This window comes from Salvelinus namaycush, chromosome 8 (assembly GCF_016432855.1).
Source record: "Salvelinus namaycush isolate Seneca chromosome 8, SaNama_1.0, whole genome shotgun sequence".
NCBI lineage: Eukaryota > Metazoa > Chordata > Actinopteri > Salmoniformes > Salmonidae > Salvelinus > Salvelinus namaycush.
Window position 1 is genome coordinate 33499917 of NC_052314.1, and position 72089 is coordinate 33572005.

The 72089-nt window shown below is 43.2% G+C and overlaps 1 protein-coding gene across 1 annotated transcript; it reads right to left on the reverse strand.

The window, feature by feature from the left end:
• Positions 1 to 4386: 4386 nt before the first annotated feature.
• On the reverse strand, positions 4387 to 53736 carry LOC120052102 (cadherin-2-like). The gene is made up of 15 exons (XM_038998954.1): positions 53715 to 53736; positions 49766 to 50010; positions 47790 to 47963; positions 47055 to 47210; positions 45848 to 45992; positions 45593 to 45765; positions 45325 to 45462; positions 44860 to 45045; positions 43168 to 43421; positions 39896 to 40038; positions 38756 to 38989; positions 38165 to 38398; positions 25543 to 25682; positions 21842 to 22003; positions 4387 to 5651 (listed from the first exon to the last, which is right to left on the reverse strand). Exons 1-15 carry the CDS (start codon positions 53734 to 53736, stop codon positions 5445 to 5447), a joined length of 2613 nt encoding a protein of 870 aa, XP_038854882.1. The 3' UTR covers positions 4387 to 5444.
• Positions 53737 to 72089: the final 18353 nt, after the last annotated feature.

Sequence of the window (72089 nt, forward strand, 5' to 3'; positions counted from 1 at the left end):
CTTTCGTGCCATTGTGGATTGCGCAGATTATTACATGTCTCCTCCCGTGTGTTAATCATTGTGCCTTGTGTGTTATTTATTCATGGTACTCCTCGCTCTTTTGTTTTGGGTTTCTACCCTGTGTTTTGTTACGTGTTTATTTGGTCTTCGTCTCCGTGCCTTTACACGGCACGCCGTAATTTGGGTTTAATAAAAAAACATATTACGCATTCATACCAGCGTGACAGAATAATCGACCATTAAGGGAGACAGCAGGAATGGCCCGTCCGACAATGCTGCGACTGGTCCATCCGTCGCAATTGTAAATGAGAACTTGTTCTCAACTTGACTACCTGGTTAAATAAAGGTTAAATAAATAAAAATCTTCAGCAGCTACAACTGGCCCGTCCAACGCCGCCACAACCGGTCCATTCGACACCACCCCAACTTTGGCAGTACGCACACCTGTCCCCTATTCCCACTGATTAGTACTTGTATAAGTGTGCCCTTTGGTTTCCATTGGGCTGTCCATTATTGTTACAATGTCCATTGGTGCGTGTACCTGTGCTCTGTGTTTTGGCTTTCGTGTCATTATGGATTGCGCAAATGATCACGGGTCTTGTCCCGTGTGTTAATCATTGTGCGGTGTGTTATTTATTCAAGGTACTCCTCGCTCTTTTAATTTTGGGTTTTTACTCTGTATTTTGTTACATGCTTGTTTGGTCTTCGTCCCCATTCCTTTACATGGCACACCGTAATTTGGGTTTAATAAACACCGTGACAGGGGAAAATCCAATGCAACACATTATTGAGTACCTCTCCATATATTCAAGCGTAGTGGTGGCTGCATCATGTTATGGGTATGCTTGTAATTGTCAAGGGCTGGGGAGTTTTTCAGGATAAAAAATAAATGGAATGGTGCTAAGCAAAATCATAGAGGAAAACCTGGTTCAGTCTGCTTTCCGCCAGACACTGGAAGATGAATTCCCCTTTCAGCAGGACAATAAACTTAAACACAAGGCCAAATCTACACTGGAGTTGTTTACCAAGAAGACAGTGAAATATCACAGCACAGTTGAAAAATATGTGGCAAATAGAAATGAATGCTGTTCAGAGATAGATGGGAGGGGTTGAGTGGAGTTGAAGGATGGGACTAAAAACAAACAAAATATGACTATTGTAAAATATACTGTGTCTGTAAAATATATATAGTTTGTAAGCTGGAGGTAAAGGCCTAAGAGTTGTTTTCCATTAGTTTACTCCAATTAGGGGTGGGATGGTAGAGTTAGGGGAAAATAATACATATACAGTATATATTTGATGTATATATATGTATCAAATAAATATATGGGGGATGGGAAATGATTCAGACAATTACAATGATGGAAGCCACAATATATCTGCAATATTAAAGCTGATGTACCCCTAATACAAATAAATAAAGAAGACAGTGAATGTTCCCGAGTGGCCGAGTTACAGTTTTGACTTAAATCTACTTGAAAATCTATGGTTGAAGAATTTAAAAAAGAATAATTGGCAAATATTGCACAATCCAGGACTGGAAAGCTCTTAGAGACTTACCCAGAAAGACTCACCGCTGTAATCACTGCCAAAGGTGCTTCTACAAAGTATTGACTCAGGGTTGTATATATAAAAACATGTTTTCACTTTGTCTTTATGGGGTATCGTGTGTAGATGGGTGAGAGAAAAAAATATATTTAATGTAATTTGAATTCAGGCTGTAACACAACAAACTGTGGAATAAGTCAAGGGATATGCATACTTTCTGAATGCACTCTATACGGACTTACTGTTAAGAAACTGTCACCTAAGAACATACTAATGAAGGGGAAAGAAAGCAAGGTGCACCTTGTCTGTGACACTTGGCCATAGTAGAACCCATGATCACATTTGAGGGACAGAGGGAGGTCATACTGTCATACTTTGTAACTGCCAATAGTCTGCTACGAACCAAAGGGGAAGGATGATTAGCTCCTCCTACTAATTAAGCCATAAAACACTCTGTCACTGTCGTTTCTTTCTGTATTCAGGTAGTGAGTGCATCGAGGTAATAAAGTGGTGTTGGTTGAACATATTGCCCTCCTCGTTCTTTCAGTTGCAAATAATTCTTTCAACTCTCTGTTTTATTCAAACGGCATCCTTTCATTTTTTTCTCTCTGTCTCCCCTTCTTTCTTCTCCCTTCTTTCTTCTCTGTCTCTCTCTATGTCTCCGGCAGGCTGTAGAGTAAAGATATACAGTAGCTGACATGCCCTTGAGGGAGTTAATGGATGCCACACTGGAGAGTGAAACCAGTGTGAAACCACAATGTGTTTCATGTTGGATTTAAGATAAAGGAAGAAGAGAAAGAAAGGAGAAGATTTAAACCTTCCACAGTACGCTACAGCTCAGGCATCCCCACTGGGAGAATTAGAGGACAAACACACACAGAATAACAAACTGGGAATTACAGTGTGTGTGTGTGTACAGTAAGTCAGCATGTGGTGTTTATATAAGACTATTATATACACACCCCCACTATTCAGTTAATTGGGAAATCAATGTTTAGATAATAAACTAGGAGCAATTAAAAAATAAAACATATGCCTCCCGAGTGGCGCAGCAGCCTAAGACACTGCATCGCAGTGCTAGAGGCTTCACTACAGACCCAGTTTTTTTAAATTATTTTTTTATTTGATTTTTTAAATTTTATCCCCTTTTCTCCCCAATTTTTGTGGTATCCAATCGCTAGTAATTACGATCTTGTCTCATCGCTACAACTCCCGTACGGGCTCGGGAGAGACGAAGGTTGAAAGCCATGCGTCCTCCGAAGCACAACCCAACCAAGCCGCACTGCTTCTTAACACAGCGCGCCTCCAACCCGGAAGGCAGCCGCACCAATGTGTCGGAGGAAACACCGTGCACCCGCCCCCCTCGGTTAGCGCGCACTGCGCCCGGCCCACCACAGGAGTCGCTGGAGCGCGATGAGACAAGGATATCCCTACCGGCCAAACCCTCCCTAACCCGGACGACGCTATGCCAATTGTGCGTCGCCCCACGGACCTCCCGGTCGCGGCCGGCTGCGACAGAGCCTGGGCGCGAACCCAGAGACTCTGGTGGCGCAGCTAGCACTGCGATGCAGTGCTCTAGACCACTGCGCCACCCGGGAGGCCCCTACAGACCCAGTTTTGATCCCAGGCTGTGTCACAACTGGCCGTGACCGGGAGTCCCATAGGGCGGCGCACAATTGGCCCAGCGTCATTTGGGTAGGGTTTGGCCAGGTGGGCTTTACTTGGCTCATCGCGCTCTAGCGACTCCTTGTGGCTGGCCGGGTCCCTGCAGGCTGACCCCAGCTGTCAGTTGAACGGTGTTTTCTCTGACACATTGGTGCGGCTGGCTTCCGGGTAAAGCGAGCGGGTGTTAAGAAACGCGGTTTGTCGGGCCATGTTTCGGAGGACGCATGACTCAACTTTTGCCTGGCCCGTTGGGGAGTTGATTAAGGCCTTGTGTGTATTTGTAGATAAAGGCACTTGGAAAAGTTAAATAATGTAAAGATAGATGTCTGTGTGTGTGGTGGTGGGGGGTGTTAATATAGGAATGAGAAAAAGAGAACAGGAATGAGAATAGGAAAAGAGAATAGGGATGGGAAAGAGGGATGAGAGAGATAGATCGTGTAGTTTTAAAAATAGGACTTGCCAGTAGCTGGTTGAATATGACATTGATTGATCAACAGATACCGGACTGAAGAACTGCCCACAGAGGACTCCGTACATACGCACGCACGCAGTGAGGTTGAGGAGTAGGATGGAGGTAGCGTGGTGGTTTGTATGCTGCCTAAGGCATTAGCAACCTAAACTCCAAACCACAGATACATATTAACAGCCCATGCCCCTTCAACTTATCCTCACCACACTAATGTCTATAATAGGGGACAGTGGGCCTTTGAGATGGAAGAACGGAGAGGAGAGAGGGAGAACATATAGCCCTGAAAAAGAGCTGGAATCCCTGAGTTGGGAATAAAGGGAGTGTCTCTGTGTGTGTGTAAAAATTTGGAAAATACCTTTTTGTATAATGAAAAGATAATAACATGCAAAACATTTTTAATCTGCAATCCAAATTATACATATACAACGTTCTGGATAGTAGCATTACTTTGAGACCACGCTCAAAAAAGAACAACAACCGAAAATAAAGTACAATCTGTACATATTTGTGTTTACAGTGAGTAGCCAATCAGAGAAGAGTACCAGATGAACACTAAGGCAGATGAACGGACAGAAGGAACATCTTCATCATCATTGTCATCTTGGTTTAGTCAGAGTTGGAGTAAATTCCTTTTTAATTTAATAAATTCAGGAAGTAAACTGAAATTACAATTACAGTTAAAAAATTTGGAATTGGAATTGCAGTTTACTTCCTGAATTGACTGAATTGAAGTGGAATTGACCCCAACTCTGGTTTTGGTCGAATCCACCGACTAAACCTCAGAGTAACTAAACAATATGTCTACTACAAAATGTAGGACTGGTGACTTTACTTAGCAATAAGTTACAATGTGAAAAAAGCTTAAAACAAAGAAAAACAGGGAAACTATCTAGTCTTTTAGCATTTACTGTACATGTCATCTCTCAATGCTCTCGATCCAGCAATGGGGAGTGTTCGTCCTGTGCGTCTCCATGGCAATGACGATGACTTACACACTCTGGCAGTGTAACCCGAACAACACTTTATTTCACACATCAAACACACGTGGTGAAGCATGCGTTCCTCATTTTAAACGTCCGCTCTCTTACAGACGAAAATCCCTGCTAGAGTCAGGACCTTGAAAGTCATGAAGAACAAAAAACGAAAACAGAATCAAAATAATGTACAACAAGGCACGTTTTTACCCCAGTGCTTCTGTACTGTGAGATTCAAGTGTAACTAAGCGTCTTTAGCATCGTTAACTGCTGAGCAATCGCCCAGACTCTCTCATTCGCCGTTAACTACCCGTCAAAGTACCAACGGTCGGTTTACTTCCAATGTTCTCCTCTGAGCGTGTGGGCTAACACTCTGCTAGCCTCAGTTAACCTGTATGCTAACTGGCTAGGCTAGCAGTTGCCACAGAAATGTACTCGAGCTGTTAGCGACCCTTAGCACGTAGGTTAAAACTCCATTCTAACCTCAGTTAGCCTGCATGCTAGCAGGCTAGGCAAGCAGTAACCATATTCTCCTCTGAGTTTTAGCAATCCTAAGCATATGGGGAACAATCCACTAGGCTCAGTTATCCTGTTTGCTAGCAGGTTAGGCTAGCAGTTGCCACACCAACATACTCCACTTTGTTTCTGTTCCTCTGTTCAAGTCAGACAAAATAGAAGTCTCTTTACAACCAGCACTCCTTCCCTGTCCCATGATAGAAAAGTGCCATTCATTTTCGCTCCCCCATCCCACCCACCCCTTGCCAATTCCCCCCAGCACGGGGCTAGTCCTAGTTGTCCTCTCCACCATAGAGGTCTGCCAGCTTGCGGAAGCGCGGGCCCCAGTCGCTGAGGTAGTCGTAGTCCTGGTCTCCGCCGGAAGAAGAGGAGTGAAGGGAGCTGAGGGAGCCAGCGGTGGAGCCACTGCCTTCATAGTCAAACACCAGAAGACTGTCGTAGGGAGGCGCTGTCGGGTCATTATCAGCTGCCTTCAGACCCTGTGGAGGGAGAGGAGAGATAAGGGTAGAGGAAGAGAGAGATAAATAATGAGAGAGAGAGAGGCGAGAGATAAAAGGTAAGAAGAGGGAGTAAAGGAGAGGAAGAGGAGGAGACAAATTGGGAAAAAGCGAAAGAGGTAAGGGGAAAGAGGGAGAAAAATGATTTTTTTAAATGTCAGGAGAGAGAAAAAGAGGGGGAATGAGATATATAGAATGAGAGAGATAGAGGGAGCAAGAGAGTAAGGGTAGAGGAGAAAAAGGAGGGATTATGGAGGGTGGAGTAGAGAAGAGGACGATTTAGGTCAGGCTAGACAGATGCTGGGTCTGTCTCTCTGAGGAGATTCAGCAGATTACTGAACATAGCACTATATTTAAAACCAACCCATACTTCACATGCGCGCACACACACACACACACACACACACACACACACACACACACACACACACACACACACACACACACACACACACACACACACACACACACACACACACACCACGGCTGACAGACTTTGTTATAATATAATAATAACTTTGTCATTGACTGACGTCTTGTCTCAGTGCAAAAATCAATAAAACAAATCTGATAAGATGAGGCTCTAGACATGTTTTTGGAACATGTCAGTCTTAGTCACAGCAAATTTGTGATCAGAATTTTAACAACCACAGTGTTAAATGTAACACTTCCTTAGAAATTACATTGGACCATCTCAAATAGTGTTAACCTTAGTTGATCAACACTTCGAAAAGTTAACACCCCAAGAGTGTTGCGTCCTTAACACCATGGGTGTTGCAAAAAAAACATAAATTAACATGATGTTACACTTTCTCAGTGTTAGGGAATTAATACCTGTGTTTTAAATATTTGATACCCAAATATAATGTGTACAAATAACATGTTTTCCACAATTAAGTGCGACTTATTTAATTTTCTACCTTTGTGTGACTTTTGGCATTGGGTGGATGTCACGACTTCCGCCGAAGTCGGCTCCTCTCCTTGTTCGGGCGGCGTTCGGCGGTCGACATCACTGGCATTCTAGCCATCGCCGCTGCATTTTTCATGTATCCATTTGTTTTGTCTTGTTCCCTGCACACCTGGTTTTCATTCCCCAATCAATTCATATGTATTTATTCTTCTGTTCCCCATCATGTCTTTGTGTAGGATTGTTTTTGGATATTGTGTATTTGGATATTGTGTATTTTATTACGCGCATTTATTTTTGTCTATGTTCCTTGTTTTAGGCACATTTGTTGTTTATTTTGTGCTGTTTTCTAAACCGGAATAAATTGTGCCTATTCACTACTCTGTGCTCTCCTGCACCTGACTTCACCTCCGATACACACACATAACAGAATCCTACACCAACCATGGAGTCAGCAGGAGCAGGTACACCGGTCAGACGAGTCGAGGAACGCGTCCAGGAACACTTGGCTACGCTACATTATCTCGGTGCCATGATGGATCACGTTGTCCAGACCATGGACCGCTGGGAGAGACAGGAAGTCTCTCCAGCACCTCGACCAGCTCAACCGGGGTTATCTCTACCCGTCCCGTCCGGATCCAGCTCCAGTGGAATACATCTCTCCCTTCCCAGGGAGTATGATGGGACGGCCGCACAGTGCCAGGGGTTCCTTTTGCAACTGGACCTTTACCTGGCCACTGTTCACCCAGCTCCCTCAGAAAGGGAGAGTGTATTCGCCCTCGTCTCCTGAGAGCTGTGGAGTGGGCAAACGCCGTGTGGGGATAGGAAGACACGGTGTTGGACCACTTCGAGGAGTTTACCCTCCGTTTCCGGGCTGTCTTTGACCATCTGCCCGAAGGTAGAGCAGCGGGTGAACGACTTTTCCATTTGAGGCAGGGGACGAGGAGTGCACAGGATTTCGCGCTAGAGTTCCGGACCTATGCCGCCGGAGCAGGATGGAACGACAGGGGCCTCATCGACCACTATCGATGCAGCTTACATGAGGACGTCCGACGGGAGTTGGCTTGCAGGGATGCCACCACCACCTTTGACCAACTGGTGGATATGTCCATCCGGTTGGATAACCTGCTGGTCATCCGTGGACGTCCTGAGGGGGCTCTGGCAGTTCCATCTCCCAACGCTCCCGCTCCGGTGCCCATGGAGTTGGGAGGGGCTGCGCGTAGGGAGGCTGGAGGAGGAGCCTTCACGTGCACCATCTGTGGCGGCAGAGGGCACACTGCCGGTCGATGCCGGGTTGGTCCCTCTGGGAGTCGAGGCAGCAGGCAGGGCACTCTGGCCTCACCTCGGGTGAGTATGCACCACTCTCATCCAGAGTCCTCTGTTGTTCACCTGTTTGTACCTGTTTGTTTCCCTGAGTTCTCCCCGCAATCCCAGCATAAGGCGCTCGTCGATTCAGGCGCAGCTGGGAATTTTATTGACAGAGCGTTAGCACTTAGTTTAGGTATCCCCATTATTCCCGTGGATAGACCTTTTCCGGTTTACGCTCTGGATAGTCGACCATTAGGGTCCGGGCTAATCAGGGAGGCCACCATCTTCCTGGCCATGGAGACGCAGGGGGTTCGTGATGAGAAAATCAGTCTCTTTCTCATTGACTCTCCTGCGTTTCCCGTGGTACTAGGTCTTCCCTGGTTGGCTCGTCATAACCCCACCATTTCCTGGCAACAGAGGGCTCTCACGGGGTGGTCGCGAGAGTGCTCGGGGAGGTGTGTAGGGGTTTCCGTTGGTGCTACCACGGTGGAAAGTCCAGACCAGGTCTCCACCGTGCGCATTCCCCCAGAATATGCCGATTTTGCTCTTGCCTTCTGTAAGAAGAAGGCGACTCAATTACCACCCCATCGACGGGAGGATTGTGCGATAAATCTCCTGGTAGACGCTGCACTTACCAAGAGTCACGTGTATCCCCTGTCACAAGTGGAGATGGTGGCTATGGAGACATATGCCTCTGAATCCCTGCGTCAGGGGTACATTCGGCCCTCCACTTCACCCGCCTCCTCGAGTTTCTTTTGTGAAGAAGAAGGGTGGAGGTCTGTGCCCGTGCATTGATTATAGAGGTCTTAATAAAATCACGGTGAGGTACAGTTACCCGCTACTTCTTATTGCCATGGCGATTGAGTCAATGCACGGGGCGCGCTACTTCACTAAACTGGATCTCAGGAGTGCGTACAATCTGGTGCGTATCCGAGAGGGAGACGAGTGGAAGACGGCGTTTAGTACCACCTCAGGGCATTATGAGTACCTCGTCATCCTTTGTAGACAAGACTTTCAGGGACCTGCATGAGCAGGGTGTAGTGGTGTATATCGATGACATTCTGATATACTCCACTACACGCGCTGAGAATGTGTCCTTGGTGCGCAAGGTACTTGGCCGACTGTTGGAGCATGACATGTATGTCAAGGCTGAGAAATGCCTGTTCTTTCAACAGTCAGTCTCCTTCCTAGGGTATCGCATTTCCACATCAGGGGTGGAGATGGTGAGTGACCGCATAGCAGCCGTGCGTAGTTGGCCGACTCCCACCACGGTAAAGGAGGTGCAGCGATTTTTTGGGTTTGTCAATTACTACCGGAGATTTATCCGGGGTTTTGGCCAGGTGGCTGCTCCCATTACCTCACTGTTGAAGGGGGGTCCTGTATGTCTGCAGTGGTCTGTTGAGGCGGACAGGGCTTTTGGGCAGCTGAGGGCTATGTTTTCCTCGGCTCCCGTGCTGGCGCATCCGGATCCCTCTTTGGCATTCATAGTGGAGGTGGACGCGTCAGAGGCTGGGATCGGAGCCGTGCTCTCAGCGCTCGGGCACGCCACCGAAGCTCCGCGCCTGTGCTTTCTTCTCGAAGAAGCTCCGCCCGGCGGAGCGGAACTATGATGTGGGGGACTGGGAGCTGTTGGCTGTGGTTAAAGCTTTGAAGGCGTGGAGACATTGGCTTGAGGGGGCTAAACACACTTTCCTCATCTGGATTGACCACCACAACCTGGAGTACATCCGGGCAGCTAGGAGACTGAATCCTCATCAGGCAAGGTGGGCCATGTTCTTTACCCGTTTTGTGTTTACCCTGTCCTAAAGACCAGGTTCCCAGAATGTTAAGGCAGACGCACTGCCCCGGCTGTATGACACAGAGGAGCGGCCCATGGATCAGACTCCCATTCTCCCGGCCTCCTGCCTGGTAGCGCCGGTCGTGTGGGAGCTGGACGCGGACATTCAGCGGGCATTGCATAATGAACCCGCTCCACACCAGTGTCCCGTCGGACTTCAGTACGTTCCGTCTGCTGTCCGTGACCAGTTGATCTATTGGGCCCACACATCACCCTCCTCTGGTCATCCGGGGATCGGTTGGACGGTGCGCTGTCTGTCTGGGAAGTACTGGTGGCCCACTTTGGCTCGGGACGTAAGGGTTTATGTTTCCTCCTGCTTGGTATGCACCCAGTGTAAGGCTCCTAGACACCTGCCCAGAGGTAAGCTACATCCCTTACCCATTCCACAACGGCCTTGGTCACACCTGTCGGTTGATTTTCTAACCGATCTTCCTCCCTCACAGGGGAACACCTCGATCTTGGTCGTTGTGCATCGTTTCTCTAAGTCCTGTTGTCTCCTCCCTCTGCCTGGTCTCCCTACGGCCCTACAAACTGCGGAGGCCCTGTTTACACACGTCTTCCGGCACTACGGGGTGCCTGAGGATATAGTGTCTGATCGGGGTCCCCAGTTCACTTCGAGAGTCTGGAGGGCGTTCAAGGAACATTTGGGGGTCTCAATCAGCCTTACCTCGGGTTTCCACCCCAAGAGTAATGGGCAGGTGGAGAGAGTGAACCAGGATGTGGGCAGGTTTCTGCGGTCCTATTGCCAGGACCGGCCGGGGGAGTGGGCGGCGTTCGTGCCCTGGGCAGAGATGGCGCAGAACTCGCTCCGCCACTCCTCCACTAACCTCTCCCCCTTTCAGTGTGTATTGGGGTATCAGCCGGTTCTGGCACAGTAGCATCGGAGTCAGACCGAAGCTCCTGCGGTGGATGAGTGGTTCAGACGCGCAGAGGAGACCTGGGAAGCCGCTCATGGTCACTTCCAGCAGGCCGCGCTGCGCCAAAAGACCAGCGTGGTCCGTCACCGCAGTGAGGCCCCGGTGTTTGCACCAGGGGACAGGGTCTGGCTCTCTACCCGAAACCTTCCCCTCCACCTGCCCTGCAGGAAGTTGGGACCGCGGTTTGCGGGGCAATTCAAAGTCCTGAGGAGAGTGAACGAGGTATGTTACAGGTTACAGCTCCCCCCTGATTACCATATTAACCCCTTATTCCATGTGTCTCTCCTCAGGCCGGTGGTGGCTGGTCCGCTCCAGGAGTCTGAGGTGCGGGAGGTTCCTCCGCCCCCTCTAGACATCGAGGGGGCCCCGGCGTACTCTGTCCGTTTTATCCTGGATTCAAGGCGTCGGGCAGAGGGCCTTCAGTACCTCGTGGAGTGGGAAGGGTACGGTCCGGAGGAGAGGTGCTGGGTTCCGGTGGCTGATGTATTAGACCCTGAACTACTGCGTGAGTTCCACCGGCACCGCTGGAGCCGCGCGTCGGGGGGGGGGGGGTACTGTAACGACTTCATGTGAGAAAAAGCAGACTCACAGACGTAGTTTGATCCAAAAAGGAATGATAAGTTGAGCACATTTTCTTATGTTGGGATACTTCTCCTCTACAGCAGCTCCCAGAACTGTTCTTTCATCTCAGTGGTTGCCCTGGATTTTAGCAGAATGTCATTTTGAAGGGTGAGCATTTCAGTTTCTGCTATAGTTGTGTCCAACTGAAAAAGTGATCCTATTTTGGAGGCAATGACTTCCACATTTACAGTAGGTCTGTGCCAAACGGAAAGCACATATAAGTGGCAATAAGATCAAGTGATGCAAAGTCAGTGAAACAACTGTCAAACTCAGATAAGATGCTCTGGACTTGCTCTACGTAACGTGCACTGTCAAGCTGTGCTGTATCCTTGCCCTGACGTTCAAGTTTTCAATGTATGTGTTGAAAGAAGTGCAGGTCCTTACGTTGCAGCTTTCTTGTGAGCAGTTAAAGTTTGCATTTAAGTGTTCACAGAGCTGATCATGTCAATTACATGTTTGCCTTTTCCTTGCAGCTATATATTCAATTCATTAAGCATGTAAGTTAGGTCAGTGAGAAAAGCTAAATCCAGGAGCCACTGTGTGTCCTCTAGCTGTGCATATTCTGCATGTTTGGAGACCTTGAGAAACTCCTTGATTTCAGGCAACAACTCACTGAATCTCCCTAAAAATGTACCTCGGCTCAGCCACCGCACATCTGTGTGCAGCAGCTGGTCTGTGTGCTTTGCTTCAGTCTCCTAAGTGAGCGCGAAATAGCCTCCGCTGTAGGCTTCTTGCTCGAATAGAACACACAATCTTCAAAGTAACATCCATCATCTCTTTCATGTTTAACATCTTCCCGCGCAAAGCTTGCTGATGAATTACGCAGTGATAACTAAGAAAGTCGGGGAAAGAATCATATCGTTTGCACAATGCAACGAACCCTCTAATGCGGCCTACCATAGCGGGTGCCCCATCGGTAGTAATGGAGACAAGCTTACAAAAGGGCAGTTGGAAATGCTTCCTTGATCATCTTCCCATCTTTGAACAACTTTTTATGCTTAGTAAGAAAGCGACTCACACGATAAGAGGCCACGGTTGCCGCCTTCCCTTTGGTCACAAAGATTGACTGCTGCGCTGCCAGTTGATTTTTTAGTTCTTGTACCTTTCATCTTCGTAATTCAGTCTTTGCTGGACAATCTCTTCCCTGGGTTTTGTTTGTGTAAGTTGTTCTTAAACCACACTTTCTGCACTGATGTTCAAATAATTTGTTTTATTTAGTATAGTATAAGCTTGTCTTAAGCAGCCTAAGTAATGCCATAGATTCCGTTTTTGAAAAAAACATTTTTGAAAAATAGTAAACAACTGATTATAGGCTACTAAAGCTAACTATTTACTGCTGCGCAACGGAGATGTGATGAAAACAGTGGAGAGAACAAGAAAACAATTCTGCTATTTATTGCTGACCAGCAGATGTCACCAATGTGCATTGTGAACAGATAATGAATCTCAGAGTAAAAAGTGAGGAAGCATTCAGAACACCTCGGTTTCCCACCTCTACTGGTTTGCAAAGTGTTATATAATTCCTATTGGAATCCAGCCAGGATAGCCAACAATAGGAACTTTTAATAACACGCAGCTGCAGCAAAGGTAGAGAAGATGGTTAAGTCTCATTTAACAATCTAAACTGGAACAACCATCTCAATGACGCATTAAATAAATCCAACCACTTACACAGATTGGATTAGTTTAGAAAAATGTATGTTATCTTTGTGTAGTGCAAGATAAATTAATCAATCAATGTGCATGCAGAAACATAATATTAAAACTAATTATTTTAAAAAGCAACCTGCAACAAAGCAAGCTGGAAAATATGATAATGGAGGCTCCTCCCCTGTCTTTTTCACTCAGGGTTAACGTAAATGAAGTCAACACAGTCGAGTAACAACACCACCACACGGTGTGGATTCCACTGTTATTCAAATAACACTGTCAATTTAAAAACACTTTTTACCTCAACACCAACATTTTAACACCTGGAAATTTCCCGTGTAATTATTTCTACATGTCATACCCCAAACTATTTATTTCATTTGATTGATTTAAGGAGGAGTGAGGCAGTGGGAGAAGCATCTTCTTGTCATGTCTGCTAGATTAAGCTGTCTAGATCAGCTCACCATGTCTGACAGCTCACCTCATTATTCAGAGCTGTGTTTGGCAGACGTCTCTATCCTTCCTACCTACACTCAAACAAGAAGTACCAGTTACATACTCAATACGGAATAAGTCAGATGAGGTGAATGCTAAGCTACAGGACGATTTTGCTAGCACAGACTCAAATATGTTCCGGATTCATCCGATAAAATTGAGGAGTTTACCACATCAGCCTCCAGCTTCATTAATAAGCGCATCGACGACATTGTGTCCACCCAGTGATGTACGTACAAACCCCAACTGGAAGCCATGGATTACAGGCAACATCTGCACTGAGCTAAATACTGGAGCTGCTGCTTCAAGGAGCGGGACACTAATCGGGACGCTTAGAAGAAATTCCGCTACGACTTCCTACAAGCCTTCAAACAGGGAAATCTTCAATACAGGACTATGATCGAATCAATCTACGCCGGCTCTGACACTCGTCGTCTTGCAAACTATCACAGACAAAAAAGGGAAACCCAACCACGAGCTGCCCAGTGATGGGCACCTACCAGACAAGTTAAATGCCTTATATACTCGTTTTGAGGCAAGCAACACTGAACCATGCATGAGAGCACCAGCTGTTCTGGACGAGTGTGTGATCTCGCTCTCTGTAGCCTATGTAAGACCTTTAAAACAAGTTAACATTCACAAGGATGCGTGGCCAGACGAATTACCAGGACGCGTACTCAGAGCATCAATTGACTAGCTGGCATGCATCTTCACTGCCATTTTCAACCTCTGTAATACCTACATTTCAAGCAGACCATCATAGTCCCTGTGCCCAAGAATGCCATGAAATGCTTTGAAGGTCATTGCTCACATCAATACCATCATCCCAGACACCTTGGACCCACTCCAATTCGCATACCGCCCCAACAAATGACACAATCTCTATCACACTGCCCTTTCCCACCTGGACAAGAGGAAAACCTAGGTGAAAATGATGTTCATTGACTACAGCTCAGCATTCAACACCATAGTGCCCTCCAAGCTCATCACTAAGCTCAGGTCCCTGGGACTGAATACCTCCCTGTGCAACTGGCTCCTGGACTTCCTGACGGGTAGACAACAACACATCCGCCATGCTGACCCTCAACACAGGGGCCCGTCAGGGGTGTATGCTTAGTCCTCTCTTGTACTCTTTGTTTACTGACGACTGCGTGGTCGTGAATGACTCAAACACCACCATTAAGTTTGCTGACTAAACAACGGTGGTTGGCCTTATCACTGATGACGATAAGTCATCCAAAAGGGAGGAAATCAGTCACCTGGCAGTGTGGTGCCAGGACTACAACCTCTCCCTCAAAGTCAGCAAGACAAAGGAGCTGACCATAGACTACAGGAAATGGAGGACTGAGCATGGTTCATTCAACATCAACGGGGTTGTAGTGGAGGGGGTTGAGAGCTTCAAGTTCCTCTGTGTCCACATTCAGTAAGAAATTAACATGGTCCACACACCAACACAGTCGTGAACAATGTACGACAACGCCTCTTTCCCCCCAGGAGGCTTAAAAGATTTGGCATGGGCCCTAAGATCCTCAAAAAGTTGTACAGCTGCAACACTGAGAGCATCTTGACTGGCTGCATCACCGCTTGGATGGCAGGTTACTGTATATTTACAGGACCTTCACTAACACACATTTACAGCATATACCTGGAACACCTGACTACAGTAACATGCTATATTTCTAGAATTTACAGTGCATTACTGTAAGCACAGTGGTTAGTAAAACTATGGCAAATTTACAGTGCAAGTAGTTAGTGCCAACGCTGGGCAGTATTTATGTTGTATTTGATATCGGTATTTCAATACTTATTTTGTCATTTGTATTTCACTGGCCTGAACTACAATTCATGTAGCCTATTTTGCAACAGTTTACCACACATGTATTCCATATTTTCTATAACAAATACATACTTGCATGTAGCCTGCTTAACTACAACATTCTTGGTAACGGTAACAATCTTTTTACTTGCTATAACTGTGGTATATTTTTGTTTACCTTAGTTTAATACACCGACTAAGTCGCTCTGGATAAGAGCGTTTGCTACTGTATATGACCAAAATGTAAATGTAAATATTAACACTTGCAAAGCACACTGCTGGGTATTATTCTAATGACCACCGCCCCCAAACAAGAGAAAATTTGATCAAAATACAAATAGTTTGAGGGCAGAGCTTATTAGAATAACACCCAGCAATGTGCTTTGCAAATGCAATTTTTTTAAATTTACATGTTGGTAATTTAGCGGACGCGCTTGTCCAGAGTGATTTACAGTCAGTGCATTCATGTAAGGTTGATAAAAAAACATCATAGTCTTAGCAAGTAAGATTTCTGGAATCATTACTGGGAATGCTGTTGTCGTTAAGGATACATTGGTCTTCAAAATATCCTCAATTTGTAATAAGATACCTTTAGGATGAATCTTTGCCTGTCTCTGGCTAGTTCACAGTAAATTACTGTTATTTTCACAGTGTAATTACTGTAATTAAATAAAAAAATTACTGTAATTTGCCACCAGTGTACAGTAAATTACTGCAACATATAGAGCAATGACATGGTACAATACTGTAAGAATGTAAATGCTACTGTAATCATGTTGGTATTTTAGTATTTTCCTCTAATTACTTTGGATTAGTGCAAACTGGTTGGCTGCTAGGTACTTGTATATTACAGTATATTTATGGTTATTTGGTGTTTCACGTCTATGCTAGTGATGGGTCGTTCGCAAACGAGTCGGCTCTAAGAGCCGGCTCTTGAAGGTGAACTTTTTGATCCGCCTCGCATATCAGAATAGCCAAATCTATTTATAAAAATACAACAAAATTAAGATATGAATAACCAAAAGATCTAAATAAAATAGAATGAACTAATTCAAAGAACAAAAAAATTCATTAAATAATAGACCTAAATGCTCAAGCGCACACATATTCGTTCTGACTGTCTGCTCAGACTAACAGCCTCACCTGTAGTTCCTGTCAATCAGACACACCGTGTTAACCAATGAACCAAAGATCCGTGAGGGCCGAGACAACTCACTCACAGTCACACACTTAGCAGCTGAGGAGAGAGAGGAAGGACAGCTGTGAAAACAACAGCTGGAAAATGAGTCGGAAGCACAGTAGCTTTTGTCTACATCATTCAAATGCATCCAATGTTAGAGCACAGTGTAGAATTTGCCAAAACAAAATCTCATATAAAGCCGGTTCTACGCACAACCTACACCGGCGTATGCGAACTGTGCACCCAACTGTGAAGCTAGCTGTAGCGGAGCTTCGAGAAACTAGCGGGCCTGCTAGTGATAGTGGTGGAGCCAGCACCTCCACACGTGGAGATGTATCCACTCAGTCAAGTAGGCCTACTACGCGATCCACAGCATCGCAGTCTTCTATGGGCCAGTTTACGCCAAAGTCTATGTCTGTAGCAAAACAAGGCCAAATTGTTATTGCATTGGCTAAAATGATTGCAACCGATTTCCAGTAATTTTCGACCGTGGAGGACAGAGGTTTTAGAAATTATAGCAATAGTCTAAATCCAATGTACACAATTCCAAGCAGGAAAACCTTTTCAAACAACTGTACGAGGGCAAATGGGCTTCAGTGCGGGAAAGAGTCCAAAAAGCTACTGCAGTTTGCCTTACCACTGACTGCTGGATATCAAGGGTAACCACTTCTTACATGTCGGTTACATGTCACTTCATTGAAGATTTTTGATGTCTAGCTGTCTTCTGGACTGCTTTGAGTTCAGCGACAGACACTTGGCAGAGAAACTGTTGAGAGTGGACAGATAATGGAAAGTAGATGGAAAAGTGCTGTTGTGTTAGCAACAATGCAGCGAACATAACCCATCATCCATGTCTTGCCCACACAATCAACCTGATTGTAAGAGATGCTCTGAAGGTGATGAAGCCCACTGTGGAGAAAGTGAAAGCAGCTGTGGAATACTTCCACAGGAGCACAGTAGGTGCTGAAAAACTAAAGTCTACACAACGCCAGATCGGGATGCCTGAGCTGAGGCCTAAACAAGACTGCACTACAAGGTGGAATTCAACATGTTATATGTTGAAGCGGTTTCTTGAGTCAAGGATGCCATCATTTCTGACATTGTCAATGCACCTGTTGATGCTCTGATCCAAGAGGAATGGGAGGTGGTGGAGGAGGTGTGCAGAGACCTGGAACCCTTTGAGCAGGTCACTGTGGAGATCAGTGGAGAGAGGTACAGTAAGCAGTTATTACTACATCATTAACTTTTTATGGCTGCAGGGGCAGTATTGAGTAGCTCTGATTAAAGGTGCCCATTTCAAACGGCCTCGTACTCAATTCTTGCTCGTACAATATGCATATTATTATTACTATTGGATAGAAAACACTCTCTAGTTTCTAAAACCGTTTGAATTATATCTGTGAGTCAAACAGAACTCATTTGGCACAACAAAAAAAAAAGTGGAAAGTCTGAAATCGAGGCTCTGTTCTTCTTCCTGCCTATACATGGGCATGATACGTAAGAGTCTACGTGCACTTCATAGACCTTCCCCTGGATGTCAAGAGGCTGTGAGAGAAGAAATTTAGTGTTTATCTTGGTCTGAATTGGAATACAAGCTCTTTGTATGACGTGTCCCTCATTTCCGGTACTCTTGGGAGCGCGAGGTGGACAGTGGGATTGCCTTCTGTTTAGCTGCCGTTATGGACGACTACTATCTCCGGCTCTGATTTTATTTGATACATGTGACCATATCATCGTAAAGTATGTTTTTTCAATATAGTTTAATCAGATTATTGAAATTTTTTCGGGAGTTTTGCCGTGTTCCGTTCTCTGACTTTGTTGACGATGGAGGGATCCGTGCCACTTGGCTAGTGCGCGTGCTAAATGAAGAGGGAAAGTTGCCATTCTAAATCCAAACAACGACTGTTCTGGACAAAGGACACCTTGTCCAACATTCTGATGGAAGATCAGCAAAAGTAAGAAACATTTTATGATGCTATTTCATATATCTGTCGTAGATGTGAACTAGTCGTCGGCGCCCAAGTGTTTCTGGCTATTGTGCTAAGCTAATATAACGCTACATTTTGTTTTCGCTGTAAAACACTTAATAAATCGGAAATATTGGCTGGAATCACAAGATGCCTGTCTTTCATTTGCTGTACACTATGTATTTTTCAGAAATGTTTTATGATGAGTAATTAGGTATTTGACGTTGGTGTCTGTAAGTTTTATGGCTGCTTTCGGTGCAATTTCTGATTGTAGCTGCAATGTAAACTATGATTTATACCTGAAATATGCACATTTTTCTAACAAAACATATGCTATACAATAAATATGTTATCAGACTGTCATCTGATGAAGTTGTTTCTTGGTTAGTGGCTATTTATATCTTTATTTGGTCGAATTTGTGATAGCTACTGATGGAGTAAAAAACTGGTGGAGTAAAAAAAGTGGTGTCTTTTGCTAACGTGGTTAGCTAATAGATTTACATATTGTGTCTTCCCTGTAAAACATTTTAAAAATCGGACATGTTGGCTGGATTCACAAGATGTGTACCTTTCATATGCTGTATTGGACTTGTTAATGTGTGAAAGTTAAATATTTAAAAAATATATATTTTGAATTTCGCGCCCTGCACTTGAGCTGGCTGTTGTCATAAGTGTACCGACGTCGGGCTTGCAGCCATAAGAAGTTAATGAATCCAATATTATATATGTATATGAGCAGTAGATGAGGATGTAGTATCAGCAGACAAAACCTGAACTAATAAAGTTACTGTTCTCACTTTTCAGCTATGTGACAGTCTCAAAAATGATACTTCTGTGTAAGGGTCTGCAGTGAATCACAGCCAGCCGCCAGAGAGAAGCAAATTTAACCACAGGACATGTGCCAGAGTTGATGGACACCCTATGTTCATCAATGGACAGAAAGTTCCACAGAGTGGAATATAATCACGTGCTATCAGAAACCGCTGCACTTGACCCCAGGTTTATGAAGTTAGACTTCAGTGAGGCCAGAGCGATTGATGAGGCTCTTCAAAGAATAACCTCAGTAGCAGGGAGAGACAGCCCCAGCAGTCAGCTGGCTCAGGCACCAGAGCAACAGGGAGAAGAAGGATCAGATTGAGCAGAAGCACCAGCAGTAGTGCCACAAACTTCTGTTGTTTGGACGCTGTTTGACGAGAGAGCAACTGGCTATGCAGCACGAAGGAATCCCTCATCAGATGCCATAATGGAGGTCTGATACTATTTGGAGGAGCCCCTCCAAATATCTGCAGATCCTCTGAGCTGGTGGAAGAACAAGGCCTCTGTCTACCCACGGCTTACTAAAGTCATGACAGGGAGACTCTGCATAGTGGCCACATCCGTTCCCTTTGAGAGGGTCTTCTCGAAAACAGGTTAATAATTACTTAGAGAAGAAACCGCATCAGCCCCTCGAAAGTGAGGCAGCTCGCATTTCTGAATGCTCAAAGTTCAACAGTCACATCTCAACATCAACTGTTCAGAGGAGACTGTGTGAATCAAGCCTTCATGGTTAAATTGCTGCAAAGAAACTACTACTAAAGGACACCAATAATAAGAAGAGACTTGGAAATAAGAAGAGACTTTTCCGTTGGAAATCTGTCCTCTGGTCTGATGAGTCCAAATTTGAGATTTTCGGTTCCAAACGGCGTGTCTTTGTGAGACACAGAGTAGGTGAACAGATGATCCCTACATGTGTGGTTCCTACCGTGAAGCATGGAGGAGGAAGTGTGATGGTGTGGGGTGCTTTGCTAGTGACACTGTCAGTGATATATTTAGAATTCAAGGCACACGTAACCAGCATGGCTACCACAGCATTCTGCAGCGATACGCCATCCCTGCTGGTTTGCGCTTAGTGGGACTATCATTTGTTTTTCAACAGTACAACGACCCAACACACACCACCATGGTGTGTAAGGGCTATTTGACCAAGAAGGAGAGTGATGGAGTGCTGCATCAAATGACCTGGCCTCCACAATCACCCAACCTTAACCAAATTGAGATGGTTTGGGATGAGTTGAACCGCAGAGTGAAGGAAAAGCAGTCAACAAGTGCTCAGCATTTATCCTTTTATCCTTCAAAACTGTTGGAAAAGCATTCCAGGTGAAGCTGGTTGAGAGAATGCCAAGAGTGTGCAAAGCTGTCATCAAGGCAAAGGGTGGCTACTTTGAAGAATCAAAAACTATATTTTGATTTGTTTAACACTTATTTGTTTATTATATGATTTCATATGTGTTTTTTCATAGTTCTGATGTTTTCACTATTATTCTACAATGTAGAAAATAGTAAAAATAAAGAAAAACCCTTGAATGAGTAGGTGTGTCCAAACTTTTGACTGGTACTGTACATATAAAATTGTATGGTACTGTACTCTATAGGGTACAGCATTCTCACTAATGGCGCAACAAATACTGTATAACCTCTTCCAAGGCACACCTCAAAATATGTTAATGATCCAGAGAGCATTTCGCCCGCCCACAACATTTTCCCACAATGCAACATAATTCAGTATGCTGCTGTAAATATACAGTTAATACAGTACTTTACTGTAAAATTGTACTGTCTAATTATTTTAAAGCAGTGTAGCGGAACGCCAATGAGCCCCGATATTGCATTGCTCTTTACATTACTGTAATATTGAATTACAGTAACTAACTGAAAGTTTTGCAATAAACTTTCAGCAATTTGTTACAGTGCACCTGTTGTTTACGAAGCATGGGACAAATAACATTTGATTTGATTTGACACACAAGACCTAGGAAACACAGCGAAAGGGATGGGGATACCTGGTCAGTTGCACTCCTGAATGCATTCAACCGAAATGTGTCTTCTGCATTTAACCCAAACCTTCTGAATCAGAGAGGTGCGAGGGGCTGCCTTACTCGACATCCACATCATCGGTGCCTGGGGAATAGTTATTGTGGGGGTTTTCTGCCTTGCTCAAGGGCCGGCTCAGGGATTTGAACAAGCAACCTTTCAGTTACTGTCCCACTGCTCAATAGAAAAACATACTGTATTAACCCTTGGCCAAGAGTTTGCCTCATTGCCTAGATACAGTATAGACATAAACTCAACTAGATTCAACACACATATTAAATCTACCTAACTGAGATTGAGCTATGACTATTCTGTTGTAGAGCCAACTGGAGCTGTCTAGAGGTGAAGGCCAAAGCCAGTCTCTCTCTGGGGATTAATGAAACTCAATGGATTTATCTTAAAATAGCCAGCAGGGCCAGCCCATGTTGTTACCACGCTAATCCTCACTGTTAGCAAAGCTAATTAAGAATTACTCATAGAGGCTCTCTCTCTCTGTGTGTCACACACAGTGAGTCACATACACACACAGTCATGCACACACAAGCTCATACGCATAGTTTCACACAATGACACACATGTAAGCGAGCATGCTCCCAATCAGACTCACACACACTCTGTAGCTACCTCGTGGATGAAGTCTCCTATATCTCCGGGGTGGGGTGCAGCAGAACGGAGGGGGTACAGGTGGTCCTGGTGTAGGGGCCTCTCATCCATACGTCGGATCCCCACCTTCACCTTTTCTGTCTCCAACGCGTCGGGCTGCTGCAGCTGGCTCAGGTCATAGTCCTGGAGGGGGAAGGGAAGGAGGGAGGGAATGAAGGCGGGAGGGAGGGAGGGAGAGAGAGATGCATACACTGAATCAAATAATGTAACACAGGCTGCACTACCACGTAGATCCTTAGGTATTATTCCCATGTTGGTGACACTGTGGTGCGGTAACCATGACTGAAACGGTCCTAAGCAGTTTATTCTATAGAAACGACGCATGATCAGAGATCGCATAAGGTTATGAGATGAGCTTGTGACACTGGCTGTAAATGCAGTGATGTAGTGGTGAAAAAAATATGTGGGTAAATGCTGATTGCCATTTGCTGTGAATAAAGTCATGCTCCCTATACTTTCAAAGCATTTTCTGCAAAAGGTGCGTAAACACTCACGCAAAATAAAAAAAGGTGCGTAAACACTCACGCAAAATAAAAAAAGGTGCGTAAACACTCACGCAAAATAAAAAAAGGTGGGTAAACACTCACGCAAAATAAAAAAAGGTGGGTAAACACTCACGCAAAATAAAAAAAGGTGCGTAAACGGCGTGCGTTTACCTTTCACGACACCACTGTGTATACACTGTAAAAAGCTAAATGATGCTGTTGTACATCTGAAGTGCTTTTACTCATTGGAATGATCGAAAATTACACTTTGGTTCGTTCAACCCATTCTTTTTAATTAGTCTGAAATCAAATAACAAATTTGACAGTTCAATGTTTTTTATTGAAAGAAAGCCTCTAAATTGCTTTACAACACCTCATACGCATTGGATAGCGGTAGTGATGGGCAAATGAGCTTCCTGAAGCATTGAGGCTTTCCAGACAATTCACATTGTTATTTTTGCTCACCCTTGAGAGGGAATGTCATTCTAGTTAATGAGGTCTATTCTATTCATTACTCAAACGTGTACACTGCCAGCGTCTGTGATGATACAGTATGTGCATAGGTGCATGTGATTCAAAAGAAACTGATAATGTGTCTATGCTATGGTAGCCAATGCATGGTTAGGATCTTGTGGCTACTACATGTGAAAGTCAAATATGTTTGGAAACCTAATTTCAAGTTATTGAGCAAACTTCAATTCTTGAATTACAGAGAAAATATTTAATTGCTTGTAATCCAACTGAGGAAATGTAGGTGGGTAATTCCCCTCCGAAAATGGGTTGTATTTACATGAAATATTAGTTTGGATTTGTTATTTATTAAGTTTAAATCAAAGGGGAAATGTAAGTTGAGTGTTGAATGAAATAAGTTGCAACTTAAAATATAGGTTTGGTAATAATCCAATAAAACAGTTGGCATTGAAACATACATTTGAATTCAACACATGCAGTATTTTTCCATTTAAAAAACCTAACTCATTTACTTGTAAGCAGTTGAAGATTTTTTTTTAGGTTGATCCAAAGAGTCATTTTTAACAGTGTATGTAACTGCTGTCATGATCCCTCTCTCTCATACCAACATGACCTTACACCGACTCATTGAATGAGAGTGTTCATTTTTTATTGTTTATTTCACTTTTGTTTATCTATTTTACTTACTTCGGCAATGTAAACATATGTTTCCCATGCCAATAAAGCCATTACATTGAATTGAGAGAGAGAGAGAGAGAGAGAGAGTGAGAGAGGGCTAAGAGAGATAGGCTCTGATTTCCTTTCGAATTGCCAGTGTCTGATTCATTGAGAAATCATCCAGAAAAACATGATGAAACATCCATCTCCAAGGGGATCGACTTAAAGAGCATTTTCAGGGACAATAAAGCCTGGCCAAGTAATGACCTTGTGCTTTGTTCACCGTAATAGCTAACCAATGAAACACTTTCAGGGGAGAGCTGTGAATGCCACCATAACATGATGGACAGAGAGAGAAGTAGAGGAAATGGATGGATAAATAAAGATGGCTTTGTCACTAGGCTAGGCTTTATTGCTATTTCCTAGACAGAGGAGAACACCTGCAGGCTTATTTCCCAATGGCACCTTATTCTCTTTAAAGTGCACTACTTTTGACCAGGACCCAAAAGTAGTGCGCTATATATGGAATAGGGTGCCATCTGGAATGCGGCCACAGACATCTCTACAGCCAGCCAGCCAGCCAGCCAGCCAGCCAGCCAGCCAGCCAGCCAGCCAGCCAGCCAGCCAGCCAGCCAGGTCTGAAAGGGACTCAGCCATTGTTACCGGAGGAAAATAGCTGAGTTTTGTCATCGCTCACCATGCTCAGTCTTTGACACCAGGATGATAGGCTAAGTACACAAAAAGCTGATGAAATGATTTTATCCTGTGCAATGTGTGTGTTTGTCATTTGAGAGGCTGTATTATAACTGTATGTCTGGAAGTCTTTGTGTTTGGGTCTTCTGAAAGAGGTTTGTGCTTCTCTTAGCAGTGGCTGGTTGAAGAGGACATGGCCATTAGTACCAGAGAAGAGAGCCACAATGTGCGATTCATGTATAGAGAGACTGTACACCTTACTTTTTGGATTGTCTGGATTTGTTACAGGTCAGGCCTGTGCTGTTGTTAGCATTGGCTATGACCATCAAAACACAATGGTGTTAGCCTCAGTCTAGTAACCGTTTAGGACCAGAGGGCCAGACTTTGTCTACATCCCAAATGTCGCCCTATCCCCTTTATAGTGTACTTTTGACCAGGGCCCTATGGGTTGCACCCTCTGCGGCTCTGCCATTGGTATCAGTGTAGCATAGTATCCGTTTAGCACCAGAGAGCCAGACTGTGTGACTGTTCCTGTAGCTGTCCCTGGCCTGACCACTCCCCATAGCCCCTCACCACTGGGAGTCCCAGATAGACATTATTAATCCATCTCACAGCTGGGGGGCTGATCAGGGGGAACTAGCCGCTCCGCTCTCCAACAGTTAATTTTCCCATCACTGCCGATTCCTCGACATGACAATTTCCTCGAACAATGGGTGGGAAGTAGCATCCATCGCAGTGAAAGATGGTCTCTCGCCTTCCCCCCCGCCTCCCATGCCATTGCCATGGCAATAAATGTTTATCACCCCCTCTCAGAGTGCCATTATTAATATCCAATGATTGGTCAGCTAGGTCCTACAACCCCCATGAGCAAGTCCACTGTAACAGAATAACGCTGAGACTCATTCATTGATTTCAAATATTAACAAACCATATAACTCTATGAACAAGTACTACTTGTAAAAATGCACAAATAATATTTTACAAAAACAAGTGCAAAGTTTGGTTACAGAATTATGATTTTTGCTGTTCATTGTTTTACCAAACTTTGCATCTGCACTGTTCTTCAAGTAAATGTGTTTTTGTATATTTTTTCTGTGTAAATTGTAAATTTGGCATACATTTTAAAGTGAAAAATCTCAGAATAGTTAAATTTTCGTGGAATTGCCCCCATGTGCCAGTCCCTCAGTATGTGTGTGTCTGTGTGTCAACCATTGTAAATCCTCCTTGCCTCCCCCTTTACCCCAAGCACTGACCTTGTCTCCCACTAGCCGTTAGCGGACGGCTAACCCTCCATCTGATTCAGCAGCTGATTGGCTATGCTATCATTATGCTAATGTTAGTGTGTGTTTTCTCTACCTGGTCCTCCTCTCCTCCTCCTTCTTCGTCGTACTTCAGTATGTTGTCTCTGACATCGTCCTCTGGGTCGATGAGCAGCTGCTTGGCCTGACGTTCCTTATCCCTCCTCTTCATCCACATCACAAAGAACAACACCATCACTACAGAGAGGGGGGAGAGAAAAATAGGGAGGAGGAGGGGAGGGAGAGAGGGATGACGAGGGGAGAGAGGAAGGGACAGAGGAAGGAGGGGGAGAGAAAGAGAGGAATAATTAGAACTTCACAACCATTTCATTTGAGCAGTGCACATTGCATCCAAGGGCACATTTACACCACATTCCCTTATCACTCAAGAACACACAGAGAGAGAGAGAGAGAGAGAGAGAGAGGGAGAGCCAGAGCGAGAGCCAGAGCGAGAGCGAGAGCGAGAGCGAGAGAGAACAATAAAGAGGATGGTGGTGGGGAGAAGATAGAAAGTAGGTAAGGATGAAGGGAACAACACGTAGCTTCAGTTTTTATTCATCCATTTTTCTCTGCCATGTTAAAGAGAGGAGGTTTTAAGCTTGAAAGGAGCTTGATCAGCAATTCCCTGCTTTGATCCACATATTCAGTGCAGATTTCAGAAGATGGCTGGGTGTGAGGCTGGGGTTGTGACGGGTACATTAAGGCTGAGGCAGGGGGCTAGACTGGGGAGGTTGGGGTAGACTGGGCGAGGGGGGTAGAGGGGTGTCAAAGGGCTGTAAAAGGTGGAAAGGGGGAGGGGGTTAGGAAGTACCAGTGATGTGCTCAATACGGAAGAGGTCCGATGAAGCGGATGCTAAGCTAAGGAGACTGTTTCGCTATGTTCCAGCATTCATCCGATAACGTTGAGGAGTTTACCACATCAGTCAATGGCTTCTTTAATAAGTGCATCGACGATGTCGTGACCATGCGTACAAACCACAACCAGAAGCCATGGATTACTGGCAACCTCCGCACTGAGCTAAAGGCTAGAGCTGCCGCATTCAAGGAGCAGGACAGTAATCTGCACGCTTCAAAGAAATCCCGCCACGACCTCCAAGGAGCCATCAAACAGGCAAAGCATCAATATAGGACTAAGATCAAATCCTACTACGCCAGGTCTGATGCACAAAGGATGTGGCAGGGTTTGCAAATTATCAAAGATTACAGGGCAAGTCTGGAGGCAAGCAACACTGAACCATGCATGAGCTGGATGCAGGGATTTCTCCTATAAAGCAACATTTTTATGGAATGGTCTGCCTATCCATGTGAGAGAGACAGACTTGGTCTCAACTAGTGATGCACCGATATGATATTTTTGGCTGATACAGATATCACATATTTTCCTTGCCCCAAAAAAACGATACCGATACCAATAACCGATATTTACAATTTTATCAGCTTTTTAAGCATTCTAGTACAGTTAAATAGTTAACACACACACACACACGGACGCAGCGGTCTAAGGCACTGCATCTCAGTGCAAGAGGCGTCCCTACAGTCCCTGGTTCAAATCCAGGCTGTATCACATCCGGCCGTGATTGGGAGTCCCATAGTGCGGACCACAATTTGCCCAGCGTCGTCCGGGCCGTCATTGTAAATAAGAATTTGTTCTTAACTGACTTGCCTAGTTAAATAAAGGTTACACACACACACACCAAAAAGTTACAGCATTTACGGATGTCCCCATTACCAGTAAAACATAATGAAAGCCTATTTCTTTCACATATTTACTGTGCTGTTTCATTGTTCAGTCGTTTCTTTCTCAAACAGGATTTCTATGGAACGCCGTTTGGGTCTTTGCGCGTCAAAAAAGATAACTATAGCTACTGAAACAGATGTTGTGTTATTTGACACGTCAAATAACACAACATCTGTTTCAGTAGCTATAGTTAGCTAGCTAACTATATAGCTAGGTGTCATCTAAAATAACTCTAATTTATGAGACAGTTCTTATTTGATAAATGGTGGTCGGACCCATCTATGTGAAGTTAGCCACAATAAGGTTTAGTCACAATAGTGAACTTTGCAGTTAGCATTCAAAATAAAAGTATGGCATAATTCTACTATTTGTATTCATTAGCATTACTGTCAATGACATACATTTATTTTGAAAGTAAACCGCAAATTCCACTATTGTGCCTAATCCTTATTGTGGCTAGCTTCACAACAGATAACCCGATGCAGTCGAGCCTCACTAGCCAGATGAAGCTAGCTGGCTGCTTATAACGTTAGCTTTGGGCAACAGGGTTAAGTTGCTGACTAGCTATTTATTTTCATGAACTGAAGTTAAATTTCAATAGGCGAACAACAAGTGGCAACCTAGCTAATACTTACTCACAAGGATTCCTAAATCATTGATAAGAATAATGAAAATGACTGCAGGTTCTACTGGTCAGTTTTCAGGCTGGTTGTGTTGGTGCTAGCTAGGTACCAAGCTAAAGCTAGCTACCCCAGAAGTTTCGGTCGAACAAATTATGCTTTATTACCAACGCGGTATTGTAAACACATCGTTCGTGGCCGGTGTTTGCTTGTTTGCAGACTTTTTTGTATAGCTTTGACAGTGCTACTGTATCTTTTTAGACACGCAAAGACCCAAACGGCGTTCCATAGTATGTATGTCGTGAAGTTAATAGCAGTGACGCAATTACTGTATATCTCAGGTAGGGGAAAAATAATTGCGCACTTGGTAGTGTGTACCGGCGCTCGACCAGTCGGCGAAAGCCAACATCTCCCACGACAGAGAACGGTTGATTGTCAAGGGCAATGAATCCCATTATCTTGGCCTTAATGTATTTCGACTTTGAGTTGTGTAGCTGAAATTTTGTTACTCTTTCAAATGACTGCTAGATCCACACAGCAGTCATTGTGGGCTAGTTTAGGAATGCTGTGTGGCACGTATAGCGCAACATTTATGTGGCGTCATTACATAATGTACCTACGTTATATGGGTATGCACGTCAGCTTTGACATCGGTTTTGCACATCAGGCGTTAAACTAGACATCGGCCAATACCGATGTTGGCATTTTTAGCTAATATCGTCCGATTTCGATATGTTCACCGATACATCATCATCCCTAGTCTCGACCTTTAAGTCTTTACTGAAGACTCATCTCTTCAGTAGGTCCTATATTAGAATGTAGTCTCGCCCAGGGGTGCGAAGGTGAACAGCAAGGCACTGGAGCGATGAACCACCCTTGCCGTCTCTGCGTGGCTGGCTCCCCTCTCTCCACTGGGATTCTCTGCCTCTGACCCAATTACAGGGGTTGAGTCACTGGCTTACCATGCCGTCCCTAGGAGGGGTGCGTCACTTGAGTGGGTTGAGTCACAGATGTGATCTTCCTGTCTGGTTTTGCGCCCCCTCGGGCTCGTGCGGTGGAGATCTTTGTAGGCTATACTCAGCCTTGTCTCAGGGTAGTAAATTGGTGGTCTATTGATATCCCTCTAGTGGTGTGGGGGCTGTGCTTTGGCAAAGTGGGCGTCCCCGACCCACAGCGTCCCCGACCCACCTCTGTCTCAGCCTCCAGTATCTATGCTGCAATAGTCTATGTGCCGGGGGGCTAGGGTCAGTCTGTTATATGTGGTGTAATTATTCTGTCTTATTTAAGTATACTCCCTCTAATTCTCTTTCTCTCTCTCTCTCCCCCTCCCCTCCCATAGGACCTGAGCCCTAGGACATGCCTCAGGACTACCTGGCCTGATGACTCCTGGCTTTCCCCAGTCCACCTGGTCGTGCTGCTGCTGCAGTTTCAACTGTTCTGCCTGCGGCTATGGAACCCTGACCTGTTCCCCAGACGTGCTACCTTGCCCTGGACCTGCTGTTTTCGACTCTCTCTCTCTCTACCGCACCTGCTATCTCAACCTTCTGAATGCTTGGCTATGAAAAGCCAACTGACATTTATTCCTGAGGTACTGACCTGTTGCACCCTCTACAACCACTGTGATTATTATTTGACCCTGATGGTCATCTATGAATGTTTGAACATCTTGAAGAACTATTTGGCCTTAAGGGCCATGCACACTTATAATCTCCACCCGGCACAGCCAGAAGAGGACTGGCCACCCCTCAGAGCCTGGTTTCTTCCTAGTTTCCTGCCTTTCCACTGTGCTTTTACATCTGCATTGTTTGCTATTTGGGGTTTTGGGCTGGGTTTCTGTATAGCACTTTGTGACATCTGCTTATGTAAAAAGGGTTTTAAAATACATTTGATTTATTGATGAGCACACCAGCTGTTCCCGGATGACTGTGATTTCGCTCTCCGTAGCCGATGTGAGTAAGACATTTAACCCCCTAAGGTTGATGTCCGCGCCCCCGCAGAAATCGAATTAACATAATAAAAAATCCCCCCAAAAATGTATATTTAAGATAGAGAGACACTATATGTAGAAAATTACGTGGACAGCCCATCAGGTTAGTGGAATCCGCCACACCCGTTGCGGACAGGTGTATAAAATCGAGCACACAGCCTGGCAATCTCCATAGAAAAACATTGGCAGGAGAATGGCCTAACTGAAGAGCTCAGTGACTTTCAATGTGGCACCGTCATAGGATGCCACCTTTCCTAGTGTCGGCTTGAGTGGTGTTAAACTTGTCGCCATTGGACACTGAAGCAGTGGAAACGACGGACAAATCTGGGTTTGGCTGATGCAAGGACAACGCTACCTGCCCGAATGCATAGTGCCAACTGTAAATCTTGGTGGAGGAGGAAAAATGGTCTGGGGCTGTTTTTCATGGTTTGGACCCCTTAGTTCCAGTGAAGGGGAATCTTAATGCTACAGCATTCAATGCCATTCATTCTATGCTTCCAACTTTGTGGCAACAGTTTGGGGAAGGCCTTTTCCTGTTCCAGCATGACAATGCCCCTGTGCTCAAAGCAAGGTCCATACAGAAATGGTTTGTCGAGATTGGTGTGGAAGAACTTGACTGGACAGAGCCCTGACCTCAACCCCATTGTGATGAATTGGAACACCGACTGCGAGCCAGGCCTAATGGCCCAACATCAGTGCCCAACCTCACTAATGCTCGTGGCTGAATGGAAGCAAGTCCCCACAGCAATGTTCCAACATCTAGTGGAAAGCCTTCCCAGAAGAGTTGAGCTGTTATAGCAACAAATGGGGGACCAACTCCATATTAATGCCCATGATTTTGGAATGAGATGTTCAACGAGCAGTCCACATACTTTTGGTCATGTAGCTTATCTGATTTTTGGCATTGGATGCGTCTCAATCCACCGCATCCGCTTATATAACACTTCTGCACCTGCGGTGAAAGGTGACAGAGCTAGAGAGTGTTTGTCAAACCATGAGACATCCCGAAACTTGGTGTTCTCACACAATCGTCTGTAGCATCCGAATGGTTTGGCCTACAAACTATTATGACCTCTCTATGGAAAGATGACAATTGGTACAGTTTGTACAGTTGGTACAGCCGATTTGCTAATTTCTGTTTGTAACATCCGAACAGTTTGGGCTACACACTAATATGACCCCTCTGTGTTAAGGCGAGACTCTCACAAACACGTACATGTCACACCTCACAAGACTCGTCTGAAGGTTCCCCAGTACCAGTCAAAAAAGTTAATGGGAGTACTGTATATATGGAGACTGTTTAGTGACCAAAATATGGGGTTAAATACATGTAAAAAATGTATCTTATATCTCTCAGATATAGGATAGACACTTCAGAAGAAACTCCCTTTAGATTTGTTTGGGGAGGGACTATCTGTTGTTCCATGTAGTGAATCTGTTATTCAATGCGTTTGTATGGGCTAATAGCAGTAAGGCCAAATACAATCTTTCATCAAATAAGTTATTTATATATTTTTTTGATACTTCAAGCGGTCTTAAAATTCACAATCAAATAGCAAAATGATCCTTGGTATGAACTTCTTTTTAAAAAATCTGTAATTTAGTAGTAACCCCCCTCCACCAGCTTAGACAGGATTAAACAGGTTAACATTCGCAAGGCCGCAGGGCCAGATGGAATACCAGGATGCGTACTCGGAGCATGTGCTGACCAGCTGGCAAGTGTCTTCACTAACACATTTTCAACCTATCCCTGATCCGGTCTGTAATACCAACTTGTTTCAAGCAGACCACTATAGCCCCCATGCCAAAGAACACCAAGGTAACCTGCCTAAATTAATATTGTCCTGTAGCACTCACATCTATAACCATGAGATGCTTTGAAAGGGTGGTCAAGGCTCACAGCACCATCATTCAAGACACTCTGGACCCACTCCAATTCGCATACCACCCCAACACATCCACAGATGATGGAATCTCTATTGCACACCATATTGCCCTTAAACACCTACACAAAGGGAATACCTATGTAAGAATGCTGTTAATTTACTACAGCTCTGATTCAACACCATAGTCCACTCCAAGCTCATCACCAACCTCAGGACCCTGGGTCTGAATACCTCCCTCTGCAACTGAATCCTGCTCTTCCTGATGGGCCACCCTCAGGTGGTGAGGATAGGTAACAACACATCCATCACGCTAACCATCAACACGGAGGCCCCTCAGGGGTGTGTGCTTAGTCCCTTACTGTACTAACTGTTCAGCTAGAACTGCGTGGCCGTGCACAACTCCAACACCATCATCAAGTTTGCTGACAACATGACGGTGGTAGGACTGATCACCGATGATGATGAGGCAGCCTACAGAGAGGAGGTCAGAGTCCTGGCAGGCAGTGTGGTGCCAGGACAACATCATCTCCCTCAACGTCAACAAGACAAAGGAGCTGATAGTGGACTACAAGAAATGAAGGGGTGAACATACCCCATTGGGGCTGTAGAGGTGTGGGGTCAAAGATTTGGCATGGGCCCTCAGATCCTCAAAAAGTTCTACAGCTGCACCATTGAGAGCATCTTGACTGGCTGCATCATCGCTAGGTACGGCAACTGCAAGGCACTTGACCGTAAGGCGCTACAGAGGGTGGTGAGTACGGCGCAGTACATCACTGGGGCTTAGCTCCTTGCCATGGGCTCCCGAGTGGCGCAGCGGTCTAAGGCACTGCATCTTAGTGCAAGAGGCATCGCTACAGTCCCTGTTTCGAACCCAGGCAGTATCACATCCGGCCGTGATTGGGAGTCCCATAGGGCGGCGCACAATTGGCCCAGGTTTGGCTGGGGTAGGCTGTCAGTGTAAATAAGAATTTGTTCTTAATGACTTGTCTATTTAAATAAAGGTTAAATTAAAACAAATCCAGGACCTATATACCACGCGGAGGGCCCCAAAAAATGTCAAAGACTCCAGCCACCCAAGCCATAGATTGCTCTCTCTGCTAAATGTGTATCTGTTTTTGTATGTATATTGATTGATTGAATTTTATGCTACACAAAGATAAATTAAAACAATTCTAAACTAATCCAATCAGATTTTTTGCACCCGTTACATAAATGGTTGTTTCCATTTAAATGGCTTACTTAGTCTCCTCATAGTGTTCCAACCCCTGACATTAATTATGAATGCAGGTTGCGGGTGAATAACTATTCCAACTGTTCAGCTCGTGCTAAATGGGGTGGGTCGAAGGCCTATCCCACCGCAGGGCTTCACCAAGCTCTGGCTCACCCCCCCTTCCCTTACGGATGCACTGTTGGTAGGAAAACAAGTAGAGACCACCCACCAGGCAGTGGCTTTGGTAGACACTGTAGCCTTAGGGTGGTACGAATGAAATGGGGCATCGACCCCAGACAAAGGGTCCCCCACAACACCTAAGGTCCCGGGGGTAATGGCCTGTCAGCGCTGTGGCACCTAGGGCGATGCGCCTAGGGGAGGGGTCTCCTCTGGGCCCCGATGGATGGGTACGGAGTTGATTCAGAAGAGGAAGCATTTTGAAAAGGACATCCTGTTCCTGTACAAAATTACCGTAGACAGCTTTTTTAACAAATTACATGTTTTCCATGTCTTACATTTTTTTACTTTTGTTTTAAATCATGTGTGCACATTTAATGGCTTTACAGATTGGATATATAAGTACTTTTGTCTTAGGTTGTTTTTTTATTGTTTCAATCAAGAACACATACTTTTAAACTAATAGATGTAATATTCAATGCTGTTTTGAATGCATATTATGCCGTTTAAAAGTGTACATACGATGATGTAAATATATGAGCTGTGCAAGTGAAATTGTGCTAATCAAGAGAAACAAAACCATTCCAACTGTATCCTAACTATGGCTGGATTCCAATAGGATTTACAAATCACTTTGCAAGCCAGTAGAATGTGACTTGCAGGTAGGGTTGCAAAATTCCGGTTACATTCCTGTTTAATAGAAGGTTCCGTTTTAGGACCACTATTGTTTTCACTATATATTTTACCTCTTGGGGATGTTATTCGAAAACATAATGTTAACTTTCACTGCTATGTGGATGACACACAGCTGTACATTTCAATGAAACATGGTGAAGCCCCAAAATTGCCCTCGCTAGAAGCCTGTGTTTCAGACATAAGGAAGTGGAAGGCTGAAAACTTTCTACTTTTAAACTCGGACAAAACAGAGATGCTTGTTCTAGGTCCCAAGAAACAAAGAGATCTTCTGTAAAATCTGACAATTAATCTTGATGGTTGTAAAGTCGTCTCAAATAAAACTGTGAAGGACCTCGGCGTTACTCTTGACCCTGATCTCTCTTTTGACGAACATATCAAGACTGTTTCAAGGACAGCTTTTTTCCATCTACGTAACATTGCAAAAATCAGACATTTTCTGTCCAAAAATGATGCAGAAAAATGAATCCATGCATTTGTTACTTCTAGGCTAGACTACTGCAATGCTCTACTTTCCGGCTACCCGGATAAAGCACTAAATAAACTTCAGTTAGTGCTAAATACGGCTGCTAGAATCCTGACTAGAACCAAGAAATTTGATCATATTACTCCAGTGCTAGCTTCCCTACACTGGCTTCCTGTTAAGGCAAGGGCTGATTTCAAGGTTTTACTGTTAACCTATAAAGCGTTACATGGGCTTGCTCCTACCTATCTTTCCGAGTTGGTCCTGCCGTACATACCTACACGTACGCTACGGTCACAAGACGCAGGCCTCCTAATTGTCCCTAGAATTTCTAAGCAAACAGCTGGAGGCAGGGCTTTCTCCTATAGATCTCCATTTTTATGGAATGGTCTGCCTACCCATGTGAGAGACGCAGACTCGGTCTCAACCTTTAAGTCTTTACTGAAGACTTATCTCTTCAGTAGGTCATATGATTGAGTGTAGTCTGGCCCAGGAGTGTGAAGGTGAACGGAAAGGCTCTGGAGCAACGAACCGCCCTTGCTGTCTCTGCCTGGCCGGTTCCCCTCCACTGGGATTCTCTACCTCTAACCCTATTACAGGGGCTGAGTCACTGGCTTACTGGTGCTCTTTCATGCCGTCCCTAGGAGGGGTGCGTCACTTGAGTGGGTTGAGTTACTGACGTGATCTTCCTGTCTGGGTTGGCGCCCCCCCCTTGGTTTGTGCTGTGGTGGAGATCTTTGTGGGCTATACTCGGCCTTGTCTCAGGATTGTAAGTTGGTGGCTGAAGATATTCCCTCTAGTGGTGCGGGGGCTGTGCTTTGGCAAAGTGGGTGGGGTTATATCCTTCCTGTTTGGCCCTGTCCGGGGGTATCATCGGATGGGGCCACAGTGTCTCCTGACCCCTCCTGTCTCAGCCTCCAGTATTTATGCTGCAGTAGTTTGTGTCGGGGGGCTAGGGCCAGTTGGTTATATCTGGAGTACTTCTCCTGTCTTATCCAGTGTCCTGTGTGAATTTAAGTATGCTCTCTCTAATTCTCTCCTTCTCTCTTTCTTTCTCTCTCTCGGAGGACCTGAGCCCTAGGACCATACGTCAGGACTACTGGGCATGATGACTCCTTGCTGTCCCCAGTCCACCTGGCCTTGCTGCTGTCCCAGTTTCAACTGTTCTGCCTGCAGTTATGGAACCCCTACCTGTCCCAGACCTGCTGTTTTCAACTCTTAATGATCGGCTATGAAAAGCCAACTGACATTTATTCCTGATTATTATTTGACCATGCTTGTCATTTATGAACATTTTGAACATCTTGGCTCTCTCTAATTCTCTCCTTCTCTCTTTCTTTCTCTCTCTCGGAGGAACTGAGCCCTAGGACCATACGTCAGGACTACCGGGCATGATGACTCCTTGCTGTCCCCAGTCCACCTGGCCTTGCTGCTGTCCCAGTTTCAACTGTTCTGCCTGCGGTTATGGAACCCCTACCTGTCCCAGACCTGCTGTTTTCAACTCTTAATTATCGGCTATGAAAAGCCAACTGACATTTATTCCTGATTATTATTTGACCATGCTTGTCATTTATGAACATCTTGGCCATGTTCTGTTATAATCTCCACCCGGCACAGCCAGAAGAGGACTGGCCACCCCTCATAGCCTGGTTCCTCTCTAGGTTTCTTCCTAGGTTTTGGCCTTTCTAGGGAGTTTTTCCTAGCCACCGTGCTTCTACACCTGCATTGCTTGCTGTTTGGGGTTTTAGGCTGGGTTTCTGTACAGCACTTCGAGATATTAGCTGATGTACGAAGGGCTATATAAAATAAACTTGATTTGATTTGATTTGTTGCTCTCCACTTTCTGGAGGACCGAGTTTTGAAATTAATGGAATTAGAGTATGATAGCTAAGAAGATGGAGAAAATTCTGGCGTTTGATTACAAATATGGAGACTGATTTGAAAAGAAAACACTCAGAAGGCTGTTGAAAACACCTGTCTCTGGATTACATCTTCAAACTAAGGACATCCATGGCATCCGTGACAAAGAGGGAGAAGCGTCCATCTTTGTATACGGACGGGTAAGAGAGTCTAGCTAGCTACATTTTCAGATATTACACGTTTTTAATTTAGTCAGAAAGTTGTTCATTTCAAGTTAAAGTGTACTATTAGCTAGCTAACGTTACTTGTATGATCTGTGTAGTAGTATTATTTGTATCTCAGAGCCATTTGCATTGCTAGTTATAGCCTAATGTTAGCTAGCTAACATTGAACCTGGTTGGTTAGCTACCTGCAGATGCATGCAGGGTAGTAACGTTATGAGTTGGGATTATGGTTCATTGTTTAGCTAGCTACATGTCTAAACAAAAGTAACTAGTAACTATTTCAATACCATGTTTATGATGTCACTGCGATAACTGTCGTTAGACGTAGCTGGTAAATTCACTCTGGCTATCAACTCCGATTTCAGAGCACTCCAGTTTGAGTGTGCTAGAGCGCAGAATAACTGACAAATTTACGAACGCTCAACACCCGATGAATATGTCCGGTGTCAGTAAACGTTGGCAAAAAAACGTAATTAAATTGTTGCCAGCAGCACAGTTGCAGTCACCAATGCTCTGGATAACATAATAACAGCCTAACCAGCTCTGCTAGGGCGAGTAAAATGGTCAGAGTGAGCTCTTCTCTCATTTGTGTCTGGAAATAGCTAGCCAACGTTAGCTAGTTAGCTTGGGTGCTTGACTGCTGTTGTTAGGCCAGAGCGTCCAGTGTGCGCTCTGAACTCTCAGAGAGCGAAACGCTCTGAATTTACGAACGGACAATCTGACAACGTTCTGAGATAACGAACGGCCAGAGCACACTCCGGCACTCCAGATTAAATTTACGAACATACCCATAGTATAAGCCAGCCTTTAGTCTTGACATTTCTGGTTGTTTAGTACATAGCCTCACATGTGAATCCTTAAAGAGATAGGTGGGGCTAAAGCTTAAAAGGATATGAGCGATGCTGAATGGGTGTAGATAAAGAAGAGCTCTCTAGTAGGTACCAAAACATTCAAGGGCGATTTTCTCAAAAGTGAGGTTACACGCTTATCAACTTTCCCATTGTTCCTCAACTGTAGTGTATGATATACCATTTTCTAGCTCTGAGTCTCTACTTTTATCCAATGTAACAAACACAATTTAAAATGTTGTTACATAATTCCGAATCGAGCCAGTCGTTCACATATGAAGGCAAAAAGCATGCTTTTTTACCTGTGGAGAAAAGTAGTGATGTTACGTTTGATGCTGGATTTCCCGAGGCATGCGTCAATATTACTAAGCAGTGTACTTTGAAGCAGTGTGCCGATGCCTGTATCCTTTTATCAGAAGCACATGATCAATGGCGTCCGAAGTTTCGTTTGGTCGAACAACCACCTAATTGGTTTGGCATTGGTTTGGTATAAGAAAAAAAGACAACGCTGCGCACATGCTACGGGGTATGGGACGTCATCTATAATAATTTGGCTGCTCTAAATTATTTTGACCAGGAGGTGCCACTAGTGTACACTATGTTGATCAAAGCCTCGTAATGAACCTGTTTTCGACACAATTGGTTGGAAAATCTCGATGCTTCAGGAAGCTTCATTTCTCCATCACTAGAGAAAGGTATTATCTGAGGTATGTACTGGGGTACAATTATGTACCTACAGTATAACTAAAAGTACAAAGGAGGTCAGGGTACCACCCCAGTGACAAGCGGAGGTACCCCTTTAGGAACAAATCCAAACATTTATTTCTGAGATTGTACTGGAGCTATAAAAAGACCCATATAGGAGAATGAGGGAGATAAGGCAGGGGATATGGCTGTGTGCTGTTAGTGTTGGTGTGTGCAAGTCTGCTTGAGTGTGTGGGTAAGCCTGTCCTAGCCTGTATAACCAGACTCACCTAGCAGTATGATGATACAGATGAGGATAGCGATGATGGCTCCAGTGCCCAGCCCTGCTGCGATGATGCGTTCCATGTCCACGCAGTCTCCATGGTGATCACACTGACACACCTTGACCTGCAGGTAGGATGTATTGGACATGGGCAGGTTGCCTGAGTCTGTGATGATGATAGGAACCTCGTAGATACCACTCTCCAGAAAACCTATCCGCAGCCTGATCTGAGCATATTCACCTGGGATAGGGACATACAGAGAGAGAGGGGGAGGAAAATAAATAAAGAGAGAGGGGGGAGAATAAGAGAGAGGGGGAAGAGAGAGAGAGGTGGGGAGGAAAAGAGAGTTTGTGGGGAGTTACAGATGGAGGTAGAGAGTTTTAGAGACAAAGACAGGAAATAAGAGTGAGAGAGAGTTATGGAGAGAGAGAGAGCGAGCAAGGGAGAGTAATAGAGGGAAGGGTAAAGAAAGAAAGAGAGCGAGATGGGGGAGAATGTTCAACAAGTTATTTTGTCATGCCAATAAAACATTTTTGAATTCAATTCAGTTGAGAAAGAGAAATGGAGAGAAAGAGGGGAAAAAGCAGACAGACTAACCATTGAGGCGTGTGAGGGTCCAGTTCCTGCGTGCATCTGCCGGACGCTTGGCCAGTTCGAAGGCAAAGGGGCCGGCGTTAGGGGTCAGATCGGGGTCACTGGCGGTGATGTTGATGGTGTTGGGCTCAGGCTTCTCACACATCTCCACCTCCGGAGGGAAGACACGAGGAGCATTGTCATTTATGTCCAACAGGTACATCTGTAATGTACCTGTACCACTGGCTGGGGGGATGCCTGAGAGAGGGAGGATAAAGGGATGGAGGAGAGAGAGATGGAGAGACTAGTGAGATAAGCAAAGTGAAGAAAAAGACACCTTACATAGGCAGGAATAATAAAACAATTACAAAAAGACAGCCTGTTTGGTGCAACTTAGATACTGTACTGAACTATATGTTAAAAGGAGCACATTACAGCACTCAACACAAACAGGATTCATGCTGTCATACATAATATTATGTCACACCCCAAACCATATTGCAACACTCAAATTTCTTAAAACAACACTCCGTCAACAGCTACATATGCCTTCAGTGAAACTAACCTCCTAAATTTGAGATGAGAGAAATGTATGATAAAACACACCAGGAGGGTGAGTAAGGGAATGAGGGAGAGGGAAATCAGTACGTTAGGGAGGCTGCCTGAGGCACACAGCTGATCTGTGTGTGTGTGTGTGTGTGTGTGTGTGTGTGTGTGTGTGTGTGTGTGTGTGTGTGTGTGTGTGTGTGTGTGTGTGTGTGTGTGTGTGTGTGTGTGTGTGTGTGTGTGTGTGTGTGACAAAAGCACAATGAAGAGCTCAGTCAGAATTGAGCTGAGACACAGCATGGGCTTTCTGTGTGTGAGTGGTGTTTTTAGAGAATGTGTATGTGAACACTAGCTTGTGTGCTCATGTGTATACATATACTTTTCTGTAGTAGTACTACCATTGTCATCTGATATTTTCCTTTATTTTTTGGGGGGTGCAACAAAATAGTTATCTTATCGCGCCAAGAAAGTGAGTAAAACTAAATGGATTGTAATTTAATTTAATTCATGTGAATAGTGAGATTTAGCTCAAAGTGCTTCTCTGCATGATTACCCCATCCCCCCCACACAGCTATACACTAAGTTCCAAAAACAGTACAGGTCCGCCCGCACTCTCACCATTGTCAGTGGCCATGAAGGTGATGTTGTAGAGGTTATTCTTCACATATGGAGACTCTCTGTCCAGCACAGCGATGGTGGAGATCCGCCCGTTTACAGGGTCTATCTTCAGCCAATTAGCAGGGTCGAACACCTTGGCGTACCTTAAAATCAACAAATGAGATGACAGTACACAATTTACCCTTTGCTAAGCCCCGCCACCCTTGGTTACTGTTGCTACCTCAGACTACATTTTCCCAGGAAGCCCAATTCACCACTCAAACCACTGGTGAAATCCCCTCACAATGATCTCAAACTGTGTTTTTAATATACAAGGAAATGAATCAGGAGTTTGAAAAGACCGCCTGAAATTTCAGCCTGTTTTGGCGGGATGGAGATTTGGCCTTCCATGGCAAAATCACCATGCGGTAAATTAGTTAATAGACGAATAAGAGAGTTCCAAACCACTCTGCCAAAACTAGCTAATTTTCCATTTTCCCCTTTCCACTCCCAGACAGTCCAAACAACATTTTGCTTGAGAAATATTTGTATTTATTTTTGACCATTTTAATTGAAAACAATCACAGTAAGGTACTCAATTGCTGCCCAGAAATGATTAGATATTACAATAAAAACGGATGCATTGGACCTTTAAGTGGCTAGCTAGCAATGTTAGGTGGTCAATGAGACAGAGCTAGCAAACAATGTAACAAAAGTATAATTTGGATAAAATAATCAACAGGCTCTGCATTTCAGGAATCACAGTAGCAAGTTCCTCTGGTGCACTTCAGTTATTTAGCCATTTAAACAATTACTTTTTTTAAGAAAAGCTCTCCGTTTTTGCCATCACCAGCGTTTGAAACGTGAGCTTATTCGAGGTGTCAGACTTTATTTATTTAACTAGGCAAGTCAGTTAACCTCTAACACCTCCCAAACCCGGATCCGGGAGCACCCCCATCAGTAGAAAAGCTACTAGCATAGCCTAGCATAGCGTCACAAGTAAATACTAGCATCTAAATATCATTAAATCACAAGTCCAAGACACCAGATGAAAGATACACATCTTGTGAATCCAGCCATCATTTCTGATTTTTAAAATGTTTTACAGGGAAGACACAATATGTAAATCTATTAGCTAACCACGTTAGCAAAAGACACCACTTTTTTTTACTCCAACACTTTTTTACTCCATCAGTAGCTATCACAAATTCGACCAAATAAAGATATAAATAGCCACTAACCAAGAAACAACTTCATCAGATGACAGTCTGATAACATATTTATTGTATAGCATATGTTTTGTTAGAAAAATGTGCATATTTCAGGTATAAATCATAGTTTACCATTGCAGCCACCATCATAACTCTCAGCAAAGCGACTAAAATAACTACAGAGAGCAACGTGTATTACCTAATTACTCATCATAAAACATTTCTTAAAAATACACAGCGTACAGCAATTGAAAGACACAGATCTTGTGAATCCAGACAATATTTCAGATTTTCTAAGTGTTTTACAGCGAAAACACAATATAGCGTTATATTAGCATACCACAATAGCAAACATCACAACAGCATTGATTCTGGCCAAACGTAGCGATTACGTATAAACCACCAAAAGATATTAATTTTTTCACTAACCTTCTCAGAATTCTTCAGATGACAGTCCTGTAACATCATATTACACAATGCATATAGAGTTTGTTCGAAAATGTGCATATTTAGCCGCACAAATCGTGGTTATACAATGAGAAAAGTTGCCAAGCTGCCCAGAAAATGTCGGGCGCCATCTTGGAGAGGCACCTATTCTAATCAATAAATAATCATAAACTTGACTAAAAAATACAGGGTGGACAGCAAATGAAAGACAAATTAGTTCTTAATGCAATCACTTTGTTACATTTTTAAAATTAACGTTATTGCGCAATACAGCGTGCGCTAAAGCAAGGCTACACTGAAATTAATGGCGGCTTATGCATTTAACATTTTTCAACAGAACAACGATTTATCAGCATAAATAGTTCTTACTTTTTGATGAACTCCCATCAGAATCTTGGGAAAGGTGTCCTTTGTCCAAAACAATCGTCTTTTGGTTGAAAGATGTTCTCTTGTCCTGTCGAAATAGCCGCTAACGTTCGGCATGTGCCGGAAAGGTGTCCAACTCTTGAAAGCGCGTCACAAAGAAATGCCAGAAAATCGCAATAAACTGATATAAATTGCTATAAGTCAGTTTAAATTAACTACCTTATGATGTCTTTAACAACTATAACGAATAAAAACATGACCGGAGATATAGAACTGGCAAAACGAAAGCTTGGCAGGAGGCCACTCTGATGTCCCTACTGCGCCAGGCGCACCGTTGAAAAGGACGGTACTTCCGCTCCACGGTCTTATATAAGGTCCCAGATTGCGCAATCCACTCCATTCAAATTCTCACCACTTACTGACATCTAGAGGAAGGCGTATGCAGTGTTTGTAGCCCCACAGCGTACATAGGGACTTATAAACTGACCCCAGAACAGGGACCTCGATTTCAGAAATCTCACTCCCTGACAGGAAATGTGCTGCAGAATGAGTCCTGTTTCACTCAGAGACATAATTCAAACGGTTTTAGAAACTAGAGAGTGTTTTCTATCCAATAGTAATAATAATATGCATATTGTACGAGCAAGAATTGAGTACGAGGCAGTTTAATTTGGGAACTCATTTTTCCAAAGTCGAAATAGCACCCCCCATAGGCTCAAGAAGTTAAGAACAAATTCTTATTTTCAATGACGGCCTAGGAACAGTGGGTTAACAGCCTTGTTCAGGTGCAGAAGGACAGATTTGTACCTTGTCAGCTCGGGGATTCGAACTTGCAACCTTTCGGTTACTAGTCCAATGCTCTAACCACTAGGCGACCCTGACACCCCTGACGAAAGTTCCTATCCATTGGAGTGTTGCGAATGGATAGGAACTTTGGAGCGGGTCAATTACAACAGGAAGTAACGCGACATTATGTAATGCATTTGAAACATACACATTCAACACATAAAAAACATAATGGCGCGGCAGGTAGACTAGTGGTTAGAGCGTTGGGCCTGTAACCGGAAGGTTTCTAGATCAAATCGCTGAGCTGAAAAGGTAAAAATCTGTTGTTCTATCCCTGAACAAGGCGGTTAACCCACTGCTCTTAGGCTGTCGTTGTAAATAAGAATTTGTTCTTAATGAACTTGCCTAGTTAAATAAAGGTTAAATTAAAAATATATATATTAGCTAACATGCACAATGCTGATCTCTCTCTCATCTACTTACCGTATGTTCTGTTGCATGTATCTGTCAGGGTCCTGTGCTGTAAAGGTGGTGAGTAGCGAGCCGCCCGGTAGCCCCTCCTCTAGTTTGATGACTTTGGGGTTGGGGGAGAACTCTGGGCTCTCGTTGACGTCTGTGATGCGTACAGACACGGTGGCGGTGGACTGACGGGGCAGGTGGATACCACGGGCCAGGGAAACCTCGTTCTCAGCCAGTACCGTCAGCACGAAGGAACGACTCACCTCATAGTCTATAGGCTGAAGAGATACACACATACCAGTTAGCCACGCAGTTTACACTTCAATTTGTTAGTAAATCTTACATACCAGAGCTCTCACTTTGAAAACAGCCGTAATGCACAGTGTCTTCAGAAAGTATTCAAACCCCTTGACTTTTTCCACATTTTGTTGTGTTATAGCCTGAATAAAAAAATTATTAAATTGAGATTTCTTGACACAATACTCCATAAGGTCAAAGTGGAATTTTGTTTTTAGAAATGTTTACAAATGAAATTAAAATTAAAATCTGAAATGTCTTGAGTCAAGTATTCAACCCCTTTGTTATGGAAAGCCGAAATAAGTTCAGGAGTAAAAATACTCTTAACAAGTCACATAAGTTGCATGGACTCATTTGAACATGGTGAAGTTATTCACTACACTTTGGATGGTGTATCAATCCACCCAGTCACTACAAAGACACAGGCATCCTTCCTAACTCAGTTGCCGGAGAGGAAGGAAACTGCTAACGTATTTCACCATGGAGGAAATCGCTAAGGGATTTCACCATGATTTCACCAAAAAATGTGGCAAAGAAAGGAACTTTATATCCTGAATACAAAGCCTTATGTTTGGTGCAAATCTAACACAACACATTACTGAGTACCACTCTTCATATTTTTAAGCATGGTGGTGGCTGCATGATGTTATGGGTATGCTTGTCATCGGCAAGGACTAGGGAGTTTTTTATGATTAAAAGACATGGAATAGAGCTAAGCACAGGCAAAATCCTAGAGGAAAACCTGCTTCAGTCTGCTTGCCAACAGACACTGGGAGACAAATTCACCTTTCAGCAGATCAATGACCTAAAATACAATGCAAAATATACAGTACACTGGAGTTGCTTACCAAGATGACATTAAATGTTCCTGAGTGGCCTAGTTACAGTTTTGACTTAAATCAGCTTTAAAATATATGGCAAGACTTGGAAATGGCTGTCTAGCAATGATCAACAACCAACTTGACAGAGCTTGAAGAATTTTTCAAAGATTAATGTGCAAACATTGTATAATCCAGGTTTGCAAAGCTCTTAGAGACTTACCCAGAAAGACTCACAGCTTTAATCACTGCCAAATGTGATTCTAACACATATTTACTCAGGGATGTGAATACTTATGTAAATGAGATATTTCTGTATTTAATTTTCAATACATTTGCAAAAATGTCTAAAAACATGTTTTCACTTCGTGTGTAGATGGGGAAGAAAAAAATCTATTTAATCAATTTTGTATTCAGGCTGTAAAACAACAAAATTTAGAATAAATCAATGGGTATGAATAATTTCTGAAGATACTCCATCTGTGCTGTATCTCTGTCTATTTGTCTGCATGTATATACAGGTATGTGCTGTAAAAGTTAATTTTCCATTCATGAAAAATACATTGGAAATATTTCTCAACAGAGCTGTGTAAATCCATACCTTAACCACAGTGACCAGTCCCTCATTGGTGGTGAGGTCAGTGGGGATGGAGAAGCGTCCAGTGGGGTCTCCAGCTGTGATCCTGTACACAGTACTCCAGGCTGCACTGTGGGGCTGGTCCTTATCTGTTACTGTCAGATTAGCTACGATCACATTCACACGGTTCTCCTGCACCTCTCCATAGAACTACAGAGCGAGGGCAAGTGAGAGAGAGAGAGGCGGGAGTGAAATATGAAAATATTGCTCAATAATATGAGAAAGATGGTCTCTTTTGATAAAACATTTGGTTTATTTGAAGAAAATATCATTCTGTGTTTTTTTTTCTGTGTTTGAGAGAGAAAGTGTGTTTGTTTGTTTGTACGTGTTCGTGTATTGTATGTCTGTATGCATCTGTGTGTGTGTACATTCGTGTGTGTGTATGTCTGTCTATCTGTCAGTATGTCTGTTTGTCTGTCTGTGACTTACTTTGTCAGCGGTGAACTCTGGGGGGTTATCATTGACGTCAGTGATTCTGATGATAGCCGTAGCTGTGTTAGACAGGCCATAGGTTGGGTTCCCCTCCATGTCAGTAGCCTGGATGATTAACGTGTACTGAGGAACTTTCTGGAAGAAGGAAGACAACAGGGTACAGGTCCATGTTACAGCGTATAATATAGACAGTCTATATTGTGAACACACAATCATAAAAACATTGATACACATTGATAGACAGCACACACAAGTACACACACACCTCTCTGTCTAGCCCTGCAGCCACAGTGATGATTCCTCCTGTCTTGTTGTTGATGGTGAACATGTTGGAGGAGGGGTTTTCAGGGTTCTGAGATATAATCTTGTATCGGAGCATCCCATTGGCTGTTTTCGGGTCATCCTTGTCCAGTGAAGTAACTGTCATCACAAAGGACCCTGGGAACGTAAACCAAACAAGTCAATTAAAACCTCTCACACAATGGAATACGTGCATGCGTGTGTGTGTGTGCGCTGTTACCTGGTTTGGATCCCTCTGGTACTGATCCGTTGTAGATGGTGTGTGTAAACTCTGGTCTGTTGTCATTCATGTCTATGACGTTGATGACGATGTCTATGGGGTTCTCTATCTGGTTCCCATTCAGGTCCACAGCATGGGCTCGCAGCTACACGGATGCATACAGTAGTACAGGTTAATCGCATGGTAAGGACATGGGCTGTCAACTATAGACACACAAATACAGGTTCATGGTTAGGCACACTTATGGGAATGGTATGGGCTCGCAGTTCCAGAGACTAATACAGGGTTAGGGCATGGTTGTTTTAACCTGGTTAAACCAGACTGTTAGCATAGCGTTCAGTCTGAATTCACCAGGCCATGGCTGTTCTCTTTCTATCAAATTTGTTTCCAACTCGATAACCCATGACTTTCCCTCTTCTCTTGTTTTCTCTCTCACATGGATCAGAAAGGATTCCATATGTGTAAGCAATATGGTAATATCTCCTCATAGACCGTATAGTTTTCAGCGTTTTGCTTACACTTCATAGGGCAATCCACCAAGGGCAGAGAGAGGGGAAGGGTGTAAGTTATTGGGATTGGAACAGGACTATTGACTCTGAGGTTTGTGTACACTTGGCCTCTCAAGGTTGGATCTAAAGATCCTTAAGTGTTTCTCTCCTAGGGCCTCTCCCCGACTGCTCTCTAACAGAGATCCCTACAGGTATGAAAGCTGAGTACGCTCCCCTGTACGCTGTACCCTGTCTCCAAAACAGCCACGGCAGAGAGGTAGAGAGGCCTACCACTAGGCAGGGAGTAGTAGCTGCCATAACATACAGCTGTTACAGTACCTACTCCTAGACCCTGTCTCATAGCTACAATACTGTCTGTGCAGCTCCCTATACCTTGTCTCCAGTACTGCCACGGCAACACCTAATTAATATTCATGACAGAGCTTCAGTGACTCTGACAGCTACATAACTATGAATATTCATGAGATGGCCCCATCCTTCATGCAAATGCTCTGCTGCAGATCAAAGTTGCTTGTGTGTCTGCATTGAGTATGTTCTCAAGATCAAAGTTTCCTGTCCAACCTACTCTGTATAGCTTTTTACTACATTTCACATAGACCGATAAAGAATGTTGGCCACCAAGCCACCCATTATGGAGTAATTGACAGGAATGTGGATGCTAATTCTACTCATTCTAATTCTATGAGCTGAAACCTTACATGGAAGTTGGAGATCTGTTCCCGGTCGAGGGGTTTGGTCACAGAGAGCTGGCCAGAGATGGGGTTGATAATGAAGATCCCGGTCGGAGACTGGTCAGCACCGGGTCCAGTCACACTGTAACGCAGGAGACTGTTCTTATCACGGTCCGACCGGATCTAGGAGGAGGGAGAGAGAGAGAGATACAGATGGAGAGAGACAGAGGGAGGTGGAGTGAGAGATATTCCCAGTTTAGACACAGTACATTTACAACCACACTTATTTAAAACATCTTTAGCTCCCCTCAACACCATACATAGGCTGTATAGTACAGACAGGAAACAGCAGATGCACTATAAACCTTAATAAAACATGTATAAATCACCATCACACTCCCATTAACCCCGTCTCACCCTTATGCCGCTGATTACAATATAAATATATCAGCAGATGGTGTTAGGAGGAAATAGTGAGCTTTACATTCACTGGAACCGCACACATACAGTTTGTACTGTACATATACACAAAAACTGTACACACAAACATACACTATAAAACCGTGTGAGCTAGTGGGGAAATGTGTCCTTTGAACTGTGTGTGTTGTGTGTGTACTGTATGTGTGTCTCTGTGTGTCTCTGTGTTCCAAATCAAACTGTATTTGTCACATGCGCCGAATACAACAAGTGTAGACTTTACCGTGAAATGCTTACTTACAACCCGTTTGTGTGTGTCTCCGTGTATGCATGCGTCTCCCCTACCCTGACTAGCTCCTCGGGGAACTGTCCTCGTGAGTTCTCAGGGACGTTGATGGGGGGAATGACCCAGTCCCTCTTCACCCGCCTCAGAGATCCATCGTCCCCAACGACCAAGCTGTGCCATGGAAACACGATCTCTCGCGCATGCTGAGTCACAGCTGCAGAGCTGGAGTTCACCTGCAGAGATGAGACAACAACAAAAGGTTACACACAGGTTGTGCAACACCCCCCCCCCCCCCACCCCACCCCACACAGAGGCAGAGACACGCAGATTACTCAGACCCACACACACAAGAACACTATGATTTAGGGTATTCGTGTCCTCGTTCCACAGAGCTGGATTTATGACATCATTTCTGAGGACCTGACCGATGATCAGACTGGCTGGCTGGCTGTGTATGTAGCCATCAGCCATCTCATCCTCTCTCTGCATCCCTCCACCTCATCTCTATCCCTATATTTTCCCTCCTTTCTCTCTTTCACTTCATTCTCTCCATCTTTCCCCTATGTACCCTCGTCCAACAGCTTTCTGCTGCGTCATAACTCTTTCTCCCACTTGCCTCTCCTTCCCTTTTCTCAGAGTATTCTGATCCATCCGTCTGTTGAGCGAGCTCTGACTAATAGCTGCCTAACACTCCACTTGTTCAATTTCATAGCTTTTATTCACAAGTTTGGTATTGGTGGTATTTTAAACAGCTTTTTCTTTCCTCACACTGTTTCCCCTGCTCCCACAGAATGCTGAGAGACATTAAATGGACACACTAAGCATATGGCACTGCACATTCTGGCAAAATGTTTACTGGGGAATGTCTCCTCATATATAGAGGACCTCCTTAATGCTCTAATTAACACACAGCAGGCAGTAGCACCACAAAGCAAATTGTCTATGGTTAAAGAACAAACAAAGTAACACGAAAAGTTTTAAATCATCACTGAAAGTGTTGAATCTGTGGACCCATATAGACGCAAAAACAGTGTTAAATTAACACACTGCTTAGTGTAAAGCCTTATTCAAATATTTCCCAGAGTGCCTTGGCTTTCAAGTAAATTGTAGAATTACCACCCATGACTCTATTTGTTAGTGACAGAGACATGGTAGCTGCATTCATCCATTTTCAGTCCTGTGGCCTTCACCAAGTGCGATCTTAAGTAATAATGTTACCATTAAAAATAATACATATTTAACACAATATGTATTTCATAAGGCCTTATTTTGAGGGCTTAGTTTTACACTAATACGGGGTCCTGAAACTTGAATTATTGCACCCGTTACTGAAACGTTTGTTCCAGTTTAGATGCTTTAGGTAGTCTTATAGCTTATGTTGGACATCCCAACACTGGCTGGTTTCCAATAAGAATGACACATCACCTTGAAAGCAGAAAATGGAACAACCATGTCCCTGTCACTAACAACTTGAGTCATGGGTGTAAACTCAATTAGAATAAGGCTTTACACTAAGCAGTGTGTTTATTTAACACTTTTTGGGTGTCTATATGGGGCCACAGGGTCCACAACACTTTCAGTGTTGATTAAACACTCAGTGTTAAATGTGTTTGTTTTTTAAAACTGGAGAATTTGCTGTGCAGATGCTGTCTACATTCCAAATGCTACCCTGTTCCCTACATAGTGCACTACTATTGACCAGGGACCTGGTGAAAAATAGCACACAATATAGGAAATAGGGTGACATTTGGGATGCACACTGTACTGTAGTGAGCCTCGTCTTCTTTCTGTGGTTATCAGCACTTTACTGGCCATCAAAGACTAACAGAGGAGGTATATACCCTTGATAACATTATACTTCATCATCATGTTTCCATTGTGTCATTTCTACACACCTATGGCCAGGAGTTTTTACAGAATGCATGGGTTGTGTTTTCATTTCCCGCATGGGCCACAACTGCGTAGTGTAAAAGTGTGTTGCTTTGGATAAAGTCGTCTGTTAAATGAAAATGAAAATTGGTATTATATCCCAGACCTGTTTGATGAGTTTGTGTTCTGTCGTCTCTCGCTTTCTGTCGTTCCGGAGGAGGAGGTAAACATGCGTCTTCCAATCCTCCTTGGTCTCCAGATCCCTCGCTCGCACCACCAAGGCGCTCTTCCTGTCGGCAAGACGGAAGGCATGCCGGGCGTACACCGTGCCATCCTCATCCAGCCTGAAGTCCTCCACGTCAACCACCTCCAACAGCACCCTGTCACCCAGGCCACAGTCTGCGAACCTCACTGCAGGGAGAGAGAGCAAGAGAGATGTCAGCAAGATATGAAAACAGAGGAAGACAACATACCAGTCAAAAGTTTGGACACACCTACTCATTCAAGGGTTTTTGTTAATTTTTACTATTTTCTACAGTGTAGAATAATAGTGGAGTCATCAAAACCATGAAATAACACATATGGAATCATGTGGTAAGCAAAAAAGTGTTAAACAAATCAAATATATTTGAGATTTGAGATTCTTCAAAGTAGCCACTCTTTGCCTTAATGACAGCTTTGCACACTCTTGGCCTTCTCTCAACCAGCTTCACCTGGAATGCTTTTCCAACAGTTCCCACATATGCTGAGCACTTGTTGGCTGCTTTTCCTTCATTCTACAGTCAAACTCATCCCAAACCATCTCAATTGGGTTGAGGTCAGGTGATTGTGGAGGCCAGGTCATCTGAAGCAGCACTCAATCGCTTTCCTTCTTGGTCAAATTGCCCTTACACAGCCTGGAGGTGTGTTTTGGATCATTGTCCTGTTGAAAAACAAATGATAGTCCCAATAAGCGCAAACCAGGTGGGATGGCGTATTGCTGCAGAATGCTGTGGCAGCCATGCTGGTTAAGTGTGCCTTGAATTCTAAATAAATCACAGACAGTGTCACCAGCAAAGCACCCTCACAGCATCACACCTCCTCCTCCATGCTTCACGGTGGGAATCACATATGCGGAGGTCATCCATTCACCTAGTCTGCGTCTCACAACGACATGATGGTTGGAGCCAAAAATCACAAATTTGAACAAATTTGACCAAAGGACAGATTTCCACTGGTCTAATGTCCACTGCTCGTGTTTTTTGGCCCAAGCAAGTCTCTTCTTCTTATTGATGTCCTTTAGTAGTGGTTTCTTTGCAGCAATTCAACCATGAAGGCCTGATTCACGCAATCTCCTCTGAACAGTTGATGTTGAGATGTGACTGTTGAACTCTGTGAAACATTTATTTGGGCTGCAATCTGAGGTGCAGTTAATTCTAATGAACTTATCCTCTGCAGCAGAGGTAACTCTGGATCTTCCTTTCCTGTGGTGGTCCTCATGAGAGACAGCTTCATTATAACGTTTGAAGGTTTTTGGGACTGCATTTGTATAAACTTTCAAATTTCTTGAAATTTCCCAGATTTGACTGACCTTCATGTCTTAAAGTAATGATGGACTGTAATTTCTCTTTGCTTATTTGAGCTGTTCTTGCCATAATTTGGACTTGGTCTTTTACCAAATAGGGCTATCTTCTGTATACCACCCCTACCTTGTAACAACATAAATGATTGGCTCAAATGCATTAAGAAGGAAAGCCATTCCACAAATTAACTTTTAACAAGGCACACATGTTAATTGAAATTAATTCCAGGTGACTACCTCATGAAGCTGGTTGAGAAAATGCCATGCGTGTGCAAAGCTGTCATCAAGGCAAAGGGTGGCTACTTTGAAAAATGTAAAATATATAATGTATTTTGAAATATATAACACTTTTTAGGTTACTACATGATTTCATATTTGTTATTTCATAGTTTTGATGCCCTCACTATTATTCTACAATGTAGAAAATAGTAGAAATAAAGAAAAAGAAAAAAAGATATATATATATATACACACAGTATATCACAAAAGTGAGTACATCCCTCACATTTTTGTAAATATTTGAGTATATCTTTTCATGTGACAACACTGAAGAAATGACACTTTGCTACAATGTAAAGTAGTGAGTGTACAGCTTGTATAACAGTGTAAATTTGCTGTCCCCTCAAAATAACTCAACACACAGCCATTAATGTCTAAACCGCTGGCAACAAAAGTGAGTACACCCCTAAATGAAAATGTCCAAATTGGGCCCAAAGTGTCAATATTTTGTGTGGCCACCATCATTTTCCAGCACTGCCTTAACCCTCGAGTTCACCAGAGCTTCACAGGTTGCCACTGGAGTCCTCTTCCACTCCTCCATGACGACATCATGGAGCTGGTGGATGTTAGAGACCTTGCACTCCTCCACCTTCCGTTTGAGGATGCCCCACAGATGCTCAATAGGGTTTAGGTCTGGAGACATGCTTGGCCAGTCCATCAGCTTCTTTAGCAAGGCAGTGGTCGTCTTGGAGGTGTGATTGGGGTCGTTATCATGTTGGAATACTGCTCTGCGGCCCAGTCTCCGAAGGGAGGGGATCATGCTCTGCTTCAGTATGTCACAGTACATGTTGGCATTCATGGTTCCCTCAATGAACTGTAGCTCCCCAGTGCCGGCAGCACTCATGCAGCCCCGGACCATGACACTCCCACCACCATGCTTGACTGTAGGCAAGACACACTTGTCTTTGTACTCCTCACCTGGTTGCCGCCACACACGCTTGACACCATCTGAACCAAATAAGTTTATCTTGGTCTCATCAGACCACAGGACATGGTTCCAGTAATCCATGTCCTTAGTCTGCTTGTCTTCAGCAAACTGTTTGCGGGCTTTCTTGTGCATCATCTTTAGAAGAGGCTTCCTTCTGGGACGACAGCCATGCAGACCAATTTGATGCAGTGTACGGCGTATGGTCTGAGCACTGACTGGCTGACCCCCCACCCCTTCAACCTCTGCAGCAATGCTGGCAGCACTCATACGTCTATTTCCAAAAGACAACCTCTGGATATGACGCTGAGCACGTGCACTCAACTTCTTTGGTCGACCATGGCGAGGCCTGTTCTGAGTGGAACCTGTCCAGTTAAACCGCTGTATGGTCTTGGCCACCGTGCTGCAGCTCAGTTTCAGGGTCTTGGCAATCTTCTTATAGCCCAGGCCATATTTATGTAGAGCAACAATTATTTTTTTCAGATCCTCAGAGAGTTCTTTGCCATGAGGTGCCATGTTGAACTTCCAGTGACCAGTCAGTATGAGGGAGTGTGAGAGCGATGACACCAAATTTAACACACCTACTCCCCATTCACACCTGAGACCTTGTAACACTAACGAGTCATATGACACCGGGGAGGGAAAATGGCTAATTGGGCCCAATTTGGACATTTTCACTTAAGGGTGTATTCACTTTTGTTGCCAGCCGTTTAGACATTAATGGCTGTGTGTTGAGTTATTTTGAGGGGAAAGCAAATTTACACTGTTATACAAGCTGTACACTCACTACTTTACATTGTAGCAAAGTGTCATTTCTTCAGTGTGGTCACATGAAAAGATATACTCAAATATTTACAAAAATGTGAGGGGTGTACTCACTTTTGTGATATACTGTATATATAAAATATATAAATATAAATAAATAAATATAAATATATACTATATTTTAGGGCTGACCCCAATTAGTTGACTGGTCGATTGTTTGGTCTTTAGGTTGTTGGTCGACCAAGATTATTTTAGTCGCACAGTTATATATATATATAACTGTGCGACTAAAATAATCTTGGTCGACCAACAACCTAAAGACCAAACAATCGACCAGTCAACTAATTGGGGTCAGCCCTAAAATATAGTGATGACCAAATTGGCTACATTTCATTAAATGGACAATTCTGTGAACTGTCTTTTGCCAGTTTTCAATTGACACAATACCTGTTAGCCAAGGTGTCAGCTAGAGATGACATGCAGGAGCTTGCAGGGAGTTGTAGTTTTATATGATATCTACTTTGATGCTAATCAGCATTTTTGAATCTGAGAGTAAATAGAGACTAATATATTGATAAAGGTCACCTTGTCCGAGAGAGATGTACATGGTTATCAAAACGGCACGCCAAGTTAAGCCTACACGAAACACGGCCTTTATTTTAAGTGTTTCTAAAATCCCCTATTGGACAAATGAATGGTGGAAATACGATTGGAACCATTTGCCTGTTTGTCCGCTAGGTTTTATGGGTATTATGACACCTCCACTGTGGGGCTCTATTGATAACTAAAATAGCAGTGCAGATGGAACTCTTTTGCTAAGTGCAGAGATGTATTCTAGGTAATCCGTGTTTATGGAACTGCTATAGACTTTGTGGTGCAGCAGAACGATTAGTGCACTTCAAAACCCAGGTGGGGTAATACTTTAGCTGCACAACGTACCACTAACTTTAAAACCTCCATACCATTTCATTACTTTATTTATAATTGTTTGGGATGGTTTGAGACCATCTGGGACCATCATGTGAAATCCTGACGACTGGTAAAACAAATGTCTTGAGAAACTCTTACAAACATCCTAACATGGTCCTCATCTTTACGGAAAAAAACATGAATTTCACGTGATCACGTTTTCACATATGAAATGTCACAAGTGAAGTGTTCCAAAAACACATTTTAACATGTGAAATGCTTAATGTCACATGAAGTGTTCCATGTGATTTTCCACATCAAATCGACGATAGATTTATTGGCAAGAATACATTTTTGCATTGCTTATTTGTTACCATGATTATACAGTATATCCCCACACTTTAAAAAGAATAGAATGGTCACGGTACAATGTTTTTTTGGTTTACAAAAGAAACGGTACGTTTTAGGGTACATGTCCGGATAATCTAGTATAATGGTACATTTTTTCTACACAATATATTCAATATAAGGTACAATCATTACTGCACTTTGAAATGTAGGTGGTGGCAATGTGCTCGTTTGGGCTCATTAGCATATTTGGGGGCATAGTTTAAAATATGTTGCATTTGTTCCAACCGTCTGAAAATGTTGTATGAGTTTAAGTGGTTCATCGTTATGTTGTCGAAAGTTGAGCATATCTTTTGATCTCTTTCTGCAATGGTTGTATGAACTTGTGACAATCAAGCAATGCATTGTTAAGAACTTACTGGGCATTTTACAGTAGCTTAATGGAAGCTGGTTCACAGAAAGATGTCACATTTTCAACAACTTATTGTCAACTAGCTACAAGTTATTGTATATGTCACAGTAAATTACTTTAGCTCATGTCACACTCACTGAACTGATGGTGTGGCAGTGAAGTGAGTATTACATTATCATGACAAGCTATATATTAAATATTCTATGGCTCTTTGGTATCCCATGCAATTATGTCAGCCTTTAACAGGGCTGGAGAACTGACAGTGTACAATCTTAATAAACAGAATACAACAGAGCACATTAACTGGGATGACAGAGCTAGCTGAAAGCCACACCTCCAATATACTTATACAATTAAAAGTAATGTCAGCCAGTAACTTACTGAATAATGTTCCCAGTTAAGAAAATACAAATTGCAGTTAACTTACTGGAAAATACACAATTACATTTTTACAGTGGAGCTCATTAGTGACACATATGCTTAAAAAAGTTTGCAGAACAGACAGTGTCAAAGGAAGTGCTCAACTTGCATCAGAATAACCACCAAACACGTAAACCCTTAACTGCTACAACACTTTGACTGACGGTTGGTGCAAATACGCATTTGGCCATGTCCCCAAATATGCTAATGAGCCCCACCAGTACATTACCCCCACCTATCAATGATGACCGTTCCTTTTTACCTACAAGGTACCGATTTGTACCATGTGAGTATCCCAGGGAACAACACTGTACCCTAATCATACCCTTATTTTTTTTGTATTTTAATACATGTTCCAAGCAAAAAGTATGAACCTAATGGCACTGCAGTAACACTGATGCACTCAACCAAGCAGTTACAAGTTCAAATCCCTGAAGCGTTCATATATACTCTGTCAAAGTGTCATTGGGCACTGGTAGATTCACATTGATGTAAAGTTGGTGGTGATTTTACATAATTCTGGGCAGCATTTAGGGAAGTGCAGGAATGTAATTTTGCCAATATGTCTGTAGCCTTATCTCCTTTATGCTCACAGAACTTGTGGTGTTGCAGAACATGTCGCAGGACATTTCAGGTTGGTAGCGACCAAGAGGTTCAAGTTCAAATCCCAGTTAAGGCTGACCCAAGTGTGGTCATAGTACTAAATAATAGTAAAAAAAAAAATTTACACTAAATGAAAGCAGCATACTGTCTTTTTACAGAAATTACACCTTGTTGTATATACTGTATTTTAGGCAAAGTACAAAAATATATTCTTGGCAATATACAGGTATGTATAGCCAATCTCCATTATGTCCACAGTCCTGGTGGTACAGCAGGAACGTCAGGTACTTAGCACCCGAAAGGTTGTAAGTTCAAATCCAAAGTGAGTTTGAGTCCCAAATAATCCAGAGGACAGTGACAAAATGTTCTAAAAACATTCTTGGGGACATCCCTGAAACAATATGGGAACCAGACAAAACCTGCAAGGGACAATGAATTTATAAATCAATAATGTGCCACAAAGTAAAATATTCTCAATGACAACTGGGTTTTAAAATGTTTTCACAAGTATAGTTTCATGGTATCACATTTTGAATTTCTGCAACCCCATGTTGACACATTTACTTCAAAACAGCAGCATACTGTAACACCCTGTGTCCCACTGCTGGTTTGCTGCTAAGACTAAGCAGGGTTGGTCCTGGTCAGTCCCTGGATGGGAGACCAGATGGTGTTGGAGGGCCAGTAGGAGGCACTCTTTCCTCTGGTTTAAAAAAATACCCCAGGGGTAGTGACTGGGGACATTGCCCTGTGTAGGTTGCGGTTTTTCGAATGGGATGTTAAATGGGTGTCCTGACTCTCTGTGGTAACCAAAAGATCCCATGGCACTTATCGTAAGAGTAGGTGTGTTAACCCCGTTGTCCTGGCTACATTCCCAATTGGGCCCTCATACAATCATGGCCAACTAATCATCCCCAGCTTCCAATTGACTCATTCCTCTCCTCTGTAACTATTGCCCAGGTCATTGCTGTAAATGATAATGTCTTCTCAGTCAATTTAACTGGTAAAATAAAAAAGATTACATAAAATCATGTGATCTTTCCATAAGCTGTGCCAGGCTTGACCAGACAAAAACAATTATGTATAAAATAAGCGCACACACACACACACACACACGCTTACCAGAGCCCTGCTTTGGGGGTAGCAGAAGGTGGGGTCTTAGCTAGGATTAAACTGGAGCTCAGGACTGATTGTTTTTCTTTGTTTCATCCAGTCAACAGACAGAGAAGTTAGAGCCGGTCAGGGCCGGAGCTGCACATCTTCTCTGTTCGTTCTGCAGCAACTGACTTCACCATTATGGATCACCTCCTATGTTCTTGCCTTATCTCTGGCTTCACCAATGAGCCCCAGCAGAGCCAGTCTGACAGATTCAGAATGTGTGAATGTGAGTGAATATCTGCATAGAGATGGAAACTTTGTAACTGCCATTCCACATGGTTCTCCATAGAGCCGTTTTGGTACAATGGTTACGTACAATATGGCTGGCTGGACCACAGTCAATAAGCTGCATTAATTCTACCCAGTAAGTTTCTACAGGTAGTTGTTATGTTGGTGGATGCGTCCATGTGCGTTTGTGAGTGTGTATGTGTGCACTTATTTTCCTACATTACTAGGACCCCAATGTCCTAATATTTCACCTTAATGTCCTGAAAAGGTAGGAGAACAATAATTAACAGAGCTACAAAGGACACAGCGACCAGAGTTAAACAACTAGAGGCTCTCTGATGAACTATTCTCCACAGACTGATCCAGTGTTTTCAACGGAGAGACAGCCACGACATACAAACGTAAATATGTACATTGCATTTCTAAAATCCAAATGAGCGGTTGTTAGGTGCTAAATATCCATATTCACAATAAACGTATTGAACTGTATGTATGTAGTGGGTCCATTCTGTTCTCCCGCTGTTTCTTATCTGTCCCCACCCCCTTTCCTTTATTTACCAAGCCGTCATATCGGTTTCGTCCACTAGGGACTTTTCATTTGTGTCATGTTGGTAACCAATGTATGACCTATTGTGTATGTGTTTATGTAATTCTGTGATTATTTAGTTAGTTAGTTAATAAATAATTAAGCCAATTTGTATATCACTGATTCATGATTTATGCTAGGGTTCATGCATATATGCAAATGTTTGCAACATTCAGAATATGACTCTTGAAGTAATAATACATTAATAAGTGACTGTAATTAATAAGATATGAACATATCTGAAGAGTTAAATTCGGGAAATAGAGACTCTAAACATTTTCCTGTGGTGCCCCAACTTCCTAGTTAATTAATATTTACATGATTAGTTCTATGGCACGTTATTTAATTGTCAGCCATTTTTTACATTAATGCAAGTTAGTGCGAGTTTGACCATCAGAGGGCATCTTTGAGAAGCATTTGATAGTCTCCCATATTGGCATTACTAGAGAATTTAAAACCATTTTTGTAATAACACAGTACATGGGATTGACTTTAAGAAATTTGGCTTAATAAATTTGATTGATATTATGGTGTTTCTTTTCTGAGAAATTTAAATCGAAACCCTCAGGGTTTCCGTTAGGATGGAACAATGTGACGGTCGGGAGTAGGCTATAGCATAAGAGGATTGGAGGATTCTAAATTGTGTGCCTTCATTGGACAACTTTGTTCCAATATTTCTGTAAATCAGTGATATTTAGTGCATCTCCTCCTCATGGACTGCACCCGATTTGCCAGTTCTTGCTGTGAGATGTTACCTCACTCTTCCACCAAGGCACCTGCAAGTTCCTAGACGTTTCTGGGGAGAATGGCCCTAGCCCTCACCCTCCGATCCAGCAGCTCCCAGACGTGCTCAATGGGATTGAGATCCGGGCTCTTCGCTGGCCATGGCAGAACACTGACATTCCTGTCTTGCAGGAAATCACGCACAGAACGAGCAGTATGGCTGGTGGCATTGTCATACTGGAGGGTCATGTCAGGATGAGCCTGCAGTAAGGGTACCACATGAGGGAGGAGGATGTCTTCCCTGTCACGCAAAGCGTTGAGATTTCCAGCAATGACAACAAGCTCAGTCCGATGATGCTGTGACACACCGCCCCAGATCATGATGGACCCTCCACCTCCAAATCGATCCTGCTCCAGAGTACAGGCCTCAGTGTAACACTCATTTCTTCGACAATAAACGCGAATCCGACCATCGCCCCTGGTGAGACAAAACCGCGACTCGTCAGTGAAGAGCACTTTTTGCCAGTCCTGTCTGGTCCAGCGACGGTGGGTTTGTGCCCATAGGCGACGTTGTTGCCGGTGATGTCTCTTGAGGACCTGCCTTACAACAAGCCTACAAGCCCTCAATCCAATCTCTCTCAGCCTATTGCGGACAGTCTGAGCACTGATGGAGGGATTGTGCGTTCCTGGTGTAACTCGGGCAGTTGTTGTTGCCATCCTGTACCTGTCCCGCAGGTGTCATGTTCAGATGTACCGATCCTGTGCAGGTGTTGTTACACGTGGTCTGCCACTGTGAGGATGATCAGCTGTCCGTCCTGTCTCCCTGTAGCGATGTCTTAGGCGTCTCACAGTACAGACATTGCAATTCATTGCCCTGGCCACATCTGCAGTCCTCATGCCTCCTTGCAGCATGCCTAAGGCACATTCACACAGATAAGAAGGGACCCTGGGCATCTTTCTTTTGGTGTTTTTCAGAGTCAGTAGAAAGGCCTCTTTAGTGTTCTAAGTTTTCATAACTGTGACCTTAATTGACTACCGTCTGTAAGCTGTTAGTGTCTTAACGACCGTCCCACAGGTGCATGTTCATTAATTGTTTATGGTTCACTGAACAAGCGTGGGAAACAGTGTTTAAACCCTTTACAATGAAGATCTGTGAAGTTATTTGGATTTTTCTAATTATCTTTGAAAGACAGGGTCCTGAAAAAGGCACATTTATTTTTTTGCTGAGTATATATTGTTTTTTTCAGAACATTAACTGTGCGTAGTTAGATACGTGTGTAGGTAGATGCAAGTTGGGGGGGGGTTTCACACCTAGCTCAAGTTGGGGATGGGGGGGTTTCACACATTAGACAGTTGTTTAGTAAAGGTTGAATAGTCTATTGTTCAGCTAATAGCCCATCCTAGAAACGTTGTTTGCAGAATTCACAGCCTGCTACGCTTGTGAAAAACTAATAATAATACTTTCCCCCCTTTCCACATGTTAAAGATTCCAATTGATAAAGTGTTTTTAGCCACAATCGGCCCTAACCCCAATTAATGCATTTGGGCACAGTCGATAGCATGCTGGACTTCAAGCTAGAATGTTGAGGGTTTGAAACCTTCTGCCTGCTTGTTTCATTACATTATTATGCAGGTCCACCTGAGTGGCTCGCTTGTGGGCATGCTGGCAGGATATTGCAGCACCTTCGGCTGTACGTCAAGAATTGAGCATAGCAAGTTTGTATGAAGGTCTGGTTATTCACAGGCAAGTAGTAATATGCTCTAAAGCGCTCTGGTGACAAACAAACTTTGCTGCACTGTTTCCAATCATCACATGTCTGGGAGAACCTCCTCAGATTAATGCAGATGAAGGGAGTTAGATTTGCATAGGAAGTGTAGTGTACTGTTTTTTTCTGTATATAAGATTTGCATAGGAAGTGTAGTGTACTGTTTTTTCTGTATATATGAATTACAAATCAGCCTTTACTTAAATAATGTTTCTAGTCTATTGTATAGTTACAATGTGTAATCATTGATGTCCCTGGAGCAGGAGTGGTAAACTCTGTTGAAGTGTATAATTGTAATACATATATGCAGACACAGCATCATTCAAAGAATGGAGTTTGACACACCTGGTATTGGATATGACTGAAAAAAAACTTGCTAAATAGCAATTTTCGTAAATTAACTTTGACAAAAGAAATATGCACAATCGTTTGTCTCTACATTAACTAACATATTCCATATTCCATTTATGACGTTATAATTATTTACATTTGCATGCACCGTAATGTTTTGTCAGCCATCTTTGCTGAAGAAAGTCACCAGCGACGGGTGGCTCGCGATAAATTCGTCATTGGAACCACTCGATATTATTGGTCCTATAAAAACCTTGGGACCCAAATGCATAATGAGTGCTCTAACTCCCCCTTATGGTGGTCTGGAGCAATGAAGCCGTGTAACTGGGTTCCTCTAAGTCCAGCGGTGTAAGCTTGCAACTTTTAAAGGAGGAACCACTGTATGTCGCACGTCAATACTTCACAGGAGAGGCATTTGACCGTAAACATACATTTTTTAGCAAAATGTCAGAAATGGCTTATGGAGCATGTGAACTTTCATGTGCCTCAATAACAAACTTGTATGCCATCTGTAAATACGAATACAATTCTTAAATTACGAGCCTAGTTGGTTTAGCCACAGAAAAAGACAGGAATCTTCCCTCTAGCCATGATTTGCTGAGATAATGGATAGGCTGGACATGCAGAGATCTCAGTTCGGATTGGTCTGCCATGTAGCATGCTGATGTCTATAACATGAGATGCTCAGTATGTGTAGGTAATCCCTTCTACTGCGTCTTTTTTTAAAGATATCATGAAGAACTGCAAAAGTGTTGCTACTGTACTGCTCTCCACTTTCTGGAGGACGGTCGTGCAATGCTGACTCTCTCTCTGAATCTGAAAATGAATCAGATGAGGAAATCCCTGATTTTAGGTTAAAACATTTTAATTGAACCAGACATTGTACAGTCTTCTCAAACGGCGATCAACGGTGTTGTTGTCACAGAAGAAGTTGACTGAGTTTTGAAATCAGTGGAAAAGCAGTGTATGATAGTTAAGGATTCTGGCGTTTGACTGCAAATATGTGGAGTGAGTCAAAAAGAGAACACACAGAAGACTGTTATATAAAACCCCTGTCTCCGGATTACATCTTCAAACTATGAGAAACCATAGCATCTGTGACAGAGGGAGAAGCGTTCAGCCATGTATATGGGTAAGAGAGTCTAGCTACCTACATTTTCATATATATACACGTTTCTAATTTTGTCAGAAATTTGTTTTCATTGCAAGTTAAAGCGTACTGTTAGCGAACATTAGCTAGAAATCTCCGACTTCTGTGAATTCAAGACAACTGTGAACTCAGAAAAAAAAAACGATTCAATATTTTGAATGGTCATCCAACTCGGAATCCCAGCTCGGGAACTCTGGCCTCTTTCCAGAGCCCAACATTTCCAACCAGAAGATCACTGACGTCATGATTTGACCTCATATTTCTCTCAATTGTCATGAAAGCGTCATTAGGTTCATTGTTTCACTAGCAAGCCAGCTAGCTAGCTACGTGTCTAAACGAAAGACTCACTTTGTCAGATGATTACAAGACCCATTAAGTTGTGTACATGTCTAGACAATAGTGATGCATCCGCTTAGCTAGATGTGGCTGGGGGGGTGGTAATAGCATTTATTTCACATGACCCATCAATTTAGACAAGTCTGGATAAGAATAATCGAATAATTATAAAATATTTATTTGGACACTTAATTTTTTATATTGTGTAACGTTTGTCTTTCGGGGAGAGAGTGGACCAAGACGCAGCGGGTGATAAATACATGATGATTTAATAGACAAGACGAACACTGACACGAAAGACACTTGATAATTTACAAAACAACAAACGACGTTAAACAGACCTGAACTTGTGAACTACATATAACGAAGAACGCACGAACAGGGAAAAACGAAACAGTACCGTGTGGTGTAACAAACACAGACACAGCAACAATCACCCACAAACAAACAGTGAGAACAGCCTACCTTAATATGGTTCTCAATCAGAGGAAACGTCAAACACCTGCCTCTAATTGAGAACCATATCAGGCAACACATTAACCCAACATAGAAACACAGAACATAGACTACCCACCCCAACTCACGCCCTGACCAACTAAACACATACAAAAACAACAGAAAACAGGTCAGGAACGTGACATATTGCTACTATGAAAATATGCAAGTAACCATTTCACTGTACCATTTAAACCTTCTGTATCCTGTGAATGTGACAAATAAACCTTGATTTTATTTGATATTGTGTGTGTTTACCAGAGACGCTAATGTCAAGAACAACATGACCTGCACCAAAGTCAGATTAGGAAATAAAGTGTATTTTTTGCTACTACGGTCAACACTTTTAATCTTGAAATCTTTTGTTGTTTACTACACCACCTTACTTGGTTGATCACAGTAGGACCGGTGAGGTTAACATATTGAACAAGGAACTAGAGTGCAGGTGATGCCTAGTAACCCAAGTATGCCATGGGTTACTATTATTAGATGCTATTGTGAGTGTTTTGTTTTGGGACCACTAATTAGGCAATATTTTGATAATGGTATGGGTTTCCCTGTTCATAGACAGGGATTGAAAAAAACAAAAAACAGAGCTAACCGGTTTTCCTCGTCTGTGTGTCTTTTGTTTATGTTTTCTGTGAATGTGATACGATAGTGTGTGAGTGTAGAAATAAGATATAGAATTTGCATTATACAATGATTGAAATTTGGATAATACATTTTGATATAAAGCTATCTTGGGGTTCCGTCCATCACTGCCCATCATAGAATATCTTGTGGTGGTATTGAGAGTGGGATGTTATTATAGAAAGTAGAGGCTAGACTTTGCCGTGGTTTCTGGGAGGATAGAGATCCATCTAGGATCCTATGACTCGCAGGGCAGTGTCCGGGAGAATGTTTGCTGAGCCAATGGATTGGTTGATGTGAGTACCTAAGAATTTCTAACGTTCTATATGGATTCTGTGAAGATATGATTAATTGTATGTGTGTATAATCAATTAGTAGAGATTCGATAAAGTAATACTGGGAATATAATGAGATGCACCCTAAACAACCCATACGTAGACGTATGTAGGTTCAGAGTTGGTCCCTTTGATGGATCATTTGATAAAGATGAGGTTTACACAATGTCTATAAAGTCTGGGCAATTGTCTCAGAAACTGACTGGAATGTGTTCGCTTTTGGTTAACTTACCCTAACGATGTAACTATAAAACACTTAATAGATTTTCTCCATCCAGGTACTACATTTTAAATAAAACTGCACTTAAGCCCTGATTTTTTTCTTCTTCTACCCAGTTTGAGAGGAGTTGCTATATTTATTGAATAAATCCTATTTCCTTAAAGTTAGAGCGAATTAACATGGAATCTCGCCGTAATATGTAACATCATGCAATGCCAAATTAGGGTCTCCATCAAACTACTTATCATTGTAAAGTAATTCAAATCAAATCAAACTTTGTCACATGCGTCGAATACAAGTGTAGACTTTACCATGAAATGTTTACTTACAAGCCCTTAACCAACAGTGCAGTTCAAGAAGAGTTAAGAAAATATTTACCCAGTAGACTAAAATAAAAAGTAACACAATAACAATATCAATAACGAGGCTATATACAGGGGGTACCAGTACCGAGTCAGTGTGTGGGGGTACAGGTTAGTTATGTAAATTGTACTTGTAGGTGGGAGTGAAGTGATTATGCATAGATAATAAACAGCGAGTAGCAGCAGCGTACAAAAGGGAGGGGGGTGTCAATGTAAATTGTCCGGTGGCGATTTTATTAATTGTTCAGCAGTCTTATAGCTTGGGGGTAGAAGCTGTTGAGGAGCCTTTTGGTCCTAGACTTGGCGCTCCGGTACCGCTTACCATGCGGTACCCAAAACTTGGGAGACTGGAGTCTCTGACAATTTTATGGGCTTTCCTCTGACACCACCTATTATATTGCTCCTGGATGGCAGGAAGCTTGGCCCAGTGATGTACAGTGATGTAGCGCCTTACGGACAGATGCCGAGCAGTTGCCATACCAGGCGGTGATGCAACCAGCCAGGGTGCTCTCTATGGTGCAGCTGTAAAACCTTTTGAGGATCTGGGGACCATTGCCAAATCTTTTCAGTCTCCTGAGGGGGAAAAGGTTTTGTTGTGCCATGATACTCTAATGGCATTCAATAGAAAACTACAAAACCAAAAAAATAACTACTTCCTGAATGGATTTCTCTCAAGTTTTCGCCTGCCAAATCAGTTGTTATACTCACAGACACTAAAGTTTCCAAAACTGTTAAAATAGAAAACACTCTATCCAAATCTACCAGTTATATGCATATCATATCTTCTGGGCCCGAGTAGCAGGCAGTTTAATTTGGGCATGCTTTTCATCCTAAATTCCAAATGCTGCCCCCTACCCTAGAGAAGTTAATGGGGTCCTGTTTGGCCGCCTTTTCCTGTAGTCCACGATCAGCTCCTTTGTCTTTCTCACATTGAGGGAGAGGTTGCTGTCCTGGCACCACACTACCAGTTCTCTGACCTCCTCCCTATAGGCTCATCATTGTCGGTGATCAGGCCTACCACTGTTGTGTCGTCAGCAAACTTAATGATGGTGTTGGAGTCGTGTTTGGCCACGCAGTCGTGGGTGAACAGGGAATACTGGAGGGGACTAAGTACACACCCGTGAGGGGTCCCAGTGTTAAGGATCAGCGTGGCAGACGTGTTGTTGCCTACTCTTACCACCTGGGGGTGGCCCATCAGGAAGTTCAGGATCCAGTTGCAGAGGAAGGTGTTTAGACCCAGAGTTCTTGGATTAGTGATGAGCTTCGTGGGCACTACGGTGTTGAACGCTGAGCTGTAGTCAATGAACAGCATTCTCACATAAGTGGTCCTTTTGTCCAGGTGAGAAAGGACAGTGTGGAGTGCGATTGAGATTGCGTCATCTGTGGATCTGTTGGGGTGGTATGCAAATTGGAGTGGGTCTAGGGTGTCCGGGAGGATGCTGTTGATGTGAGCCATGACCAGCCTTTCAAAGCACTTCATGGCTACCAACGTGCCACGGGGCAGTTTAGGCAGGTTACCTTCGCTTCCTTGGGCACAGGGAATATGGTGGTCTGCTTGAAACATGTAGGTATTACAGACTCGGTCAGGGAGAGGTTGAAAATGTCAGTGAAGACTCTTGACTGTTGGACAGTTGTGAATGTTGACCTGTTCAAAGGTTTTGTTCACATTGGCTACCGAGAGCGTTATCACACAGTCATCCAGAACAGCTGGTGCTCTCGTGCATGCTTTAGCGTTGCTTGCCTTCAAGCGAGCATAAAAGGCATTTAGCTCGTCTGGTAGGCTCCCGTCACTGGGCAGCTCACGTCTGGGTTTCCCTTTGTATTCCGTAATAGTTTTCAAGCCCTGCAACATCCGACGAGCATCAGAGCTGGTGTAGTAGGATTCAATCTTAATCCTGTATTGACGCTTTGCCTGTTTGATGGTTTGTCGGAGGGCATAGAGGGATTTCTTATAAGCGTCCGGATTAGTCTCCCGCTCCTTGAAAGCGGAAGCTCTAGCCTTTAGCTCGATGCGGATGTTGCCTGTAATCCATGGCTTCCAATGTCCAGTTGGTAGGATAATCTTCATCGCAGGTCATCCATTTTATTTTCCAATGATTGCACGTTAGCAAGAAGAATGGATGGCAGTGGGAGTTTACTCATTCGCCTACGGATTCTCACAAGGCTGCCTGATCTGCAGCCACTTTTCCTGCGTCTTTTCTTCGCACAAAAGGCAGGGATCTGTGCCTGTTCAAGTGAAAGCAGGATATCCTTCTCGTCGGACTCGTTAAAGGAAAACGTTTATTCCAGTCCGCGGTGAGTAATCGCTGTTCTGATGTCCAGAAGTTATTTTCGGTCATAAGATACGGTAGCAGCAACATTATGCACACAATAAGTTAAAAAATAAGTTACACAAAATGCAAAAAACCAAACAAAATAGCACAATTGGTTGGGAGAATGTAAAACGTCAGCCACGTTCTTCAGCGCCATCTTTAATCATAATTTAAATATGTTGCATGAGAAAACATAATACGCTTTAATTAAAAGGAGCAAGATCTGTTTCCTAATCAATGAATGTCGATTTAACTCGTTGACTGCCAATCTATTCCTTTTGCGCAAGTGAGAATCTCTGCAGAGAAACGCTTGGACCTGATAGGCTATTTTCTGGGAATTGTGTAATTATTATGTGCCTGATGTTATGACTACAGACCATTGTAATTGGGATATTTGCAGGATTTCTTCATAATTTCAAAAGCATTGGGTCCATGGTATTGACTAAAATCTGGGTTTCTGATTATAACATACCACACTACTGGTATGTTTTGCCTAGACAGATACTGCTGCCAGTGTTTGTTTTAAGATGTTAAACTGAACGTTTTAACAGTGTACATAGTTTAAATTGGAAGGCTAATTTATTCAACATGAATAGCGAGGCAATTTCGAGGTAATACAATTTTGTGGCCTTTATGGTTCGTTTAATCTGTTTCAATTACGTGGAACTGAGTCCAGTCATTAAAGTGGATTGCAGTTAGTTTTGACTATTACGCTGATGAGACAGCACCAACTTTTTGAAGGTACCAGATTTGATAAAAAACAGGTATATATTTTTACTAAATTAATGCGACAGGTTGAAATGATTAGATTACGGGAAAGGGGTTATGGGTTTGTTTATTGTTTTTCTTAGGTGTCGATTCCACTTAAGGGAAGATCTGATGTGTCTTGAGTAGGATTCTTTCTTCGAGGACTGATGGAAGTCCACGACAGTATGTATGTTAAGGGAGACGTAGGAGACCACGTCTCAAACAACTTTTTTGGATGCCTGGGTTCAAATATCATTGATTCCTTACGCTGAGAATTTGACTACATTTGCGACAGAAAAAAAAGTATTAGTTAGTAACGACACCAAGATAATTTTACATGGTTATGGAAAAGAGAGACCAGTCATATAATATGGGAGTGAATTGTTAGACTCTGTGGCGAGATACATGTTGCAGTGTCTGAGAGTAGCGCATGCTAAATTAAGCGCACATAAACGTTGGAGTAGATTTGAACTGGGTCAGGAACCCAGTGTCTTTCTCGGTCTTGCAGAGCAATCTCAGGTGCCTCAAGGTTGCAAGTTCCTTCATGACAAACCTCTTCACTTCGCTTGCACTCCTCGATGAAATGACAAAAAAAGGATATGGGAGCTCTGGAACGATGAGGCAAAATCGTCTGCTTGATGTCCCATTCAAGCCACATAAGGACTTCATGAAGTTACTCCGAGGAATCTCTGAGGTTCTGACCCAAGGAGACAAGTTACTGGTCCGTTGGAAAGACAATAACATTGTCACAGTGGCAACAAACATGAAGGAGAAATACAGTGAGACCTCTGTCAAGACATGGAACAAGGAGCGATGTGCCTTTGACAAAGTCCCACAACCAAAATGCATCAACCGATATAATGAGCACATGGGTGGCGTTGACCTTCACGACCTACAGGTTTCAAGATACCATATCTCCATCAGGTCTAAGAAGTGGTGGTGGCCCATCTCTGCATGGTCTCAACAGCGCACTCGTAAACAGCCATTTCTTTTACAGAGACGTTATGGGAGGGACCATCGACCTGCTCACCTTCTCACGGATAGTGGCACAGTCTCTTATGCAAAAGTTTGGCACGAAACCACTGAGCCACGGAAGGAGATCTCTACTGGCTGCTACTGTTGAAGATCAGAAAAGATATGACAAAGCTTCTCACTGGCCAATCAACACGATGCACCGGTTCCAGAGATGTCGTCATTGTGACAAACGCACTACCTATGCATGTGAGAAATGCAAAGCACCACTGCACATTGAGTGTTCAAGATATACCACGGACAGTAGAAAAGGAGATAAGAGTGAATGAAAAAGGGCTGAAAAAGACAATAAAAGAAAAATAGAAGTCAATAAAGGGTGAGGAGAAGCAGTACAACGGACTCTAGGAAGAAAAGAAAAGTCGACGAAAAAGACCAAATGACTGAAATGTTGTTGGAAAAGGTCAATTGATTCAAGACATTACAGTAGGTCTGACTGATCGTAGTTCAAAATAGTGATGCACAAATTAATCGTGCACTTGGTTCTGAAGCCTACCTCAATGAGAGATATATATGTGTGTGTGTGTGTGTGTGTGTGTGTGTATATATATATATAATTGTATTTTGTTCAGTGTAGGCCTCTACTTGAATGCATATTCTACAGGCTGCCTCTATCCTAAATGTTACCTTTATGTTCAATGTGAATGAATGACACGACTGCTATACAGTTGTTAGTGAATGTTGCACTAAAATGTCACAATGACAATGCTACAATGAATATTGCACTAAAGTACAAGTTCAAATGTTACAAAATGTATGTTTCAATACATGTTGCACTAAAGTAACAATGTTACAATGTATGTTAAAATAAATTAACAATGTTGAAATACGTTGATGGTAGTTTTTTTGTCTTTGCTCTCAGTATTCATATCGGTGTTGTATAAGGGTTTTTGAAATGTGAAATAGTCACACAAGAATGTGATGGGTCATTTTAGTGGCAATGCTGGGGACTGCCAGTGACAGAGTTTTAAATGTGTTTATAACTGGGCTGGGATTTATAAGAATTTTGATGACTGCATAGGAGAAATACATTAATTCAGTATACATCACATTATCCCACCGGTCACAATTGTGACCGACCATAGACACACTTTCACCTACTTTCCCATGAAAATTAAAAAATAAATTATGATTGATTATTTCAAAGGGTTACTAATGACATTTGATTTGGATATTTTCATGTGTGGGAAGAATTTGGGATTAAATGGGTTAAGTCTATGGTGTCAATAATTTTGTCTTTTGCCATTTCTGTTTATTTTCTGATTTAAATGGATACATTTCTCAATCAAAAACAAAGGTTCTGTAATATTAATAGTGAGGTAAAGAATTGTGGTGACCAAATACATTGGTTAGTTTCAACTTGTAAATAGGGAACATTTTGAGTTACTTGATGCAAGGGTGCCAATATTTTGGGCCACGGCTGTAGATGATTGATGGGTATGTATAACAGCTGTTCAATGTGTGTGTGTGTGTGTGTGTGTGTGTGTGTGTGTGTGTGTGTGTGTGTGTGTGTGTGTGTGTGTGTGTGTGTGTGTGTGTGTGTGTGTGTGTGGTTAGTGACAGTTGGGGGTCAGTGGATGACAGAGCTTCCCCTCCCTCCCTCCATCCAAGCCTCCCTCTCCTCTCCTGTCACAATCACTAACCCTGGACCAGATACTTTTCCCTGCCTCATAAACGCCACATTAACAAAACATGTCCATTTCAACTCCCACACACATGCTCCAATAACTACCCCTCAGAAACGACAGCAACCAGTTACAGTTGCAAAGCCATTTTCAACCCCCCTCATTATATTGTTATTAAACATGACCCTCAGCTCTGTCCCCAGTCTCTGCTAAGAACACAGCCTGCATCCCAAATGGCACTTTATTCCCTAGGTAGTGCACTATTTTGGGCTCTGGTCAAAAGTAGTGCACTAAATAGGGAGTAGGGTGTCATTTGGGATACATATATAGAGAACTGGGTGTCATTTGGGATACAAGCACCCACTCCTGCAGAGAGGAGCTGGTTGCTTAGCGCTGCTCTGGTCACCACGACAACCGCCAGAAGGTGGTGCTTTTCTCTCGCCCGGGGGGCGGGGCTGGGTATTAAGGGGGAGGGGAGGGGCCGTGGCTCCATTGTTCACTACCAGCTCCTCTGACACCACCATGGAAATCATATCAAATCAATCGGCCACGCCCTGAAAAGCCAATATGGTTCCCATAAACAGGCCCTAAGGGAACAGTGACCCATCACATGCACAAACACTGTAACGACACACACAAGCGCACCCACGTACACACACACAGAGACTCCACAACAATGTTATGAGCTACTGTAGATAGCTGTGTTGAGTTGTGTTGCATTGTGAATACAGTAAGTAAGCACTGTGATGTGCTAGGCTACACTGTAGATCCCATCCACCTGCAGTTATCCACCCTGCAACATTAAGACTGAAGAGAAGTCCTGATGAATATATCCACCCAGTCACACACAGCAGATTCATTACAGTCAGAATAGAATAGCAGAGGAGAAGAGATCCACTCAAAAGCCAGCCTCCTTCAGTCCCTCTATCCACCACTAATGGTAGGCCAATAACATCCATCCATCCATCCATCCATCCATCCATCCATCCATCCATGTGTATGTGTGTGTGTGGAGGGGGGGGGGGGCGGCAGACGGACGGGCCCTGGACAAATGTAGTGCACTTTGGGATACAGTAACACATCAGTATAGATTAGTGGGGTTATGGAAGATTAGCCAGACAATAAAGAGGTGGATCACCGCATACAATTACTGTATATATAGAAACACTATGAATTATAGGATCTCTGTAGCTCATCGGGCATGATTTTGTAACTGATGCAGCTGTCTGTAACTGAACAAATGAAGGATGTTTTTCAACATAGATCACTACTGTACTTAACTATATTTTGACACTCAAGGGAGGAGGCGGAGTGTGCATATACAACTACGTACAGTACATATACCATATCACATACAAAACATATACAACCTTGAATAGTGTTGCAAAACAGTAACACGTGACATGAGAACCTGAGAGACAGGCTAGACTACACACAGGGGATGGCATGCTGTCATTGATAAATATGAATTCGTCTTGGTAAATAAAGGTTAAATAAATCTGGGACGTTGTCTGTGGAGAGTGATGGAAAGGAAAAGACATTGACGATTCTCAGTGGTGGAAAAAGTAACCAATTGTCATACTTGAGTAAAAGTAAAGATACCTTAATAGAAAATTACTCAAGTAAAAGTGAAAGTCACCCAGTAAAATACTACTGAGTATTTGATTTTAAATATACTTAAGTATCAAAAGTAAAAGTATAAAACATTTCAAATTCCTTATATTAAGTAAACCAGACGGCACCATTTTCTTGTTTTTTTAATTTACGGATAGCCAGGGGCACACTAACATTCCAACATAATTTCCAAACGAAACATTTGTGTTTAGTGAGTCCGCCAGATCAGAGGCAATAGGGATGACCAGGGATGTTCTCTAGATAAGTGCATGAATTTGACCATTTTCCTGTCCTGCTAAGCATTCAAAATGTAACGAGTACTTTTGTGTTTCAGAGAAAATGTATGGAGTAAAAAGTACATTATTTTCTTTAGGAATGTAGTAAAGTAAAAGTCAAAAATATAAATAGTAAAGTACAGATACCCCCAAAAAACTACTTAAGTAGTACTTCAATTATTTTTTACTTAAGTACTTTACACCACTGACGATTCCACGCCTCATAATCTGTCGTTTTCATGTATCCTGTGTTAAACCTGTAATTTCTTCCAATTATCACCTTCTGCACTCTGAAAACACCCTACAAAGCACCACACACTCCTATGCTT

Coding starts and splice junctions, on each gene's coding strand:
- LOC120052102 (XM_038998954.1), bottom strand. CDS start 53,736: ATGTACATCTCTCTCGGACAAG. Junction 22,004..25,542: donor GAGGAGGAGAGGAGGACCAG/GTAGAGAAAACA, acceptor TTCCCCCTCCAG/GACTATGACCTGAGCCAGCT. Junction 5,652..21,841: donor TAGGAGACTTCATCCACGAG/GTAGCTACAGAG, acceptor CTCCCTCCACAG/GGTCTGAAGGCAGCTGATAA.